Genomic DNA, 72089 nt, shown 5'->3' on the forward strand with positions numbered 1-72089 from the left:
GTATGACATTTTGTCTTTTCTTAACCTCAGATGTACCCTCCATGTTACCAGAAGCATAACATTTAGGCTCCACTATTAGTGACAGTTCAGCTATGGTGAAGTTACCTCACAGTGATACAGCATTTTAAACTATTTTAAAACAAATATTACACAGTTTTGGCCGGTGCCAAATTTGATGTGATACATGTACTACACAGATACCTTTAGTGTTAATATACAAATGTTTTGTTAATGTTGCCAAAAGCATTGATCATCTCATCTCAAGTATGCATTTACACATATACATATATTTGTATTTTATGTGCTTAATTTTTTAAATCTAGACTCTGCCTGTCAAGACCTTTGATGGTCTGGTGACGAGCCTGGGTTTTGCCCAAGCTCCAGACAAGGGCTTTTATGTGCTGCAGTCGCTCGCTGTGAGTGATGAGGAGAAGCAGCAGATCGAGGAAGCCACAGTTGAGCAAGCAAAGAATGCATCATGGTAAGAAAATAATTAATGAAAATAAGTACGTTTTTCAGTCCACAAAACACTCTTGAGTGCCTTGTGCGGCATGTGGAACCGCTGGCTGCCTTATTATAGCAGTATGAGATTAAAATAAATAAATAAACATAGCTGTGTTCTGCAGACAAGTTTTAATAGGCTATTTGTCATTGTCAGAGTTTTAACAATAGCCTATTAAGGTGAATACAAGATTGTGTGTTGTATATCAGTCAGCTGGGAGAAACCTGCTGAGGTTGGACACAATGTCCACATTTTGAGCTACATCGTGGAGTACGCCAACAAAGACAACAGTCTGAAAGAGGAAGATCTCCAATGGAGCCAAAAGATGGCAGGAGCTGAGAGGGTGATCATTTCAGGTCTTCAGCCAGAGACAGAATATGTTGTCAGGGTCAGATGTGATTGTGGTGAAGCTGGAGGAAGCAAAGAAAGCATCACTGTTACTGTCTGTACAACAAAATCTACACCCCTCACAGACTTCCTCAAAAGTACAAGTGTAAAGATAAGTTCTGAATCTCCCTCAGTTTACAAACTGCCTCTGGATGAAGAAGAAATGGACATAGATGGATGCCGAAGATTCAGCTGTGGCAAAGAAAGCACGGGGAAAAATCGCATAATAATGCTTCTTGGAGAGACCGGATCAGGAAAGTCCACTCTGATCAATGCAATGATCAACTACATTGTTGGTGTAGACTGGGAGGACAATTTCAGATTCAAACTGATTGATGAGGATCAGCCGAGATCACAAGCTGAAAGCCAGACCTCTGAAGTCACTGTGTACAAAATCAACCACCAGGAGGGGTTTGAAATAGAGCACTCACTGACCATTGTTGACACTCCAGGGTTTGGAGATACAAGAGGCATAGATAGAGAGAGGGAGATGATGAAACATCTGCGTCATCTCTTCTTTGTCAAGCTTGGTGTCAGTGAAGTTGATGCTGTGTGTTTAGTAGCTCAGGCTGCTCTCACACGACTCACACCATCACTGAGATATGTGTTTGATTCTGTGCTCTCAATCTCTGGCAAAGATATTGCAGGAAACATCAGAGTTCTGGTGACATCCGCAGACAGCCAGCAACCACCTGTCCTAGAGGCAATCAATGCTTCAGGCATCCCATGTCCTAAAACAACAGACGGTCTGCCAGTTCACTTCAAGTTCAATAATTCAGCGTTGTTTACTCGTAACAAATCATCTGTAGCAGACAGCATGAGAGGAGATGATGAAGATGTAGGCATAAATCAGATGTTCTGGAACATTGGGACAAAAAGCATGAGGAGGTTCTTTGTTGCTTTGAATGTCATAGAAACCAAAAGGTTGGACACACGGCAAGTCATGCATTTGACTAAGCTTTTGCTAGAGATAGGTGATAAACTCGAGAGTGATGACGAACTTAAAAAGTTACTGAACAGTGGATTTTAATCAGAAAACGAGAGTGTAAGATGGTTAAAGAAAAACGAGCACTAGTTGAAACATCAGCACTTGAAACCCTCAGAGACACCTGTTGACTGATTGAGAAACATCTTTGGAAGCTTCATTCACCTCAGTATAACTTGTTTTATGTTTGTATTCTTCATATAAATATATGTGGTCAGTACATCTGGTGTATGAAATGTCTGTGTCGTCACAGCCCTGCTGCATCTTTATAAACACATCTGTCGCTCGCATCCAGACGCTGTCTCAGCGTCGGGCGATAGACTTCAACTACCAAGTACGTTATCGATGTGTCGTTGATTCACCTCACACACAAACAAGAGGCTCTGACTCACACACACAAACACACACAGTGCAAAGTTCTATCGCACATGTGCTACTGCTGTAATTTCTTTCACTGCACAGACAGTTTTCCTGCAGCCAATGTGACATATATGTCTCACTGTACATTCGCTTACTGCTGATTTTAACATTTGAATCTACTGTTACGTTTCTTTTCTTGAAGATTTAAAAGCATGAAGACAATCTGAATCATTGTAATTCCTCCTGATACTGATGTGTACTGACTCACATGTTACTGTCCTGTTGGGTGATACGATGGAGAAATCATTCAGTCATTAAATGATGAACAATAAATAAATGTTATTCTGACTCAAGTGTTGTCTGTTGTCCTCTGATGTGTCAGTGTGGCCTTCTTTACCTTCTGCAGCTCCGTTTTCTCTTCCAGGACCTTTCAGGTCACTATTTGAATTTGTTTGAGGCTCAAACACCAAAAGTTTGCCAATATTTTGTTTTTAAAAGCAAAGATTGGAGAAGTGTCAAATATAAATTTGTGCATCAGAATTAAGTTTCCTCTTCTCTTCTGTCACATTAATCATGTGATGACCCCCCCCCTTTTTTTTGGTGACCCTTTGGAGGGGCCGACCTCGAGGTTGGGGCCACTGGACTACACCTGCTAACTGTACATATAAAGTAGCTCAGACTGGCTCCACCTGCAGCAGCTACAACAGTAACATGCTGCTCTGACACTGATGCTGCAGTGGTAATAATCTAATATATATCAATATATATCACAGACAGATTTCTGTGGGCGGAGTAGTTTTACTTGTAGTGGAGTATTTTTACATTGTTGTATTGGTACTCCTTCATCCTCCACCTTCCTGTTAGAAAAGCGTTTACACCTGCAGTGTTTGTGGGTCAAATTTGACCTGTGTTTGAATTCATCACCACTGTGGTCCAGGACAGATCACAAATATAAAAGTGACCCAAATATAAGACATATATGGAGAGAATAAAAGTGTTGGTTATGCTGCCACCATGTGCTCAGTTGTCTCTGTGACCTCGGTTTCATGTAGCGCCATCATCAGGTCAACATTTTACTGTGTGCACAGTCCATGAAAACTGTTGACTTTAGGTCCCAAATATTTACAGGGGGAAATGAGGCAGTATAATTCTGTTAATATTGTTTTTAATGGCTGAAGACACTAATGTAAGTGCACTCATGAGCCTGAAGTAAAATATTAAATTAAATAACTTAAATTTTTAGATTTTTAATTGTTATTAACTCTCTCAACTCTTTGTTTTTAGCATCAATGCTTCCTTTTTCATTTTAGGTTGAAATAGTATACTTTATGTGTGTCCTTAAGTTTCATGTTTCACCCCGTCACACCAAAATATTTCTGCACCAAAATACTGTACTGCTCCTTTAAGTGACATCACTAACAGGAAATGACACCTTGTAAGAGTGTGAAGGAGACAAATTGAAAACGCTGATGAGTTTTGGATTTTCTTAAAGAACATTTTTGCTACATTTTTATTTCCAAGCCTTTTCTGTCAAACATAACATATCAACACTCTGACGCCAAAAACATGAGCAAAACATTTTTAAATGAAATTTTAAAAATGTGTTTGTATTAAACGTGACCTCTTTTTATTAATGTTCAGTGTGGTGTTAGCTTTGACCACAGAGAGAGATTCAGCCTTTTCACTGAAAACACATCCTTCATTCTGTGAAAGACAAAATTCTACATTTGGTTATGACCGAAAATCTTCTGAACAGTTTCTATGGAAAGACCTGCTAACATGCTAACATGCAAAAGTTAAAGGGAACATGGTAAACATTACCATGTTAGCATGCTTAAATGCTAAAGTAAGACTGTAAACATGGTAAACATTACACCAGCTAGCCATTAGCATGTTAGCATTTTCATTGTGAGAATGTTAGCATTCTCAATGTTTAGCAGGCTAAAGTAAGACTAAACATCACACCTGCTAACCATTAGTATGTTAGAGTTACTGTGAGAAAGTTAGCATTGTAACACGCTAAAGTAATATTGTGAACATGGTAAACGTTATACCAGCTATCCATTAGCATGTTAGCACTGTCAATGTGAGCATGTTGGCATGCTAACATTAGCTCAGAGAGTGCAGCCTCACAGAGCTGTTAGCATGGCTGCAGACTTTCTGTCTTGTTTTTCCCTCCTGCACATTTCAAACGTCAGTCTGCAGGTCACACCGTTTCTGAGAAATCAGCCTGCTTCTCTTCTGCACCTCCTCCTGTCAGTGAGCAGAGAGCAGGTGGAGTTTGTCCCTCACAGATGATATAAAGGCAGAGACCACAGAACAGCCTCAGAGGATCGCACACCTTTCTACTGTAAGTACACCTGTCGTGGTTTTATTTCTCCTGATCAGTAGGCTACAGAGCTCTGTTCTTCAGACATGACCTCAGTCAGCTAAATGATCCTGTTCATGTGATCCAGCTAACTTTCTGTGAACACACCATGTTTACTGGTTCCATTAAGGCTCTTCATGATTGTGTGTGTGCTGTGAAACTCAGTAAAGCTCATCCTCCTCAACACTGTATAAAACTGTAACACACTGAACGCAGCAATGGTTCATCAGTCTCATCGTTTTCTTCCATTTAAAAATCAGTTTTTGGAGGTTGAAGGTTGATGATGGGCGAGTGTTGAAGCTCAGTGACGCCTCCCCTTGCAGCCTTTCATGACTTCCTGTACAGTGTGAGGCGGAGCATCACTAGGGGAATTTTTTAGTTTCTCATTTCCTCATGTGGGGTTGATCTCAGAGACAGCAGTGCTGCAGTGGAGACGAGTATATCTGTTTCTCTGTGAGGACAAAATCAGCTGATTCCATCAGGTCTTTGTCAACGAAACTCTGGTGAGTACACTGTTCTCCAAAGCTACAGTACACTGACTGAAGACTTGGTCAACCTGAGTTAAAGCCACTATCAGACTTGTTGAGACAGTGACTTCAGTCCCAGCTAGCATTAGCTTGAGCTAACTGACCCACTTTCTTTCTGTTTCTGTTCCTTTGGATTAACAGTCTCAGTTCCTAAAGTTCAGAGTCAATCAAAGGAAGTAGAAAATGCATGTGTGAACACACAATGCTTCTGTAGCAAATAACAGCCTCAGCTTTAGCTCACTGACCCACTTGTTCCAACCTGCTTCCTGTTGTTCTGGTTTACTGCTTGACTTTTTTATCCCACATATGTAGTTGTTGACACAGTAAAAAACAAACCGGTCACAGAAACTTAAACTAAGTAACTGATCAACTGAAATCTAACAGAAAATCACCTCTCTGACATTAAGCTGACAACAACATACAAAAGAGCTTTGGACCAAAGGACTTTGAGTTTGTTCTGTGTCACCTGACAGTGAAATGACTCTGAGAGGAAACACCCTCCTGTGTGTGATATGAAACTGTTGGACCAGCTGAAGCAGTGTGTTGTATCAGCCACCAGAGGGAAGCATATCACAGGTTTAGATCCTGACTGCAGCCAATCACATGAAGTGTTACTGTGGTGATTTATCAGAGGTGTAAAGGTCAAAGGTTAAATAAAAATTCAGCAGTCAACATGACCTTTCAGAGGCAGAATGACGCCCATGTAGACACAGCAAAACAAATCAAGACACAAGAAACAGCAGTGTTAAAAACACAAGTGAAATCAACCAACTGACAGATTTGACAGTAAATTTTGGCACTGAAAAAGTCAAAGTAAAACTTGACATTTAATAATAACATTTGTCTATGAGAAATTAAAAACTGACATTGAAAAAATCAAATCTGGCTTTTAAAAAGTAAAATTTGACATACAAAAATTAAATTTGGGCACGGACAAATTAAAGATCGTCATTAAAAAACAAAATCTGGCATTGAAAAGTAGATTCTGACATTGAAAAAGTAAAACCTGATATTGGAAAATTAAAATTTGACATGGAAAAGAATAATATGACATTGAAGAAATAAAATTTAACATTGAAAAGTGCAACGTCACTTTGGAAAAAGTAAAACTTGACATTGAAAAAGTAAAATTTGACATTAAAAAACAAAAGTTAACATTGAAAATGTAAAATTTGACATTGAAAAACAAAAGTCGTCTTCGAAAAATTAACATTTGACATTTGAAGAGAAAATTTGACATTTAAAATATAAAATTTGGCACAACAAGGAACAAGGAAACACTAGCACTGGAAAAAACATAACTGAAAATTCAAACACAAGCATTTAAATGACTTTATTTTATTTTGATTTTTGTTTTGCATTCAAATGTTTTCACTTTTGCTCTTTATTTCTCTTTTTCTGTCTTTTTTTCACGACAAAGTGTGACAGAAAATGAAAACAAAAATAAGGTAGCATCATTAAAAAACTGATGCTGAAACAAAGTGACATGAAGAGAAATTGAGAAGAATGTCATTGAAAAACACCAAATGCCAAAAATATTTAAAGAAATAATTTTAATACCTTTGTTTTATTTGTCAGGGGATTATTGTCAGGGCCAGTGTGTTCTATGGATGTATGTCTGTATGGTCATATGTGTATCAGTATATGGTCATTTTAAATGGAAGTCTGTAAAATGATGTGAGCGTCAGTGAGTGACAAAGGTCAAATTAAAGTGAAAATGTGAGGGTGGTTGGACATATTACCAAATGTTCTTTAAACATCTGGCAGACAAACAGAGGAGGAGTCAGAGAAGTGTCCAGTTCAGACTGAGCGATGGACTCTGAGGCCAGCGGGACGATGGAGGTGGCGGCGCTCGGTCGGCCTTTCAGCCTCGGGATGTTGTACGACTGCCGCAAAGACTCACTCGTCCCTGGTGAGGATTCACATGTAAAGATGCTTAATGCAGCTGGGCGCCTAACTGTACAGGGAACAAGAGCTTGATAATATGCAGAGCAAAGTTACACGTCTTCCCTTCTTTGTTCTCAAACGTTTCTGCTTCAATATCCTATTTCTGGCAGCAGAAGGCGTCAAAATAAAAGTCCCATACGATCAGAAGGAAAAGGGGACCACCAAAATAAAGTCTAACAGGAAGTCATTTTAACCTCAGCTTCAAACTGATTGACAGGACTTAATTTACCTTTTGAAGTCATTTATAGTTTGTGTCATACAAACACAGCTGTTCCTCAAACAAACTGATGAGGTGATCCTCTCTTTACTCTGTCCAAAAGTGCCGTTTCAACCTGGACTGGGCTGGATCAAACTACAGGGCCAGTTCTGGACACAAAACTCATGGCAAAAGTCCATGACCGACTCTGCTTCCTGTTTCAAATTAAAAGCCCTCTAGTTTTTCATACCCAGTCCAGCTACATACTAGGTTTTGACCTAGTCTTGTTGATTTTGTGGCCTTAACTCAAAACCTCAGCAGCCTCCATTGCTGGGTAGGGGCTGCAAAACGCATGAGTCGACTAATCAAAGAAATAATCGACAGACTCGTCGACAATGAAAATAATCGTTAGTTGCAGCCCGTTGCTGTTAGTTTAGTGGGAGGAGACCGTGGAAATTAGAGGAAGATTTCTCATTAAACTTAGTGCTGGTTGGTGGACCAGATACACGCTGAATTTAACACTGACTCATGTTCACTCCACAACTCCACCAGTTTGTTCTCTTTTTCCACAGTCCAAGAGAACCCAGACTTGTTTATGTTCCATCACCTCCCTGGAGTCCCCTCCATTTTTATGGTGTACCCAGTTTGCTGCTTCCTGTTTGGTGCAGCAGAGAGCGCAGTAATTGGTTGTTACACTAACATTTTCGTCATGTCTCATCTCATCAACAAAATGAAACATAGACTTCATCTTAGTTTTTATTATCATGACGTATTTTTTCCTTGTCATTGTCTTGTTTTCGTGACGGAAAAAAGGTTGTTGATGAAAAGTTGTCGTCAGTGAAATTAACACTGGGTTGTTGACAATGTTCGTGTCATTGAACTTCACTATTTCCATGAGCCAAGATTAAAAACTTACAATAATATTAAACATGTTTAATTTTGATGGAATGTCAAGGCCAGAAAAAGATTTGACTTCAGACAGCTCGTACTGAGTTTTATCACCACCTTACACCAAACGATCAAGATCACGAACACGCACGCCAACTGAGGAAAAACTCATGGTTTTATTTCATCACTGGAAATTGGTCTGACAGAGTAAAGTCCTGGAAAAATTGTTTGGTGTAAGGCTGGCATTATCTGTGTTGTAGGATGTAGTAACAAATTCTCCTGTCAGGCTGGTTCTGGAAGCTGAACTTGATTTTTTCTTTTTCTTTTAGGAATGACACTGTGGGACCGTGATGACCTGAGAAATCATATTGGAGAAAGACCACAGAGCTATAATGATTTTGACATAGTTGCATCTGAATCAATTGCAGATAAATCATCAGCACTAAATGTTGAAGCATCCCTGAAGGCGAGTTTCTTAAGTGGACTGGTGGAGGTTGGAGGATCGGCCAAATACCTGAACGATAGTAAGACTTCCAAAAATCAGGCCAGAGTAACACTGAAGTACAAAGCTACCACAAAGGTTCAGGAACTGTCCATGAATCATCTTGGAAGAGACAATGTGAAGCATCCGTATGTCTTTGATAAAGGATTAGCAACACATGTAGTCACAGCTATTCTTTATGGGGCACAAGCCTTCTTTGTCTTTGACCGTGAAGTGTCTGAAAAGGAAGATCATCAAGACATTGAGGGCAACTTGAAGGTGATGATCAAGAAGATTCCCAAAATTGCAATAGAGGGTGAAGGTTCACTGAAAGTGGAAGACAAGGACAGAGAAAATGTTGAGAAATTCTCCTGCAGATTCTTTGGAGACTTTTCCCTTCAGAAGCCTCCTACATCCTTTCAGGATGCGGTAGAGGTCTACCAAAGTCTGCCAAAATTGTTGGGAGCCAACGGAGAAAATGCCGTACCAGTGAAGGTCTGGCTGTTGCCACTGACGAGTTTAGATTCTTCTGCTGCAAAACTAAAGCGTCAGATAAGTATAAGATTAGTTCATGAATCACAGAGTGTCCTGGAGGACTTCAGTGAGCTGGAAATGAGGTGCAATGATGCACTGAGAACCACCACTGCACAGCAGTTCCCACAGATCGGCAAGAAGATTAAAACTTTTAAAGAAATGTGCTCAGAGTTCAAGCTGGAATTCCAACGAACCTTGGCAAAGAAACTTCCAGCAATCCGAGGAGGAGGAGAAGAGGAAGCTGAGCTCGCAGAGATCCTGAAGAAGAGACATTCTTCTCCTTTCAACAGCAAAGACCTGAACGAGTGGATGGACTGTAAAGAGAGAGAAATCTGCATCTTAAAGTCTTTCACCAACATGATGAAAAACACCAAGATCGTTCCATCTCAAAATCACCTCTACAACGAAATTCACAGTGCAGAGCATGCAGTGTGTTTTGTTTTCACCTCACTGGGAAGTGCCGAACCCTTCCTCTCAGCTTTATCAAACTACTTAACAGAGACACCCAAACCAGACGAACCTCGAGATCCACATACTCGTGATGTAAAGAGAGAACAATGGTACCTTTCAAACAAAGTACCAGATGCAATGAGGCATAAAGCAAAGCTCTTCAGTGACTTTGCAGAGGCCAACAAGGAGAACAAGAACATTAAGTTCTTACGACTGGTTCAACAAATGAGACACAGAAAGGTTCAAGCATCTACCTTTATAAAGACGGCTTTTCAGTCAGTGAGAACTTTGAGCCACCTTCAAAGCCTGAAACAGTGACAGTCACTGAAACAAACCACAAGAGTGTGACACTGAAGATTTCTCCACCAAAGTTTGGAGCAGAGAACATCACCTCCTACTCTGTTGAGTACTGTGTCAGTGGAGACGATGGATGGAAACAGAAGACAGCATCAGAAGCTGAAGAAGTCACAGTGAGTGATCTGAGTCCTAACACAGAGTACATGTTCAGGTGCAGAGCAGTGACCTCAGCAGGTGTTGGACCAGCCAATGAAGTCAGTGGCTCCATTAAAACCTTACCCTGCAGCCCTCCTGGGAAACCTCAAGTTGAACAATACTCAAGTGAGATATCAGTCAGCTGGGAGAAACCTGCTGAGGTTGGACAGAATGTCCACATTTTGAGCTACATCATGGAGTACGCCAAAAAAGACAACAGTCTGAAAGAGGAAGATCTCCAGTGGAGCCAAAAGATGGCAGGAGCTGAGAGGGTGATCATTTCAGGTCTTCATCCAGAGACAGAATATGTTGTCAGGGTCAGATGTGATTGTGGTGAAGCTGGCAGAAGCAAAGAAAGCCTCACTGTTACTGTCTGCACAACAAAATCTACACCCCTCACAGACTTCCTCAAAAGTACAAGTGTAAAGATAAGTTCTGAATCTCCCTCAGTTTACAAACTGCCTCTGGATGAAGGAGATATGGACATAGATGGATGCAGAAGATTCACTTTTGGCAAAGAAAGCACAAGGAAAAATCGCACTGTTTTACTTTTTGGAGAGACCGGATCAGGAAAGTCCACTCTGATCAATGCAATGATCAACTACATTGTTGGTGTAGACTGGGAGGACAATTTCAGATTCAAACTGATTGATGAGGATCAGTCACGATCACAAGCTGAAAGCCAGACCTCTGAAGTCACTGTGTACAAAATCAACCACCAGGAGGGGTTTGAAATAGAGCACTCACTGACCATTGTTGACACTCCAGGGTTTGGAGATACAAGAGGCATAGAAAGAGAGAGGGAGATGATGAAACATCTGCGTCATCTCTTCTTTGTCAAGCTTGGTGTCAGTGAAGTTGATGCTGTGTGTTTAGTAGCTCAGGCTGCTCTCACACGACTCACACCATCACTGAGATATGTGTTTGATTCTGTGCTCTCAATCTCTGGCAAAGATATTGCAGGAAACATCAGAGTTCTGGTGACATCCGCAGACAGCCAGCAACCACCTGTCCTAGAGGCAATCAATGCTTCAGGCATCCCATGTCCTAAAACAACAGACGGTTTGCCAGTTCACTTCAAGTTCAATAATTCAGCGTTGTTTACTCAGAACAAATCATCTGTAGCAGACAGCATGAGAGGAGATGATGAAGATGTAGGCATAAATCAGATGTTCTGGAACATTGGGACAAAAAGCATGAGGAGGTTCTTTGTTGCTTTGAATGTCATAGAAACCAAAAGGTTGGACACACGGCAAGTCATGCATTTGACTAAGCTTTTGCTAGAGATAGGTGATAAACTCGAGAGTGATGACGAACTTAAAAAGTTACTGAACAGTGGATTTTAATCAGAAAACGAGAGTGTAAGATGGTTAAAGAAAAACGAGCACTAGTTGAAACATCAGCACTTGAAACCCTCAGAGACACCTGTTGACTGATTGAGAAACATCTTTGGAAGCTTCATTCACCTCAGTATAACTTGTTTTATGTTTGTATTCTTCATATAAATATATGTGGTCAGTACATCTGGTGTATGAAATGTCTGTGTCGTCACAGCCCTGCTGCATCTTTATAAACACATCTGTCGCTCGCATCCAGACGCTGTCTCAGCGTCGGGCGATAGACTTCAACTACCAAGTACGTTATCGATGTGTCGCTTGATTCACCTCACACACAAACAAGAGGCTCTGACTCACACACACAACACACACAGTGCAAAGTTCTATCGCACATGTGCTACTGCTGTAATTTCTTTCACTGCACAGACAGTTTTCCTGCAGCCAATGTGACATATATGTCTCACTGTACATTCGCTACTGCTGATTTTAACATTTGAATCTACTGTTACGCTTTCTTTCTTGAAGATTTAAAAGCATGAAGACAATCTGAATCATTGTAATTCCTCCTGATACTGATGTGTACTGACTCACATGTTACTGTCCTGTTGGGTGATACGATGGAGAAATCATTCAGTCATTAAATGATGAACAATAAATAAATGTTATTCTGACTCAAGTGTTGTCTGTTGTCCTCTGATGTGTCAGTGTGGCCTTCTTTACCTTCTGCAGCTCCGTTTTCTCTTCCAGGACCTTTCAGGTCACTATTTGAATTTGTTTGAGGCTCAAACACCAAAAGTTTGCCAATATTTTGTTTTTAAAAGCAAAGATTGGAGAAGTGTCAAATATAAATTTGTGCATCAGAATTAAGTTTCTCTTCTCTTCTGTCACATTAATCATGTGATGACCCCCTTTTTTTGGTGACCCTTTGGAGGGGCCCGACCTCGAGGTTGGGGGGCCACTGGACTACACCTGCTAACTGTACATATAAAGTAGCTCAGACTGGCTCCACCTGCAGCAGCTACAACAGTAACATGCTGCTCTGACACTGATGCTGCAGTGGTAATAATCTAATATATATCAATATATATCACAGACAGATTTCTGTGGGCGGAGTAGTTTTACTTGTAGTGGAGTATTTTTACATTGTTGTATTGGTACTCCTTCATCCTCCACCTTCCTGTTAGAAAAGCGTTTACACCTGCAGTGTTTGTGGGTCAAATTTGACCTGTGTTTGAATTCATCACCACTGTGGTCCAGGACAGATCACAAATATAAAAGTGACCCAAATATAAGACATATATGGAGAGAATAAAAGTGTTGGTTATGCTGCCACCATGTGCTCAGTTGTCTCTGTGACCTCGGTTTCATGTAGCGCCATCATCAGGTCAACATTTTACTGTGTGCACAGTCCATGAAAACTGTTGACTTTAGGTCCCAAATATTTACAGGGGGAAATGAGGCAGTATAATTCTGTTAATATTGTTTTTAATGGCTGAAGACACTAATGTAAGTGCACTCATGAGCCTGAAGTAAAATATTAAATTAAATAACTTAAATTTTTAGATTTTTAATTGTTATTAACTCTCTCAACTCTTTGTTTTTAGCATCAATGCTTCCTTTTCATTTTAGGTTGAAATAGTATACTTTATGTGTGTCCTTAAGTTTCATGTTTCACCTCACACACCAAAATATTTCTGCACCAAAATACTGTACTGCTCCTTTAAGTGACATCACTAACAGGAAATGACACCTTGTAAGAGTGAAGGAGACAAATTGAAAACGCTGATGAGTTTTGGATTTTCTTAAAGAACATTTTGCTACATTTTTATTTCCAAGCCTTTCTGTCAAACATAACATATCAACACTCTGACGCTAAAACATGAGCAAAACATTTTTAAATGAAATTTTAAAATGTGTTTGTATTAAACGTGACCTCTTTTTATTAATGTTCAGTGTGGTGTTAGCTTTGACCACAGAGAGAGATTCAGCCTTTTCACTGAAAACACATCCTTCATTCTGTGAAAGACAAAATTCTACATTTGGTTATGACCGAAAATCTTCTGAACAGTTTCTATGGAAAGACCTGCTAACATGCTAACATGCAAAAGTTAAAGGGAACATGGTAAACATTACCATGTTAGCATGCTTAAATGCTAAAGTAAGACTGTAAACATGGTAAACATTACACCAGCTAGCCATTAGCATGTTAGCATTTTCATTGTGAGAATGTTAGCATTCTCAATGTTTAGCAGGCTAAAGTAAGACTAAACATCACACCTGCAACCATTAGTATGTTAGAGTTACTGTGAGAAAGTTAGCATTGTAACATGCTAAAGTAATATTGTGAACATGGTAAACGTTATACCAGCTATCCATTAGCATGTTAGCACTGTCAATGTGAGCATGTTGGCATGCTAACATTAGCTCAGAGAGTGCAGCCTCACAGAGCTGTTAGCATGGCTGCAGACTTTCTGTCTTGTTTTTCCCTCCTGCACATTTCAAACGTCAGTCTGCAGGTCACACCGTTTCTGAGAAATCAGCCTGCTTCTCTTCTGCACCTCCTCCTGTCAGTGAGCAGAGAGCAGGTGGAGTTTGTCCCTCACAGATGATATAAAGGCAGAGACCACAGAACAGCCTCAGAGGATCGCACACCTTTCTACTGTAAGTACACCTGTCGTGGTTTTATTTCTCCTGATCAGTAGGCTACAGAGCTCTGTTCTTCAGACATGACCTCAGTCAGCTAAATGATCCTGTTCATGTGATCCAGCTAACTTTCTGTGAACACACTGAGGATTTGTTTCTCTTTGCTCAAGTTCCCTTCAATCACACTGCGCTCTTATTTTGAAGGGATAGACAGTTAAAACCATGATGAGCACATATGATTGGATATGTGTGTGTTTCAGTGTGTAAATGACAAATCCACATCACTGTGTCAGTTAATTACCATGTTTACTGGTTCCATTAAGGCTCTTCATGATTGTGTGTGTGCTGTGAGGTGGCAGAGCAAAGTGAGGTCACACCAAAGCTTAAAAGTGTTGAACTTTGATCCGAGCTGCGCTCATATTTTGGGTGCGGCCAGCCGTTGGTGACTGCTCGAACTGAGAGATGGATGAAAAAACAGAATTTACAGTTCATACAGGACACTGAGAGTTAGTAATACAGCAGGGATGAAATGAAGGCATGAACAACTTTCTCCGAAATCAGTTGAGCAGCTCTTCAGTAGTGTGCAGCAGACGTTCAACAAATCAAAGCAAATACCAACAGAGTAAAAAAAAAAAATTTGTCTTTTCCATGTTAATCTGGAAAAAGTTAGAAAGACAATACTTAATATCACCAACTTACTACGAATCCACTCACTGTAGTTGACAGGGAGATATAACTGTGTATAATCTGCATAAAATAAAGCAAAATTCTACCCATTTCTGCTAATGATGTGACCAAGAGGAAGCCTGAATATCAGACAGAAGATATCAGTGCCTGTATCAGAAGTATGACCTTCCAACCTCTCTTATCTTTGTTCCTACAGACAGTGTTCTTTATCTAGTTACTTATTAAAGGTAATTACATTTGGCCCAAGAGCACAGGATGAAGGAAGAACATTCTGACAAGTAGCTCCTCATCTTGTGCAACGATACCGTCATGCATGACAAATGGCCCAGTCATAGCGTGGCACACCTCTGCCACATGCAACAGGTTCAGTCACCATAAAGGTAAACACACCTCAGAAGCTGCGTTGTATTTAATATAGAAGTCTTTATTTGTTGCAAAAATAGTTCCACAAATATAATCAGCTTGACGCCGACAGTCCCACGTAACATACCGTCTGTGGCTCAGAGGGTAGAGTGGAACAGTTAACAAACAGTTAAGTTAATCACACATTCACTGCGCTCGGCGCTCTGCTGCTCCGTCTCCACAGACAGAGTGTCCAGAGTGCGCTCTGCCACTCTGAGAGTGCGCTGCTCTGGATAACCCAACGCTACATTCAGACAGCGCTCCCAATTTATCAACGCTCCAGTTTGTGTCAGAGTGCGCTCCCACACTCACAATGAGTGTTTCTGAACGCACTCACATCATCTTCCTTTACTGTCGATAACAAGACAACACAACTTTGCAGCCCAAAAATAAAGATCTTACTGTTTACTAACATAAAAGGGTTTATTGTATTTATGGAAGTTTACACTCCAGCATCCCCAGCCAACGCTACCTGGACAAACGTAACATTATGTGCCAAACACATCGGTTGGCCCACATGCTAACAGCCTGTTCTCTTTGTGTCTTTGTCAGTCAGTAGAGTCTCCGTCCTGCTGCTGTTATAACTCAACTGGTGTGAGTCAGTCTTCATTGTTGGGACTTGGGCCTCCAGACACAACTTCATCCTGCAAATGTACTGAAGCCAAACGTGTCAGACAGGTGAGCTTTCTGGTTTAAAGGGAAATAATCTCATTAATCAAGATTAATTACAAACATTTGTTGCTGCTGGTGATTATGTGAACAAAGCCTGCTCCTTTGCAGGTTTGGTCTACAGCGCTCACAGCCGTTGCACCTGAACTCAGTGTGAAGTCAATTTGTCTCTGTGAGACTAAAACAATCAGATTAACTCTGGTTAGCTAAAGTTAGCTCGCTAAGACACTAATCCTATGAGAGTAAATTATTTTGATGCAATTTATAGATGTTAGAACTGAAATATTGACAGCACAGTTTTTGTTTCTAACTACTTAATTCCTGCATGTTGTCATAACAGTTGCCTTTAGCTAGTAATAAATCAGTTTTGGTTTGTAACGTTAGAAATAACTGTTGCACACTTCTAAGTAAGGTTTAAGCAAATGACTAGGTTCACTCGCCACTGAATTGCGTCTGGTAGACGTCTGGTTTGTTTATGCATTTGATGTCTGTGACTGCAGAATAACTAGTCCAACGTAATTATGTTCATATTACATAGGCTACACAGAAAGGAGTGTTTCTGTCTGCAAGTAGTTTGATTTTGTCAATCATTTCCCTTTTTTGATGAGTGGAGGGGTCTGAGGGACCAGAGAATAGTGGGCTGCTTGTTAGGCTACTCTATGCATCTGTTTTATTGTTTTATGAAAATTCTGAAACTAATCTGTAAACTACAAAAATCGGAGAATTAATAGATATGACTGTGGAATAATGGTGTTGTAATGTGTGGATAATATTATAAAGCATAGAGCCCTACAGCTGTTATACTGTTATATATCATCTGTAGGCCAAATGCATCAGTTCAGGAAGCTGATTGAAGAAACAGTCATCAAGATCATGATCTGTAGCTCAAAACAGTGCGCGCAAATTAGTGCTGAAAATCTTTTCTGCTAGTGCCCTGCATGTGCCGCATGGTCCCTACCTAAGCTCAAATCAAACCTACGCCCCTGGACAGTGACATCAGTCCCAGCTAGCATTAGCTTGAGCTAACTGACCCACTTTCTTTCTGTTTCTGTTCCTTTGGATTAACAGTCTCAGTTCCTAAAGTTCAGAGTCAATCAAAGGAAGTAGAAAATGCATGTGTGAACACACAATGCTTCTGTAGCAAATAACAGCCTCAGCTTTAGCTCACTGACCCACTTGTTCCAACCTGCTTCCTGTTGTTCTGGTTTACTGCTTGACTTTTTTATCCCACATATGTAGTTGTTGAGCGGGCGGCACGGTGGTGTGGTGGTTAGCACTCTCGCCTCACAGCAAGAGGGTCGCCGGTTCGATCCCGGGCGTGGGAGCCCTTCTGTGTGGAGTTTGCATGTTCTCCCTGTGTCAGCGTGGGTTTCCTCCAGGCGCTCCGGCTTCCTCCCACAGTCCAAAGACATGCAGGTTAATTGGTGACTCTAAATTGTCCGTAGGTGTGAATGTGAGTGTGAATGGTTGTCTGTCTCTATGTGTCAGCCCTGTGATAGTCTGGCGACCTGTCCAGGGTGTACCCTGCCTCTCGCTCGATGTAGCTGGGATAGGCTCCAGCCCCTCCGCGACCCTCAAGAGGATGAAGCGGTTAGAAGATGAATGAATGAATGAATGAATGTAGTTGTTGACACAGTAAAAAACAAACCAGTAACAGAAACTTAAACTAAGTAACTGATCAACTGAAATCTAACAGCAGAAAATCACCTCTCTGACATTAAGCTGACAACAACATACAAAAGAGCTTTGGACCAAAGGACTTTGAGTTTGTTCTGTGTCACCTGACAGTGAAATGACTCTGAGAGGAAACACCCTCCTGTGTGTGATATGAAACTGTTGGACCAGCTGAAGCAGTGTGTTGTATCAGCCGCCAGAGGGAAGCATATCACAGGTTTAGATCCTGACTGCAGCCAATCACATGAAGTGTTACTGTGGTGATTTATCAGAGGTTTAAAGGTCAAAGGTTAAATAAAAATTCAGCAGTCAACATGACCTTTCAGAGGCAGAATGACGCCCATGTAGACACAGCAAAACAAATCAAGACACAAGAAACAGCAGTGTTAAAAACACAAGTGAAATCAACCAACTGACAGATTTGACAGCAAGTTTTGGCACTGAAAAAGTCAAAGTAAAACTTGACATTTAATAATAACATTTGACTATGAGAAATTAAAAATTGACATTGAAAAGTTAAATTTGACACTGAAAAAATAAAATTTGGCTTTTAAAAAGTAAAATTTGACATTGAAAAATTAAACTGGGCATGGACAAATGAAAGATTTACATTAAAAAAGCATTGAAAAGTAGATTCTGACATTCAAAAAGTAAAACCTGAATTGAAAAATAAAATTTGATGTTGAAAAAGTAAAGTTTGACTTTGAGAAATTAAAAATTGAAATTGAAAAACAAAATTTAAAATGTAAAACGGAAGTTTTACATTGGAAAATTAAAGTTTGACATTAAAAAAGTAAAATTTGACATTGAAAAATTAACATTTGACATTTGAAGAGAAAATTTGACATTTAAAAAGTAAAATTTGGCACTGAACAAGGAAACACTGGCACTGAAAAAACATAACTGAAAATTCAAACACGCATTTAAATGATTTTATTTTATTTTGATTTTTGTTTTGCATTCAAATGTTTTCACTTTTGCTCTTTATTTCTCTTTTTCTGTCTTTTTTTCACGACAAAGTGTGACAGAAAATGAAAAAAAAGGTAGTATCATTAAAAAACTGATGCTGAAAAAAAAGTGCCATAAAGAGAAATTGAGAAGAATGTCATTGAAAAACACCAAATGCCAAAAATATTTAAAGAAATAATCTTAATACCTTTGTTTTTTTTGTCATGGGATTATTGTCAGGGCCAGTGTGTTCTATGGATGTATGTCTGTATGGTCATATGTGTATAAGTATATGGTCATTTTAAATGGAAGTCTGTAAAATGATGTGAGCGTCAGTGAGTGACAAAGGTCAAATTAAAGTGAAAATGTGAGGGTGGTTGGACGTATTACCAAATGTTCTTTAAACATCTGGCAGACAAACAGAGGAGGAGTCAGAGAAGTGTCCAGTTCAGACTGAGCGATGGACTCTGAGGCCAGCGGGACGATGGAGGTGGCGGCGCTCGGTCGGCCTTTCAGCCTCGGGATGTTGTACGACTGCCGCAAAGACTCACTCGTCCCTGGTGAGGATTCACATGTAAAGATGCTTAATGCAACACAACCAAAATTCAGTATTCATCATCTCAGATCTTTAGATCAGCCAAGCCAACAGTCTTAAAATGCTAAATAACTGGGAACATCTTTTTTATTTTTTTAAATAATTAACCAAATGTTTCCTGCATTAACATCACACAGATCAGGAACCAGCAACACTCATATTTAGTTTCTGGCCGGGACACTCAGGGCAGAGGATCCATTGTCTGCTAGCTAGCTGTCACTGTACCCTGGACAACATGGGGGAGTGCAAATTAAACAAATGACTGCACCAAATGATATTTTATTTATCAATTAATCTGACGATTATTTTTTCAGTTAGTCGACTAATCTAACGACTAATTTATTGATTATTTTACGGACTCTTCTTTTTATTACTTGATCAGTGTACCACTTAAATAACCCAAAAATAAATAACAAAACCTTGTCTCATAAATATTTAAATATTCAGTTATGAAACAGAAAATACAGAAGAGCCAAATAACAATGTTAGATGACGCGTACTGTAACCTTTGTAGTAGTGCATAAAGTTTAAGTGACTACTACTGACAGAAACACTAACTGCGTCTTGATAACCCTGATATATATCATGCCAAAGTTGAGGCAGATTCTCTCTAGAACAGCGAGTATACTCGCAGGACTTCTGCGGCACTAACACATCTGGTGTGTCCAGGCCGTTATGTCAACAACGCTACATGAAGCAGATGAATGACTTTTTCTGCAGTGTGAAAACGGCAGCCACTTAAACCACTGACTGTACACTCCGCCGCCAAGTGGCCAGGGGTGGTAATTGCAACCGGTCAAATGACCGACGGCCTTCAGATTTTCCGGTCATTGTTGTAAAAAACCGGTCAATGACCGAGAATATCCGGTTAACGCGACCCCTGGTGGACACTCTACTAAATAAATGAGTAAAGAGACCAAGCAACAATTATCAGATTTATCTGAAGAACAAACAAATAGTAATGCAAATAATTATAGCAGAATGTACAGTACCAGTACAAACAGCTCACAGTAAATGATACCAATATGTACAGTACCAGTACAAACAGCTCACAGTAACTGACACCAATATGTACAGTACCAGTACAAACAGCTCACAGTAAATGACACCAATATGTACAGTACCAGTACAAACAGCTCACAGTGAATGACACCAATATGTACAGTACCAGTACAAACAGCTCACAGTAAATGACACCAATATGTACAGTACCAGTACAAACAGCTCACAGTAAATGATACCAATATGTACAGTACCAGTACAAACAGCTCACAGTGAATGACACCAATATGTACAGTACCAGTACAAACAGCTCAAAATGACACCAATATGTACAGTACCAGTACAAACAGCTCACAGTGAATGACACCAATATGTACAGTACCAGTACAAACAGCTCACAGTAAATGATACCAATATGTACAGTACCAGTACAAACAGCTCACAGTGAATGACACCAATATGTACAGTACCAGTACAAACAGCTCACAGTAAATGACACCAATATGTACAGTACCAGTACAAACAGCTCACAGTGAATGACACCAATATGTACAGTACCAGTACAAACAGCTCACAGTGAATGACACCAATATGTACAGTACCAGTACAAACAGCTCACAGTGAATGACACCAATATGTACAGTACCAGTACAAACAGCTCACAGTAAATGATACCAATATGTACAGTACCAGTACAAACAGCTCACAGTAAATGACACCAATATGTACAGTACCAGTACAAACAGCTCACAGTAAATGATACCAATATGTACAGTACCAGTACAAACAACAGCAGACACAGTGGAATTATACCAATATGCACATGTAAACAGTCCCCATTCTAGAATAAACGCTACCGTATGGAAACCATGCGGCCGGTTGGAGCTCAAATTGAATGGGAAACAAAGTCCAGTGTTCACTTAGCTGGGCGTAACTTAGCTGGGCAATGTCCGTGGATAGCTGCCTCCGTGAGAAGAGAACAGAAGGAAGGGAGGGGGGTATCACTGTCAGGATGTCAGCCGACCAACACTCGCTACCCGCTCCCTGGTTGCGGCGATTTGCGATGCTGGCCAGCTAGGAATGAACTAGCAGCCAGTACAGTCCAGTCCTCTCTGGTCTAGCTAACATTTAGCCGTGTTACTTACTGATCCATTAGAAAGAAAGCTAGCTGGACATGGGTTTTGAAGCCTCTTTGGTCACGGAGCTCCCTCCATCTCTTGAACGCCTGACTGAGGTTTACTCTTGTTTTTCCTCTTCTTTTATCACTCTCCTTTTTGCTCTTCTTTGCCTCCTCACACAGAGGAGCTCCTTTTCTTTTGCTAGGCCGTTTTTCACTTGTCTCCAAACTCTGTCCGTCTGCCATTGTGCTCGTGACTCAACTATCTCATGCCCAACTCCTCATAAGGACCAGCTCCAGTCCCTGATTGGCTGACCGACCAGTTTCACAATACATGACGCGTTTCCTGCCGTAAAGCAGATTTTTTATGCAAAATTTCGGCACCGGCAGAAGCTTATTGCAAAGATTGCAGAGCCACTAAGTAACCTATGTAAACACTGATAGTCTGATTTTACTGTGGACACTACCCTGTGCAACCCACATTATTTTCATCATGATATATTCAGGAAAAGATGCTGTCTGTTGCCTCTTTAAATCTTTTCTTCAAAACACCTTTTCTCCAGAAAACATCGTAAGAGCTACAAAGCACCCACAAATAAATTACATGAGCTCCTACCCATGTGCAAACATAACCATAATCCATAGATACTGTATCAAATACATATATGAGTATAAATTACAATATCAACCTTTAAACACACATGAAACAAGAAAGCCAGTATCACAGCAATGTTACCAATATTTGATTAGCCCACAGCTATTTTTAAAATGACTGCTGCAACAGCGATACATTTAAATTTAAACATTCGCTTACTGTCGAGTCAATTAAAACACGTCACCACACAAAAATCATGAAGCGTTAAATGACACAGTAACTTGTTCCCATTCCAGCCGGGCGCCTAACTATACAGGGAACAAGAGCTTGATAATTGCAGAGCGAAGTTACACGTCTTCCCTTCTTTGTTCTCAAACGTTTCTGCTTCAATATCCTGTTTCTGGCAGAGGAAGATTTCTCATTAAACTTAGTGCTGGTTGGTGGACCAGATACACGCTGAATTTAACACTGACTCATGTTCACTCCACAACTCCACCAGTTTGTTCTCCTTTTCCACAGTCCAAGAGAACCCAGACTTGTTTATGTTCCATCACCTCCCTGGAGTCCCCTCCGTTTTTATGGTGTACCCAGTTTGCTGCTTCCTGTTTGGTGCAGCAGAGAGCGCAGTAATTGGTTGTTACACTAACATTTTCGTCATGTCTCATCTCATCAACAAAATGAAACATAGACTTCATCTTAGTTTTTATTATCATGACGTATTTTTTGCTTGTCATTGTCTTGTTTTCGTGACGGAAAAAAGGAACTTCACTATTTCCATGAGCCAAGTTTAAAAACTTACAATAATATTAAACATGTTTAATTTTGATGGAATGTCAAGGCCAGAAAAAGATTTGACTTCAGACAGCTCGTACTGAGTTTTATCACCACCTTACACCAAATGATCAAGATCACGAACACGCACGCCAACTGAGGAAAAACTCATGGTTTTATTCCATCACTGGAAATTGGTCTGACAGAGTAAAGTCCTGGAAAAATTGTTTGGTGTAAGGCTGGCATTATCTGTGTTGTAGGATGTAGTAACAAATTCTCCTGTCAGGCTGGTTCTGGAAGCTGAACTTGATTTTGCTTCTTCCTTTTTAGGAATGACACTGTGGGACCGTGATGACCTGAGAAATCATATTGGAGAAAGACCACAGAGCTATAATGATTTTGAGATAGTTGCATCTGAATCAATTGCAGATAAATCATCAGCACTAAATGTTGAAGCATCCCTGAAGGCGAGTTTCTTAAGTGGACTGGTGGAGGTTGGAGGATCGGCCAAATACCTGAACAATAGTAAGACCTCCAAAAATCAGGCCAGAGTAACACTGAAGTACAAAGCTACCACAAAGGTTCAGGAACTGTCCATGAATCATCTTGGAAGAGACAATGTGAAGCATCCATATGTCTTTGATAAAGGATTAGCAACACATGTAGTCACAGCTATTCTTTATGGGGCACAAGCCTTCTTTGTCTTTGACCGTGAAGTGTCTGAAAAGGAAGATCATCAAGACATTGAGGGCAACTTGAAGGTGATGATCAAGAAGATTCCTTGCCTTGCAATAGAGGGTGAAGGTTCACTGAAAGTGGAAGACAAGGACAGAGAAAATGTTAAGAAATTCTCCTGCAGATTCTTTGGAGACTTTTCCCTTCAGAAATCTCCTACATCCTTTCAGGATGCGGTAGAGGTCTACCAAAGTCTGCCAAAATTGTTGGGAGCCAACGGAGAAAATGCCGTACCAGTGAAGGTCTGGCTGTTGCCACTGACGAGTTTAGATTCTTCTGCTGCAAAACTCGGTCCAGATAAGTATAAGATTAGTTCATGAATCACAGAGTGTCCTGGAGGACTTCAGTGAGCTGGAAATGAGGTGCAATGATGCACTGAGAACCACCACTGCACAGCAGTTCCCACAGATCAGCAAGAAGATTAAAACTTTTAAAGAAATGTGCTCAGAGTTCAAGCTGGAATTCCAACGAACCTTGGCAAAGAAACTTCCATCAATCCGAGGAGGAGGAGAAGAGGAGGCTGAGCTCGCAGAGATCCTGAAGAAGAGACATTCTTCTCCTTTCAACAGCAAAGACCTGAACGAGTGGATGGACTGTAAAGAGAGAGAAATCTACACATTAAAGTCTTTCACCAACATGATGAAAAACACCAAGATCGTTCCATCTCAAACAGACCTGTACAAACAAATTCTCAGTGCAGAGCATGCAGTGTGTTTTGTTTTCACCTCATTGGGAAGTGCCGAACCCTTCCTCTCAGCTTTATCAAACTACTTAACAGAGACACCCAAACCAGACGAACCTCGAGATCCACATACTGATGATGTAGAGAGAGAACAATGGTACACCTCAAAAGAAGTTTTAGATGCAATGAGTCACAAAGCAAAGCTCTTCAGTGACTTTGCAGAGGCCAACAAGGAGAACAAGAACATTAAGTTCTTGACAGTTGGTTCAACAAATGAGACACAGAAAGGTTCAAGCATCTACCTTTATAAAGACGGCTTTTCAGTCAGTGAGAACTTTGAGCCACCTTCAAAGCCTGAAACAGTGACAGTCACTGAAACAAACCACAAGAGTGTGACACTGAAGATTTCTCCACCAAAGTTTGGAGCAGAGAACATCACCTCCTACTCTGTTGAGTACTGTGTCAGTGGAGACGATGGATGGAAACAGAAGACAGCATCAGAAGCTGAAGAAGTCACAGTGAGTGATCTGAGTCCTAACACAGAGTACATGTTCAGGTGCAGAGCAGTGACCTCAGCAGGTGTTGGACCAGCCAATGAAGTCAGTGGTTCCATTAAAACCTTACCCTGCAGCCCTCCTGGGAAACTTCAAGTTGAACAATACTCAAGTGAGATATCAGTCAGCTGGGAGAAACCTGCTGAGGTTGGAGAGAATGTCCACATTTTGAGCTACATCGTGGAGTACGCCAAAAAAGACAACAGTCTGAAAGAGGAAGATCTCCAATGGAGCCAAAAGATGGCAGGAGCTGAGAGGGTGATCATTTCAGGTCTTCATCCAGAGACAGAATATGTTGTCAGGGTCAGATGTGATTGTGGTGAAGCTGGAGGAAGCAAAGAAAGCATCACTGTTACTGTCTGCACATTAACATGCACACTCAAAGAATCCCTCAAACGTACAAGTGTAAAGATAAGTTCTGAATCTCCCTCAGTTTACAAACTGCCTCTGGATGAAGAAGAAATGGACATAGATGGATGCAGAAGATTCAGCTGTGGCAAAGAAAGCATGAGGCAAAATCGCACAATAATGCTTCTTGGAGAGACCGGATCAGGGCAGTCCACTCTGATCAATGCAATGATCAACTACATTGTTGGTGTAGACTGGGAGGACAATTTCAGATTCAAACTGATTGATGAGGATCAGTCACGATCACAAGCTGAAAGTCAGACCTCTGAAGTCACTGTGTACAAAATCAACCACCAGGAGGGGTTTAAAATAGAGCACTCACTGACCATTGTTGACGTCCATGAGTTTGACTATGACACAGAACGAATCAAAGAGATAACAGAGCAGCTGCATAATCTCTTATCTGCTGAGCATGGTGTTAGTGAAATAGACACTTTGTGTTTTGTTTCTCCGAATACTTTTACCAAACTGACATCATTACAGAAAAAAGGGTATGCTGCTGTGCTTTCACTCTTTGGCAACGATGTGGCAGAGAACATCCGGGTTCTGATACCACTTTCAAGTGATAGAGCAAGTTTCTTGTACCCAGATTGGGGCATTCGAAAGGCACTCAATTATTCAGGTTTCAGGTGTTGTACAATAAAAGATGAGCTGCACACTCACTTCACATTCAATAATGCAGTGTGGTTTGCACAGAACCAATCATCTGCAGCAGATAGCATGAGTGGGGATGACAAACATGAAGATGAAGATAAGAGATTTGATCCAGAGTGTTGGAACGAAAGCATGAAGACGTTCTTTGCTGCGTTGAATGTCATGGAAACCAAAAGCTTGAGGATGACAGAAGAGGACCTCAGAGAAAGAAAGCAGCTCCAGAATTCATATGAAAATTTGCAGAAGCAGGTGAAAGTTGGGTTCGCCAAGCTGAAGGAGATAGAAGAAACGACTGAAACACTTAAAGAGCATGAGGCACAGATCGACAGACAACATTACTTTGAGTTTGAAGTCACTGTCATAAAGCCCTTCAAAGAAGATATTTCAGGTTCTGGAAATTACATCACCAACTGTCAGGAATGTCGTTTCACCTGTCACTATCCCTGTTCAAGATCCAATGATGCAGATAAAGAAGAGTGTACTGCAATGGGACCAGATGGAAAATGTACTGAGTGTCCAGGCAAATGTAACTGGGATGTACATTTTAACCAGAAGTACAAATGGGAGTATAAGGAGGTTACAGAAAAACGAACAGTAAAAGAGCTGAAGAAGAAGTACCTAAAAGCTCCACAGGCGAAGGCACCTGTTCAGGCATTGATTGAACAACTGAGGGCCGAATATGATGATGTGCACACACAGGTGGTGAAATTTATAGAGACGTCTGCTCAGTGTCTAAACAGACTTAAAGAGATAGCACTGAAGCCAGATCCTCTCTCCACTTCAGAGTACATTGACATGCTTATTGAGGGAGAGAAATCTGAGGCCAAGACAGGCTGGAAGCAACGAGTTCAGTCCCTGATGGCCACGAGAGAAAAAGCTGAGTTCGTGGCTGAAGTCGACAGAGGGGGGAAACTCCCCCAGAGTCAACCTACTGATTTCAAGCGTTCCAGTACCAGCCATGACAACTATGAGACGGATACCAAGAGACCAAGACGACAATGATACCGACACTGACACCAGCAAAAACCAGGACAACACTAACTGATAACAACCAAGAAAAACACAAGATCAACAGTAGTGCTGACCGAGACGAGGCAGAGACAGATACCAACCAACCAAGACAAGAATTAGCACGATTCTAGGCCAAGAAGAAACTGAGCCGTATGCCAACTGAGGCCAAAAGGAGACCGACACCGATTCTACGACCCCAGTGCCAAAAAAAGTTGGGACGCTGTAAAACGTAACAAAAACAGAATGCAAAGATTTACAAATTCTTTTTGGCCTATATTCAATTGAATACAGTTAAAAGACCAGATATTTATTTTCCATTTGATAAACTTTATTGTTTTTCTGTAAATATATCCTGAATTGAATGTCTGCGTTCTTACGTTCCAAAACAGTTGGTACAGGAGCATGTTTACCTCTGTGTGACATCATCACCTTTTCTTTGACCAACACTCAGCAAGTGTTTGGGGACTGAGGACACTAACTGTTGAAGTTTATCCAACTTCAGTGTCTCAACAGTCCGAGGTCGATGCTTCATCATGTTCCACACATGTTCAGTGGGAGACAGGTGTTAACTGCTGGCAGGTCAGTCTGGTACCTACACTCTGTCACTACGAAGACACGCTGTTGTAACACGCGCAAAATGTGTCTCATTGTCTCGCTGGAATAAGATGGGACGTCCCTGAAAAAGACGTCGTCTGCATGGCAGCATATGTTGCTCCAAAACCTGTATGTACATTTCAGCATTCATAGTGCCTTCACAGATGTGAAGTTACCCATGATGCACCTCTCCATCCCATCACAGATGCTGGCTTTGAACTTTGAGCTGTTAACAGTCTGGATGGTCCATGATGGACTGGTCAGACCATTTTGTGTCAGTCCATCTCAGGTGAGCTCGGGCTCAGAGAAGTGGGCGGAGCATGGTAGAGTCTGAACTGTCATTGGTTGATGCAGTGATGTGTTTACTGACAGAGGTTTTCCAAAGTGTTCCTGAGCCCGTGTAGTAATATCCTTTATACCTTTATACAGTCGTGTTGGTTTTTAATGGAGAGCAGTGTGAGGGGTCAAAGTTCTCGGACATTAATGTTGGTTTTCAGCCTTACTTCTTACATGCAGAGATTTCTGCAGATTCTCTGAAACTTTCGATGCTATTGTGCATTGTAGATGTGAAATTTCTAAAAAGGTTTCTAAGTTTCTAAAACTCGAACTGTCGAAATATTTGCCCACACGGTTTGTCACAAAGCGGGGAACCTTGTGGCATCGTTGCTTGTGAACAAATGAGCCTTTCAAGAATGCCTCTTTCATACCCAATAATGACACTCCAATCTGTTACCAGTTAACCTGTTTACCTGCTGATGTTCCAAACAGGTGTTCACAACTTTCCCAGTCCTCTGTTGCTCCTGTACCAACTTTATTATAACATGTTGCAGCCATCACATTCAGAATGAGTGTGTATTTACAAAGAAATAAAAACAAAACAATGAAGTTCATCAGTCTGGGGACAATATTCAAATGAATAAAAGTCAAAAGGATTTGTAAATCATTGCATTCTGTTTATATATACACAGCGTTACAACTTCTGACTTATAACTTTTGAAACCCAGGTTGTAATATGAACAAAGACCGAGGGGCTTATACCGCCACCTGGCACAAGTAAGAACACAGCAAGATCAGTGCCAATCAAGACGAGAACAATATCAGCCAAGACCTGAACAGATACCACACAGACAAACAGGACAGAGAGTTCTGTCTTTAGACAGCCTCAGAACTGAGACACCGAGACTTAAATTACTTTGACCAAGAAAAGCTCAATCATATGTTCCTGAAACAAAGAGTGAGACTGCTCTCAGTTTTCTTTTGGACAAACATATTCCTGCAGGATTTACTTCCATGTGCTGTTTACCAAAATGGAAAACACAGATTTACCATGTGGTGATAAATGTTGAAGCGTGACCACATTTTGTGCTGGAACCATTCACTTCCTGACACCAGTAACACCAGTGACACCAGTGACACCGATGTAATAGTTAAAATCTGCAGCTTGATTAACTCCACAAACCTGAGCAATGAAAATGTGATAGTGATTTTTGTTTTCTATTATGACCACATCGCTTTCTTTTAAAGGTTTTTGAACAGGACTATCATGATCTCAAGTTTTTATGTGCTTATTTACTCTTTTTTTTTTTTTTTTTGTTTAAGATATTTCTTCGGACATTTTTAAGCCTTTAATCGATAGGACAGTTGAGCGTGAAGGGGAAGAGAGAGAGGGAGTGACATGCAGCAAAGGGCCACAGCCTGGAGTTGAACCCGGGCCGCTGCGGCAACAGCCTTGTACATGAGGCGCCTGCTCTATCCACTAAGCCACCGACGCCCCCGTACTTATTTACTCTTTGAGTTTTGAAAAAATAGAATGAATAATGATGATGAAGTTATTATATTGACCTGTATTGAATTCCATGTTGCAGTGATAAGGCGCCTCCTACTGAGTGATGGAGAAAAAATTAAATGATAAATAATGAATAAGAAAAATTTTAAAGTAAAGTACATTTTAATCAGAAGTACAAGTGAAGGAGCTGAAAGAAAAGTACCTGAAAGCCTCAGAGGCTCAGACACTAATAACTTTGTTGATGTTTCACATAAAGGTTTAAATATATTTCAGTTCCATTATATTGTTCTTATATTTTACTCTGTGTTTGATTTTAACATTTATATCTACTATTTCCACTCCACTGAGAGATGGAGAAATCATTAAATGATGAACAATAAATAAATGTTATTCTGACTCAAGTGTTGTCTGTTGTCCTCTGATGTGTCAGTGTGGCCTTCTTTACCTTCTGCACCTTCGTTTTCTCTTCCAGGACCTTCCAGGTCAGTCGTTACAGAGCGTTGCATGGATGACGTTACAGAAGTTAACTTCTCACCAGTTCACTCGTCCAACATCCAAGGGTATTTTTCAATTGGATTTTGGTTTAGCGCAGAAAATAAACTCTGTGGTGAATTAATGTTTATGACACTTACACGTTTTGTTCAGTAAGATAATCCTCACTAATGGACACCACTTTATGAATACTGAAGCCTTCATGCAACCACCAGAAGTAAAAAGCTAACGTAAGACGATAGATGAACTACTTCGTGGTAACATGATTTAACGTCACCACTACAGTGAGACTGTAAAGTCGTGTTTGCCATGATGACGTTCTGTCGTCTCATTTAGCCTCTTGTTACACCATCTTAGCACCAGATGAAAAACCTCCTGTTGTGACCTTTGACCTCTGTTTTGGTCATCCATACCATTTGTTTAATTTTTGTTGATTTGATAGTGTTGAGCACACTTGTGCGGTGGTGTCTGCAGTTATACCTCCAAAACACTAGTCAGCGGCAGAGTTTCTGTGAAGTGCTGTAAAGTTTAGTTGATTCAAAACACATTAAACATGGCTTTGGTCCCTAGGCGTTTTTGGGGTATTTTTACTGCCTTTACTTTTAAGCTCATATCACAGTCATTATAAAGGCTACATACACATGCTATATCTTGGGGGGTTTTCAGGACAATCTGGGCTAACCAGATTTGCCATCATTTCATGTCCTTCTATGTGCCTGTATTTTATATTGATTTTCATATCAATGAAAAAACAAATCCGTGTGACTAAATTCTTACATGTTTACATGTATCTCAGCATAGCAAGTTGGAAGAAGACATATTCTGCCATATATGAAGAGGGGAGACTCTCTGGAATCTGGCAATATAAGAACCATGATGGTGGGACACTTTGTCACTTCACAGCTGTCCAAAACATGTGGTCTGTGCCAGGCGGACATGATTGCCAGTATTTTTTCATTATTGCAAGAAATTCCACTGACTCATTCACAAGTCAAAAATGTGTTTTATCTGAAAGAAACATGCAATATTTACATCTAAGATCATAGAAAAATAGTAATAATATTATTCCTCACTATATGAAGTGACTGATAACAAGATCTGTATCATGGATTGTAAAGAAATTCGTCAGATTTTATTTTGTAGACAATTAATCTGGATTTATAGCATGATGGGATGACAGCACAATGATGTGTGTGGCATCAGTGGAAAGCTCTGCTCCTACACTTTCATGTGATATGCGTGGCATTTCTGTGCGACCCTGCATTTGCGAGTAATCCATCCAAGAGTAATATGTGTGCAAAGCTGTATGAAAGCTCTGTTATACATCATTTTAATGTAATTTTATCATTGTTTTTCGTTGTGAAAACATTGGACTACTGACAAGTGCTTGGTCTTGTCGGAAAGCTACAATTCCACTGTTTCATGTGATATGCGTGGCTTCTCGCTATGATGGTTGTGGAGAAAATCAACAGAGAAGAACAGATGTGAATTTGGACGCACTATGCGTCATTTGGGCCCATAGGGTTAATAGAGACAGTTTCAAACACAAATCAGCTTCACTATAACTCGCAGCATTCACAGACAAACACTTGTCTTTATCTGGACACATTTTCCCCACAAATACAACATGCTAATGTTATTAGCACAAGCCTATGGCATTTTACATTGTATAAATGAGCCTAGCAGCTAGCAGAGATTTGCTCTGCTCATATTTCAGCCAGGATAAATCACACACAGTGTGTGGAGGCTTTATTGTCTTCACAATTTATTGTTTCTTATCTGTGAAATTAAAGTAAATCAAAGCTTTGTTTCCACTGAGGGAAATGGTTTCAGCTCACAGAGACAGACAGGAGGTCTGCGTCACTGTGACACTGTGGAGTTACATCTCTGGGGAGGTGCACGTCAGGGTACAGCATTGGGTACGGCGTCGATTCGATGCAGAGGTATAAATTCCACCTCAGGTGACTACATCAGTCTCCATTTTAGTTGCTGCATGACTGAAGCTAATGTGCAGTTCAGGATTTTGTAGTTTGAGAATATACTATGTGCCTGTGAGTATTTCTAGTATGTGAAAGATAACTGGATGATGAATGTGTCCTTTTTGAGTTTTTCCTTCAAAGACTTAAATTAATGTTCAGCAGAGCTATTTTTTGCTTATTTATGCTAGGCTGTTAAGCTAGCGCCCTCGCTAATTAAATCATTAAGAAGTGGTTATTGTAGAGGTTCACTTAGAATTGAATCAATATTGCCTACCTGGAAACACTGTAATTAATTTCCTTAATGTTTTTTATCATTGTTTTGTTTGACAGTGTGGTTAAAACAGAATTACTCCAGTGAACGTATACGTACCTGTAACAAAAAGGAAGCAATAATCGTATTTTTATTTGTATATTGTGTTTCAGTTTTACAAAGAAAAGAGAATCAATGAAACAAATGAAGCAGGAAGGACAAGGAGCTAAGTAAAGAATCTGAACTCATCCAGGCCTCAAGTCTTTATCGGATCTCTCTAGTTTGGCAATGACTCGTCAGGCGAGGACAGAATAACCTCACTCACCGATCAATGAACGATGACGGAATAAACGTTTTGTTTGATTTCAGATGACGCTCAGAGAACAAATCCGCAGATTTGACCCTCTTTGTTTCAGACCGTCTCTGCTCTGTGTGACGCAGGTTTAGTGGCATTCAGGTGACAGTGGGATAAACGGACGCTACTCGCCGTCGATCTGCAGGCCGGACTGGAGACAGAGAGACAGAGAGACGGGGCAGGAGAGGAACAACGGCGTGATTCTGTGCGACAAAAGCTCCGTTGTTGAAGCTCCGACACGCTGATTCATCGGTGTGACGGCAGGTCAGCTGACAGAGGGAACGCTTATTTAACAACACACACTCGGCCCTAACAGCGTCCTCTGTAACTGTAGAGCCAGCACACACACACACACACACACACACACACACACACTCGGTGGAACAGTTTTTGTCAAGACACACTGTTGTACCATTGTGGTTCAGATGAGACAATGCAAAGACTGTGTCCACTGTGTGTGTGTGTGTGTGTGTGTGTGTGTGTGTGTGTGTGTGTCCGTACTTGTACATCTGTCTTTCTGAGGACCAGTGTTAGACCCTGACAGTGAGGACATTTTTGGAAAGTGAGGACATTTTGCTCGATCCTCGCCTTCACACAGACGTTAACAGGCCTGTCTGAGGGTCAGACTTGGTTTTTTCGAGGCCCTCTTTTTGTACTGGTATTTTGGGTTTCTACTAGAACATGTTCACATCCTTTCATGTTCTAAACACACTTTATTTTCCTCACACTGTGCTGGCACGCCTGTATTTACCTTCTGTCTGGCACACTGTGTTTTAGCGCCTGTCTCTTTAAAACACCTCCCTGAAAAAGCCCAGTGGGCTCTCATTGGTCAGTGTTTTCAGGTCTTCCACATCTTGGTGTCTGTGCACCATCATTGCAGCAGTGGAATGACTTACGCTTGGTCCACACTGGACGTGGCGCAGCGCCGAGTGCCCCGGCCAGCTTGCGATCTGTGTCGATTATTCCGGCGTCTCAATTTTACGTCTGTTTGCCGATCCCTGTGAACGTAATATCTCAATAACGCCTGAATGGAATTTCTTCAGATTTGGCACAAATGTCCACTTGGACTCAAAGATGAATTGACTGGTTGTTGATGATCAAAGGTCAAAGGTCACTCTGAGCATGTCTGTCTCATTTTTGTAAATGTGAGCGAATTTGTTCAAATTTGACACAAACACTTTCACTTAGACTCAACAATAAACTTATCAGATTTTTGTGGTTAAACGTCAAAGGTCACTGTGACCTTGTGTGTCATTCTGGTGAATAAAATTTCTTGAGAATGTCTTGAGGTAATTTCTTCAAATTTGGCACAAATGTTCACTTGGACGTAACAATTAACTGATTAGAATTTGGTGGTCAAAGGTCACTGTGACCTTGTGTGTCTCATTCTGGTGAATATGGTTTCTTAAGAACGCCTGAGGCCTTGAGCGAATTTGCTCAGATTTGGCACAAACAGTCGCTTGGATTCAACAATGAACTCATTAGAATTAGGTGGATGAAGGTGAAAGAAGCGGCTGCATGACAATTAAGATATCGGGATGCTTCCACGTCTAGCATCATTATATTTCATCCTGCAGAAATTTGTCCTGTTGTCTTCGCTCATGGACACTTTTTTTGTGCCACCTAGTGGTACTTAAAGCATAATACACCATCTAAAAACAAAATGGCAGCCATCTCTGCCAAGTCAGTCAGCTCATCCTGACACAAAAGTGGACAAAACCTGATCACATTTTATGGTTGAAACTTCTTTATTTATGCTTAATAATGTTAGTAGTTTGATACGACAACAAATTTGATCAACTTTAGTAATGTTAAGAAACCAACACGCTGTTAATTAGGAAGGACACTGGGACTTTATTATCGTCTCTTTGAGGACATTTTCACAGGACGTGTACAGTTTCTGCTCTTAAGATGCATGCAGTCATTTTCAAAACAAGCTCAAGCTGGTGAAACACTGCGTTCTACATTTATTTCCTTGTGCAACACAAACGTGGTTAGATTTAATTTGTTGAACAGGGAGATTTTTTTTATGATTGTTTTCACTCTGGTGTTTTTAAATGTGTTAAAATACGAATGCTTTTGTAAAAGTCAAACATGCAAAAAAAAAAGGGTAGCAGTTAAGTGTACGAAACCTCTTGTACGCTGTAATTTTGAGAGAAACAGGCAGCGTGAGCCATTTTATTTGCACAAATTTAAAATACATTGTACGATCACTGTGTCACTTTATTATTTTATTGTACAATCTGCTTCTTCAGACTAAGTCAGAGAGCTGCGGAGGATTTTCCATGAGATAGAGCATGAGCAGGTCGTCCACATGAGGTCATTTAACACCGCTGTCCTTTGCTAGTTATTCCAGACTTACGAAGGGTTTTCCATGAGGTGAATAAACCTGGCTGTTACCACCATCTACCAGCTCCAAGTGGTTCATTAGAGCAGAAGACGTCACACACAGGTCACATGTGTGGCCTTGATTGTGTAGACAGTAGCCATATAACCAGGCTTGGTAAGGTTGATGTGTATGTTCGCAACAAACGACGGCTGCTGTCAGTTTTTGTCTTCTTCCACCCCGACCCAAACTGCTACACTCCAGTGGCATGTTTCCTAAAATTCCTTCAGTTTCTGCCCACGTTTGGCAGTTCCTGCAGGTGTTAAATCTAAGCCCTGGGTGAGCGCACCACAACACCTCAACGTAAACACAAGCAGGCCTTCAGACCTGCAGCAGCTGCAGCTCAGAGCGCTGCGTGTCAAACGTGTGGAGAGCAGGATTTATCCGTCCATCTGCATCAGAACCTGCAGTGTGTGAACGCTGCTGTCTGACGCTGTAATGTGATTACTGCACATGTCATGTCAGTTTTCATCCCGATCTGGACAACATGCTCATAATTAATCTTGGCATAAATCTGGACTTTGGCAGCCTGAGCCTGTGACACATGTTGCAACACACACACACACACACACACACACACACACACACACACACACACACCACAGCATACAGCTCAGACACTTGTCATAAGCATTAATGCGACCAGTCTGGCTCTTACTTACATCACACAACATCACATTTACTGAAACATAAAAACTTGTCAGCACAGAAATAAAATACACAGTAAAATAGAATACACCATAGAAGTGAAATACAATATATATACAGTTCTGTGTACAAGTTTCAGGCAGGTGTGAAGAAATGCTGTAAAGTATTGTTTATTTTTATCAATGACAAAATGCAAAGTGAGCGAACAGAAGAGAAATCTAAATCAAATCGATATTTGCCTTCAACACAGCATCAGTTCTTCCAGGTGCACCTGCACACAGTTTTTGGAGGAGCTCTGCAGGTAGGTTGTTCCAAACATCTTGGAGAACTAACCACAGATCTTCTGTGGATGTCGGCTGCCTCAGATCCGTCTGTCTCTTCATGTAACCCCAGACAGACCAGATGATGTTGAGCTCAGGGAGACTCCTTGTTGCTCTTGACGCTGAAGATAGTTCCTGATGACGCTGGCTGTATGTTCGGGGTCGTTGTCCTGCTGCAGAATGAATTTGGCGCCTCCCTGATGCATGACTGCATGATGGAGAAGTATCTGCCTGTATCTCTCAGCATTGAGGACACCATTAATCCTGACCAAACCCCCAAATCCATCTGCAGAAGTGCAGCCCCAAACCTGCAGATGAACCGCCACCGTGCGTCACTGTCACCTGCAGCCCTCCACATTTTGACTCATCAGTCCAGAGCACCTGCTGCCATCTCTCTGCACCCCACTTCCATGAAGACAGTCGATGGGTGTACCTGGGTCCCACTGGTTTCTGCTGGACATCTTCTGATTTCAAAGGCAAGAAGCATGTTTCCTGTCCCGTCCTGTCGGCTGCCTTGTTGAGAACATTATATTAAACATTGTTTAAGATGTAGATTTTATTTTCCAGATGTGACAGGATAGCTCAACAAATTGTTTGGTTTGTAACGAAGTCCTTGCACCAAACGGTTCGATACAAATACGTGTTGTTACCAACCGAGTAGTTCCCTGATGTGAAGTGGAGCTTTAGCTTGCGGGCTAAAAGCACTTTCCTTCAACTGAATAGAGCAATTTTCTCTTATAGATGCCGTGGTGACATAACGAGATGTTTTTTTTGTAAACAGGAGCCTCTGAATGAAACACGTCATGTTGGATGCAATAAAAAAATTAACAAGAGACACTTTATAGTTTTTTGTCGACATTTATGTAGAATCACAAATTACTTACAATCATAAATCACCTAAATCAGAGCACTGATTAAAAAGAGTTTCCTGCTGCATGACTAATGAGATTTTGGTTGCTTAGAGAAAGGTCAGAGGTCAGGCAGTGAACCCCCCGCTGCTTCACAAATCCATCCTTTGGTCACGATGAAGATGAAACGTCCTCCTCCTCCTCCTCCTCCTCCTCTTCCTTCTCTTCCTCCCTGTGTGTAACATCCCCTCTTTGTCTCTCTTTGTCTCTCATGTCGTCTCTCTCATGTGCTGATGCAAACCACTCGAAGCTCTGGCCCAGATTAAAGAGAGCAGTTCCGGTGAAAGGAGGAGGCCTTTATTTTTAGACGGTCATGTTTAATGAATGGCCTCGCCTTGAGTCTCAGGCTCGTCGTATTAAAGAAGAGAAGAAGAGATCTGCTCTGCTCTCACGCCATCAGTTACCTCCTGAGAGCCAGACGGGATCGAAATATGGTTAAAATGTAACGGGACAGAGAGGTGTCCTGGGTCAAGAGGTGCTGCCAGTGACAGCTGGTCAAAATATTCTCCAGAAGATGAGAGAAATATGTTTTTATATTTCATTCACAGCGTGTTGGTGACATGGGAAGAGCAGGAAAAATCTCACGTTACTCTGATCTGTGAGTGTTTTATTCCAAGATGGTTTCACTGCATGTTTTGCACCACAAAAACAGAAACTGAGCTAAGATTGTATATTTTTAATCACATTAGGTATTAACTAATAAACAGCTACTTTGTTTTATTGTAGTTTAGTTTGTATTTTTCCAGAGACGTCAGACTTGGAGCTAAAACCAGGCAGTACAGTTTTTACTTCAGTAAAAGTAGTAATACCACAGGGTAGAAATACTTTTTTTTACTGAATTAGAACATAATTCCACATGCATGTACAAAACAATAAACAAAAGCTAAAATAACCCAAGTCAACCAACAGAAGAGAATTTTAAAAAAGGAGATAATGCCATACTCTAAGTATGAGCATCAAAATATTCTTATCAAAAGTAAAAATTACTCAGTCTGCAGAATTATATCATGTTAGTGGATTATAATTATTGATGCATTCATGTGTTCATCAGTTTCATATTGCAGCTGGTAAAAGATGAAGCTCATTTTAATGACTCTATACACTGCTGCTTTAGGGGAATATATATATATATATACACACACCCTTTTACTGTCAGTAAACAGTACGATGTATTCTGGTGGGCGGGGCTTAGCTGGAGGCAAAACAGTTCTCCACAGACATTAGCTAGCGCTAGCTAACAAGTTGTGTTGTCTTGTTTCAGACGATGGAGGAAGATGATGTGAGTGGTGCGTTCAGAAACACTCATTGTGAGTGTGGGAGCGCACTCTGACACAAACTGGAGCGTTGATAAATTGGGAGCGCTGTCTGAATGTAGCGTTGGGTTATCCAGAGCAGCGCACTCTCAGAGTGGCAGAGCGCACTCTGGACACTCTGTCTGTGGAGACGGAGCAGCAGAGCGCCGAGCGGAGTGAATGTGTGATTAACTTAACCGTTGGTTCATTCATGTAGAAATATAACGCTGCGTTTCTTCCACCAACAGGGCTCTCATTTTAGTGTAGAGCGTCAGACTGAATTTACCAACGCACCATGTCAGGTCACTCACTCTCCGGGACCGCCAGTGTTACTTGAATAAGTAAACACTGACCAACGGGACCAGACTGGCCGACCCGTATGCTCTCACTCAGTGGATGGATGATGTCACAGGAAGCCAATCTTACAAAGGAGGACCACACTTGTTTGTTTTGCTATGGAAGCTAACGTTAGCTAATGTGCTAAAAAGTTAGCGTTGCAGAGAAATCCAATCTTCCTCTTAATCCCTCCCCAGTTTCTGATGAGGTGGACATGATAACCCTTAATACACATAACCTTATTCATCCCTACAACAGGAAATACTTTTTCCCTAACCTGATATGAAGTGTGCGCTGCACATGTGAGCATTTTTGATGATGGCCTCCGTCCAGTCCTTTGGTCTTATCACATTTAACCATAGTTGTCTTTGTTTTTGTTGACGGGCAGTGGCGGCTGGTTTTGAGCCATGACTCCTTCTATTCTGGCTCCCAATAACACAACAAGACAAACACATTTTAACACTCCTATGGAGCCTACAGCCCTGTGGGGGAGAGGCAGCTGCACCTCCAGCTGATAGCATGATGTCATTGTGACGTCAGCCCTTGAAGGGTCTGTAGCGTCACGTTCAGCAGCTAACAGCAGCTAACATTAGCTCAAAGTGCACACCCATGGCAGTGAGCAGTAACTGTCTGTGGGTTGCTGAATTGGCCATAAAACTAAAAGATTTGTTCAATCAATATGTTTGCCGTTTACTGTGGAGACATTTCTGAAAAAAGTTTTCTTCACAGATTCGAGGTAATACAGCATTAATGATTAATGATACATAAAGAGTCATTTTGTGGGTGAAGCACTGGTTTAAAGGGATAGATGGATTACTGAATGGACCCACTGGGCACAGGCCCAGTGGCCCAAAGTGTCAGGGGGCCCTGGGCTTTACCTGCAAAATGTCACTCAAATTGACACGTGCTGACCAGGTCCAAGATTTCTTTGAGTGTGACCTAAAAGCTGATGCGGAGGATAACTTTTTAAAGACATATATCTGATTTAAAAAAGGTATGATCTGATGTACAACAGTATAGTAAATAGAAATATTTTTTTTTTTTTTGCCAAGTTGAATGTGACTGCATGTTTGAAGATATCTTAAAAATCTGGGAGAACTCGCCTGCAACTCTTGTATCTTAAAATAAACCTTAATGTTTGGAAACCATTTACCTTATCTACAAACTGCAATTGATATTTCATAAACACGATTATTAGAATGAGTCATTATTCTCAAACGTCACAGGTAGTTTTGTAAGATATAAAGAATATGAAGCAGCCCAAACAATAATGCAGTATTTAAAATGTGGAAAAATGAGTCTTTAATACAGATTTAAGAAGAAAGATTATTCAAAACAACCCTGTGTCTTCATATGAGGACAATCACCCTATGGCCCTGACATCCCTCGTTATGAAGACATCTGAACATGTCACATCTGAACTCTTAAACTCTGCACAGGACGTGCTCGACCCCTCACAGTTTACCTGTAGGGCATCGAGGGGAGTGAAGGACGCTTCAGCTACTTTGTTAAATCTTGTACTGAGACATTTGGAGCGAAATATGAATCATGCATGTTTGCTTTTTATTGATTTCTCTTCTGCTTTTAAATGTATACAGCCACATGTTTCAGCTCACAGCCAGGATAAATCACACACAGTGTGTGGAGGCTTTATTGTCTTCACAATTTATTGTTTCTTATCTGTGAAATTAAAGAACAAATAAATAAAAACAAGTAAGGTGCAAAATATAACATTAACAGTAAGGCAGAAAGCTATCTGTACAAATGTCATGCTTAGATTTAACTGTGGGGGTCCCACAGGGGTCAGTATTAGGTCCCAAACTGTTCTGTAAACGATATATGTATGGTGTCCAGAAAATTTATGTTGTTTGGAAACTGCAGTACAGACACAGATGTTCAGGTGATGATTGATAATGTTGATGTGGAAAGAGTCTATAAAACTAAATTTCTGGGTGTGATTTTAGACGACAAAATCTGCTGGAAACCTCAGATCAGTGACGTCAGAGCAAAACAAAACACGTACTGGACCATAAATTACGTCGCTTGTACCACCATAAATGACTTACTGTGTGGAAGTCTGAGGCAACACTTTCAAAAGCAACTTATAACCATTATACATCCTTCTAAAGACAGGACACATCTACACACTGTCTTTAAAGTCACATGCATTGAAATTTTTTGATCTGGTTGAATTTGAAACTGCAATAATCATGTTTAAAGCGGGAAATAATCTACTTCGGGGCAACATTCAAAAAATATTTTTGGTGACAGGGAGGGGGGTTATGATTTAGGAGGAGAATTTAATTTTAAAAAACAATGTGTTCGTACAACTAAGAAGAGTGTGTGCTGCGAGATGAGTTCAAACAAAGCAAAGATATAAATTAATTTAAAAAATTGTACAGAAAATATATTTTTGGCAGATATATAGGTGAGGAGTGGTTGTGTTAGGGGAGTGCATATTTATTCTGTAACACTGGGTGGGACTGGGACTGTAAATAAACTGGGTTTATTACTTATTTATTAATTTGGGTGGTAAACAGACTGGAGATAGTTGTAAATAAATTTGGGAATTTGTTGAAATAAAATATGAGTTAAGCGAAGAAATGTAAGAAAAGGATAGGGACACATATGTTTTACTTCTACCTGCTCCTTTTCAGACACTGTTATCTTTGTCTTGTTTGTTTTTTTCTTATGTTTTTTTTTTTTTTTAATTATTTTTGGTTTAAAATAAAATCATTCATTCATTCGTTCATTCATTCATGACAGCTAGATGTCTACAGCCCTCTCCCTCTCTAGAAATGTCATAAAACAACTCCATATCTTATCAAAGGTAGAATATGTACCCTTGATGTAAAGGTAAGTTTTCCTCGGGCAACAGAGTGTGACAGTCAGGTCAGCCAGGTTTGTAAACTTGGTCTCACAGAGGATTCCAGAATCTGGCTACGGTGAGTTTTGCTTGTAATAAACAGAAGAGTGTCATTTTCCTATCTGCCTTGTTTAGTTTACAATTTACCGGAAAATTTTCCAAGGATTCACAGCTCAGGGCGTACAGACAACTTAACACCTACAACATGTTAAAGGATATCCAAAACCTCGATCCAGAATAGCTGGATATTTGGGCAGTCCCACAGGCAATGAGACAGCGTGCCCTTTATGTCTTCAATTTATTTAACATGGTTGGAGTTACATGCATTGTCACTGTCCACTTATGATGCAGTAATTTATATGGGTGTTTATGGATTGTGTTTGAGCTTTCAAGCAGATTGACTGCCAGGCCTCCACTGAGATATGATATTTAAAGCAAGATTTATACTTGTGAGGCAGACGCTACGCTGCAGCCGACACCTGTGGCCTGCGCTGCTGTTAGCATTTATACCTGTGTGGTGGTGTGTCTGTGTCACTCTGCAGTTACACCTCCAAAACACTAGTTGGCAGCAGAGTTTCTGTGAAGTGCTGTAAAGTTTAGTTGATTCAAAACACACATTAAACACACACTAAACACACACTAAATACACAGTAAACACACATTAAACACACACTAAACACATTAAACACACATTAAACACACACTAAACACATTAAACACACACTAAACACAGTAAACACACATTAAACACACACTAAACACATTAAACACACATTAAACACACACTAAACACAAACACACACTAAACACACGTTAAACACACACTAAACACACACTAAATACACAGTAAACACACATTAAACACACACTAAACACATTAAACACACACTAAACACACATTAAACACATTAAACACACTAAACACATTAAACACACACTAAACACACATTAAACACACACTAAACACACATTAAACACAGTAAACACACATTAAACACACACTAAACACACATTAAACACAGTAAACACACATTAAACACACACTAAACACACACTAAATACACAGTAAACACACATTAAACACACACTTAACACACATTAAACACACATTAAACAAGCACTAAACACACATTAAACACACACTAAACACATTAAACACACATTAAACACACATTAGACACACATTAAACATGGCTTCATAGAGACAGTTTCAAACACAAACCAGCTTCACTATAACTCGCAGCATTCACAGACAAACACTTGTCTTTATCTGGACACATTTTCCCCACAAATACAACATGCTAACGTTATTAGCACAAGCCTATGGCATTTTACATTGTATAAATTAGCCTAGCAGCTAGCAGACTTCTCCTCTACGCATATGAAGCCAGGGACAACAGCAACATTTAACAAAGGTAACGTTACACAGTTCAGCTCTGTTACAGCTCACAAGGTTCACTGACAAAACAACTGTCTGATACTAAACACCTTTTCCAAACAAATACAACATGCTAACGTTATTAGCACAAGCCTATGGCATTTTGCATTGTATACATTAGCCTAGCAGCTAGCAGAGATTTCCTCTGCTCATATTTCAGCCAGGATAAATCACACACAGTGTGTGGAGGCTTTATTGTCTTCACAATTTATTGTTTCTTATCTGTGAAATTAAAGTAAATAAAAGCTTTGTTTCCACTGAGGGAAATGGTTTCAGCTCACAGAGACAGACAGGAGGTCTGCTGCTGTGGAGTTACATTTCTGGGGAGGTGCACGTCAGGCTAAGGTGTAGCTCTGCTGTCATTAAAAGCAGAAACATAAATTTCACCTCAGTCTCTTAATTTCTGAGGAGGTCTGGGAGCCGTCCATCAGGCCTGTCTTTGAGTTGTGTTTATCAGCTAAGGTAGGTAAGGATAGGGATTTTTGTATTTCAGATATATGTAGCTCACAATCTGCAGATAATTAGTTTTAATCACAATTAACCTGCTTTTTTCTTCATCTTTTACATCCTCCTTTTCATCATCATCTCTCCTCTTCATCCTTGAGTTTTTCTTCTCCTCTCTTTGCTCTCTTCAAACCTTACAATCCCCTCCTCCTCCTCTCTCTTTCCCCAGACTTTCACCTTCCCTTTCTCCCAATCCCGAACTTTTGTCCCTTCCTCCACCCTGACCCTCCTCCTCCTCCTCCTCCTCCTCGGTCCTTGTAGGTGAGCTGCATGATTGGGCGGCAGGTTGGAGGGGTAGGCTTTTGGAAATCACATGGTTCACATTTGCAGCTCCGTGAGACGCCATTTTGGAGGAAAGTTTGGAATTTGTAGACCTGGGGAGGTGGAGGAGGAAGAGGAGGAAGGAGGAGAAGAAGAAGAAAAGAGGAGGAATAAAGAGGAAGTGGAAGGAAAGGAGAGGAGGGATTTACACTGAGAGAAGTTTGACACGAATGCAGGCTGTGCTGGGAATAATAGCCCGGGACGTGTAAAGTGTGCGTGCCAGTGCGGGATAAATCAGTCCGGGTTTGGCACGGCTTGAGTTTAGGTGTGCCACCAGGCTGGACTTTGAAGTTGTTTTTTTAATATCTGGAATAAGCATCAAAGCTCCGGAGCTGGTCGCTTCCCTGCACCGCAGCAGCACAGCGGTCAGCTCATGCATGCACCGCCTGGCACTCAGCCTGCTCTGGAAACTGCCTTTCACGGGGAGTTTGGCACTCGGCAGGTCCCACTCGGTCAAAGCTAGATTTCCACTTTTTTTTCTAACACAGCCGTGTGTCGCCACCAGCGGCCAGCCTGCGCGGTGCACGCCGGGGCAGGGAGCCTCTCTGGCGGGGAAGTACAGCACGGAGAGTCGGTAACGGATCCGGAGCTGTTTTTTCCCCCTCTGGATCCTGCTCGCTCCTTGTGACACTACTTTGAACCGGGACTGCTGCGTGTTTTTGCAGCAGTGTCCCCCGGAGATTTGGCGTTGTTATTTTCGCTGGACGTGTCAGTTGTCCCCTGACAGTTAGTTTGTTTGTCGGAGTGTTTTGGCTCGGAGGGCAACTTGGTGTCGTCGTGGAGGGATTTTCTCCAGACTTGGAGCGGTGACAGCGGGGTTTAACTGGCGGAATAATCAATAAACAAAAAGCCGTCCTGTGTGAGGAGTGTATGAGGCTAACACACAAGTAGCTCCAAACCGAGCCGAGCCGAGCCGAGCCAGACCCGACCATGCCAGTCAGAAAGAAAGGTAAGCCGCTCTCACTTAAACATATTAACTAGCAAGCTAGCACGGCTAACCGCTGCCTGCTGGGAGAAACTCAAACTGCAGCTCCGTGGAAAGAAACACTGGAACAAACACACAGTAACACGGATACAACTCGACATTAACACAGCCCACACGGCTTATCCCGGCCTCACCGGGCCGTGCCGTGCCGGGCAGGTAAAGTGAGTTAAAGTAGGGCTAGCCGGTTAGCCGCTGTTGCTAACCAAGTTGTATATGGGGCACCTTGTCTGGAGACGAGCCCAACTAAAAATAAACTCCAACATCAATAAAATATTTACACCACACTCAACAGCTTTCTTTAAGTAGGTTAACTTTAGGAAAAATATAAAAAAAATATTCTTACTCATTTGTGATACTAATTAACTTGTGTACTGACACTTGTATCCTTAAAAAAAATCCTAAGGGACTGTTCGTTACTTGTCAGGAGGAAGGAGGTGGTGCACAGAGGGGAAGGCACGGCACATTTTTTTAACCACTAGGCAGGGACTTGTGATTTTTATTATGGCTGAGAGGAGGGACAGAACTTTAAAGGGATAGTTGGGATTTTTTTGTGGCTTTTTTCACTGGCTCTGTGCACAAGGGCAGTAACGCACATCCGGTTTCGCCGGGGCGGGCTGCTAGTTTCTGCTTTTCTTTCTGTCTCAGTTAGAGCCACTCAACACAAACAACCAGGGCTGCACCCTGACAATCGACCAAACCTAAAGGTGCGGACACACCAAACCGACATCAGAACTAGCGACGATGAAAGCCAACTGTTGCCTCGTCTACGTTGCCTCACGTCGCCCTGTGTCCGTTGCATTTGAACACACTACACGGACTACATCCGACGGCCAAGTAGCACGTACGTTCTGCGCCTGCGTGAGAGAGAGCGGAGTGAGAGAGTGGTACATCCTGTCAGCCGAGGGGTTTCCTATCTGTGCAGCCGAGCACCGCAGCACCTCCACGGACTATTACATCCAGACGGTCCCGGTGTTTCCTCCGCAGGCTCCACTTCACTCAGCTGCCCGATAAACCCGCTGCTTCTTCCCACTTTAACCTGAATAACAAACCAGGGCTCGGTGCTCCGGTTGGATCCAAACGGAGAGCCGGAGTGATCTCTCTCACCGACAAGCTCCGCCGCCGATTCAACATGCTCAATCGACCGAAAAGCTGCAGACGCCAAAGTGCCGAAGGTGCGGGACACACCGCAAAAACTAGGGCGACAGACGCTCACCGACGGCCCAACTTTGGTCGACAGCCGACTGTCAGCTTGGTGTGTCAGGGCCTTAAGCCGACCAGGAAGGTCATTAGTTGGCAAAATTTAATTGGTCACTTAGTCACAGAAAAAAAAGCAACAAATAAACAAACATGAAACTCTATCAGGAGCTGCACCTTGTCAAAATAAATCCAAACCTACATGACTGGAACATGTGGGAGTTTACTTTGAAAGGACAGACACAGGAAGTGTCCACGCTCAGCAGTCAGACAGGAGTCAGGTTAATCTCCAGGGCTGGTACCTGCGGTTATTCCACAGGCTAGTTAATAACATGTCGGGCAGGAAATCCAAAGTGTGGGATCATTTTGAGAAGGTGAAGGACGAACCCAAGGTGATATGTAAACTCATCTTCATTGGTCGACTACAAACATGACGTATCATGTGAAACATGGAAGTAACTACATGCCCATTAGCCCACAGCGTCATTAACAGGCAGCTCGCTCAGTGTGTGACGTGCACTTGGAGATAAAATATAGGCCTATATTAATGAAGGTTCATTAGTACGGTTTGTATTTCTCTGTAATGTAGCACAGTGTTAACAATGTTACTGATACTATTCTTTCTCACACCTTCAACTCAAACCACCAAAATATATCATTTAATTATTACATTCATATCAGAAACATGCAGGAGACTAGTCCACTGATGGACCCTGATGAGGACTGTTGGTCCACTGATGGACCCTGATGAGGACTGATGGTCCACTGATGGACCCTGATGAGGACTGCTGGTCCACTGATGGACCCTGATGAGGACTGCTGGTCCACTGATGGACCCTGATGGGGACTGGTGTAGCTTTGTGGAGGGTTGAGAGAAAAAACAAAGTCAGCCCTCTCCTCTGATAAATAAAGAACAGTCCCTAAATCATTCAGAAGTGTCAGTAGTGAGTTAACAGAAATATTATTTCAGTCGCATAGTATCACTGCAGGTCTTTCACTGGGACACACAATTTAGCTGTGATATATTGTACATAAATGAGATTTTGGAGCACACATTAACCGTATCAAGAGGAATAAAATAAGCAACACTCGTGAACATGAATACAGAAGAGAAAAGGTACAATAAAACTATGAGTAAGATACTTGGATCTTCATCACTAAGAGTAAATATTTACAGTTATTTTAGTATGCTGGAAACCGTCAGTATTCTGCTGCATAGACTGTATGTAATTGTATTGTTACTGTTCTTATTTAATATTGAATTTTTTAAAATTCAATTTTAACATATTTAAATTTAGTTTCTATTTGTGCACTTATTTTTTAACGTATTTTATCTTATGTGTACTTTAATACCACTGTGTTGTTGAGGGGAAGTGTGGTTCAGCTGAATTTCCCTTCAGGGATAAATAAAGTTCTGTTCTGTTCTGTGGCATGTTCAGCTTGTAAAGGACAAAAGGAGCTGGAGAATAGATTAAAAAAATCTTTCATATTTCCTGTCATTTCCCCCTTTAAAAAATGTATTTTATTCTTTTTATTTTTGGATAAAACATTTATATTTTATTTCATATATTAACAAAAGACAAATAAATATAATGTAGCTGTTTCAGAATAAGCTGTACAGCTTTGTGCAGATTGTGCAAAAATATTAGTGCTGTTATTGAGTAAAAGTTCACAGTGGAGCAAATATGTGGATTGAACAGCCCAAGATAGGTCTCGGGGATATGGCAAAAAATCTTATTATCTTCCCTGTATTGTTCGTTATCGATATTTATCATGATATAAAATGTGATAATGCTGCGAGTTTGAAACGTGTCCTGATACCATCTTCCAGCTCTCTGCAGCGCTTGCAGAGGTGCAGAGGCGTTTTACGGATTTGAGGACATTAGGGGCTCAGCCAGGACCTTTGTTGGAGTGCAGGGATTCCTTCAGTACCGCTTTTATTTTGCAAAAATAATTCACAGTTCATCAGTTTATTTTTATTGTCAATTAGAAAACGGTTGGAGGGCCACCTGGCCAGATTCGGCCCTCAGGGCGCAAGTTGAGTATCACTGACATACAGGGTTCCCACGGTCATGGAAAACTTGTTAAATCATAGAATTTCCCATCCTCAATTTTCAGGCCTGGAAAAGTCGTGGAATTAATAACAATTACTAAAAGTTTTAGAAAAGTTGTGGAATTTTGTTGTGTTTAGTGAAATTATTTGTCACCGTGATCCTCCGTGGATTACCTACGCAGTGTCACAGACATAACCAACTGGATCGGAAAAGGTTGCTGTTAATTTTCACACAATCATTTTAAACACACTCAGTTTAAAGGCGATATCGGCTGATGCTGATGACGTGCTGATGCTACCCCTGGCAGTAAAAGTAGAGTATTAGGCCGTGTTTACATGAAAATGATCCGCTGAAAACAGAATCGTTTCTCATTTTCATTTTGAAAAAAGTTCAGCGCTCAGATGACAACATTATGATAACAACCTCCATGCACACTGATCCACAAAAATGACCATAAACGCTGTAGTATACCTGCCAGGCCAGTAGTTGGTGGTGTGACTCGAGAATCTGGCTACAGTGTGTTTTGCTTGTAATAAACAGTAGAGTGTCATTTTCTTATCTGACAATAAAACAACACGCGCCTGCGCACATGCGCTTCCTTCTACAGAACCGTGATGTATAAACACAAAATGGCAACCGCACGAACGTTTGTCTGGACTCACCACGAGGTGGAGTTGTTGCAGTAAATCCATACTTTTGATAAGTCCAACAGGCTGAGCAGCACAAACAGAGCTCAGGAGTGCGCCATTGTTGTTGTGATGGTCGACTTTCTCGCGCATGCCTCGTGACTGGAACCGTAATGAGCATGGGCGAAGTCTCCATTTTCAGAGGAACTACATCTTGAAAGTTTACATGAAAACAGAGACAGTGCCGTTTCCAAAAAAATTGCACTCACATTTTCAGAACATTATCAGGCACCCAAAGCGCCGCCGTCGTGTAAACGATCAGCCGGTTGAAATCGTTGTCGTATAAACGGGACCTTGGTTTGCAACAACGTGCCCATTGCTGCGTGTTCCTTAAAGTCCTTAAAAGTCTTAAATTGATAGCATTGGGTCTTGAAAGTCAGTCAGAAGTCTCAGACGTGTATTTAACAGATCCTGATTAACTTCCTCGGATTATCAAAGAGAAAACATTCTGATAATCAATAAATCACTTTAAGTCATTTGTTAGAGGTCTCTGGTTCCAGCTCCTGAAATATTATAATTTGCTCTCTGTTTTTTTTTTAATCACAGTAAACTGAATATTTAATGTGTTTTGTCTGTTTGAAGAATCAGCTCCGGCTCCGTGATCAGAGACGGATACTTTATGGACTAAATAATCAGCAGATTGATTTATAATAAAATTATGCTCAGTTCCAGTCAGGGTCTGAATTAACAGCTGCTGTACATACATGTAAATGTTGGAGTTTTTGTGTTGTCTCTGGTCGCGCTGCTTCTGTCCTCTGTGTCAGAGACGGGTTTCACCCTCACACAGTGACAGGGACTTTATGGTGCATTTATACTCGAATGGCAACAATGGTTGTTTAAAGTGAGAAGATTTCTGTGTGTTTGGTTTTCCTTCGTTGAACATTTGTCATCACGTGGTGCTTCACTGCAGCACTTTTTATAATTAGAGACTAAAATCATCACAATGTCCCGTTCATTTCTACATTTTAAAACTCAAATCAAGTTACCCCAAAATAATCTGGGATCGTCATGAAGTTACTCTGCGGCAGCATTTTTAGATAATTACATACTGAAGTCAGACCCATGTGCGTATAGTTTGGGCAGTGAAAATATATCACTTGCCGCCTCGCTGCTGCTCTTGCTCGTGACTGTAATTTTGGCCGGTAGAAAATATGCTCGGCCAGTGGATTTTTTCATCCACTAGTCCCCTTGGTTGGTGAGTCAAAAAGCTGATTTCGGCCACTGGTTCCAACTTAATCGACATCTCTACTTCTGATTCTCTTTCCAGGTCCTTAAAAACTCAAATGTCCTCTATTACTCTTTGAAATGCATTGTATTTAATTTCCTATAGTTAATGTTGAGTCAGGTTTTGTTTCTTGAGCTGCAGAATCAGAAGTTTTGATGCTCTATAAACCCAAATCTGACCTGATGCTTCCCTCTGATACACTGACCTTTACACTCATCTGTTAAAGGCCTCAAACTCCGTCTATACTGACCTGAAACCTTTCGGCAGTCTTGAATTTCTTGTGTTTATTAAAAGTATGACATGTACTGAGAGATTATTGCAGCAGCTGTTCATTCAGACCACTGTGACGTTGGTCCGCAGAGCTGAAGCTGCGCTCTGCCGCCTTCGTGTCTCCGATCAGTTCTCATTAGCCGCTGAGGCTCAGAGTGAACCAGCAGCAGAGACTGCTCCCTGCTGTATCCCCGCCTCACCTCTGCTTGCTTCCTCCTCCTGTTTTTCAGACGCACAGCGAGCCCTGCTGCTGCTGGAGGAGTACCGGGCCAAGCTGCACCACGCCGAGGACCGGCAGCTCCGACACTCCATCCAGAGGGTCATTGACATCTTCCAGAGCAACCTCTTCCAGGCTCTCATAGGTACGATCGCCTCTCTCTGGTGCACTTAACAAATGGTCACACACACACACACACACACACACACACACACACACACACACACAGAGCCTGGAAAAATGCTGGAGCTCTGGAAAGTCCTGGAAAATTGACAAGATGGTCCCAAATTCCTGGAAAACAAGACGCTGAGAAGTTGTTGAAAAAGTTTAGTGAGGGCCTCAGTTCAGCTGCCGTGATGCCTAAATAAAGGCAGACTCAGTTTTAACATGGCGGAAACACAAATTCATTCAAGCTTTAATTTCTCATCCAATATATGAGGTGTAAATGACATCAGAGGGAAGACAGATGCCTGTAAGATGCATTTGTAATGATGCCGTATGCTCCGTTTTAATGATATTTCTAAACATGTAATAGTTAAAGGGATAGATCATATTTTTAAGTGGGGCTGTGTGAGGTATTTATCCATAGTCAGCGTATTACCTACAGTAGATGTTGGTCGACGCCCCTAGTTTGGAGAAGCTGGCTGGAGTCTGACACAGAGACAAAGCATGTTCTGCTGTGGAGGGGCCGGAAACAAAAAATGTTTTACACGCCTAAAAATATCTAAAACAGAGTGAGCGTACGTTATATTGAGAGTATTTTATAGCTTTATGTTTCCATCAGACAGTCTGTTTCGACAGGGAGGCCGTGAATGATTTTAGTTCCCATCTGTTCCCATCTGATGACGCTGCTGAGGGTGCAGCAGACTGCTAATGTAAGTGTAAGGGAACCAGGCAGCGCTACAAACTGTAGTTTCCATCAGTGTGGGGAAGGTGTGGTTTGAAGCTGGTTTGTGGTTGGAGAACATAGGACATCAGCAGGAGAAGGACGGGTTGTGTGCGAGGTGCAAAAATCATCAGTTACATTACGGTACGATGTCACCTCAATTCAAAAACTGTCTTAATGTCCTGAAGACAAACTCCTGTCTCAAAGTCCTGAAGACAAACTTGTGTCTCAAAGTCCTGAAGACAAACTCCTGTCTCAAAGTCCTGAAGACAAACTTGTGTCTCAAAGTCCTGAAGACAAACTCCTGTCTCAAAGTCATGAAGACAAACTTGTGTCTCAAAGTCCTGAAGACAAACTTGTGTCTCGAAGTCCTGAAGATAAACTTGTGTCTCAAAGTCCTGAAGACAAACTCCTGTCTCAAAGTCCTGAAGACAAACTCCTGTCTCAAAGTCCTGAAGACAAACTTGTGTCTCAAAGTCCTGAAGACAAACTTGTGTCTCGAAGTCCTGAAGACAAACTTGTGTCTCAAAGTCCTGAAGACAAACTTGTGTCTCGAAGTCCTGAAGACAAACTCCTGTCTCAAAGTCCTGAAGACAAACTTGTGTCTCAAAGTCCTGAAGACAAACTTGTGTCTCAAAGTCCTGAAGACAAACTCCTGTCTCAAAGTCCTGAAGACAAACTTGTGTCTCAAAGTCCTGAAGACAAACTTGTGTCTCAAAGTCCTGAAGACAAACTTGTGTCTCAAAGTCCTGAAGACAAACTCCTGTCTCAAAGTCCTGAAGACAAACTCCTGTCTCAAAGTCCTGAAGACAAACTCCTGTCTCAAAGTCCTGAAGACAAACTTGTGTCTCAAAGTCCTGAAGACAAACTTGTGTCTCGAAGTCCTGAAGATAAACTTGTGTCTCGAAGTCCTGAAGACAAACTCCTGTCTCAAAGTCCTGAAGACAAACTCCTGTCTCAAAGTCCTGAAGACAAACTTGTGTCTCAAAGTCCTGAAGACAAACTTGTGTCTCAAAGTCCTGAAGACAAACTCCTGTCTCAAAGTCCTGAAGACAAACTTGTGTCTCAAAGTCCTGAAGACAAACTTGTGTCTCAAAGTCCTGAAGACAAACTTGTGTCTCAAAGTCCTGAAGACAAACTTGTGTCTCAAAGTCCTGAAGACAAACTTGTGTCTCAAAGTCCTGAAGACAAACTCCTGTCTCAAAGTCCTGAAGACAAACTTGTGTCTCAAAGTCCTGAAGACAAACTTGTGTCTCAAAGTCCTGAAGACAAACTCCTGTCTCAAAGTCCTGAAGACAAACTCCTGTCTCAAAGTCCTGAAGACAAACTCCTGTCTCAAAGTCCTGAAGACAAACTTGTGTCTCAAAGTCCTGAAGACAAACTTGTGTCTCGAAGTCCTGAAGACAAACTTGTGTCTCAAAGTCCTGAAGACAAACTCCTGTCTCAAAGTCCTGAAGACAAACTTGTGTCTCAAAGTCCTGAAGACAAACTTGTGTCTCAAAGTCCTGAAGACAAACTTGTGTCTCGAAGTCCTGAAGACAAACTCCTGTCTCAAAGTCCTGAAGACAAACTTGTGTCTCAAAGTCCTGAAGACAAACTTGTGTCTCAAAGTCCTGAAGACAAACTTGTGTCTTGAAGTCCTGAAGACAAACTATGTCAGTGAACTGATGATGTTTAACAGCTCCTGCCGACCTCTCCGACCCCGTCACCTTTATAGATCTGCAGGACAGAGTCAGCCATCGTGGCTGCAGCTGCGTCCTCGTGTTTGTTTGAGCCGTCGCAGCCGGGCGAGAGGTCGTAAAGTGTGATGGTGTGTTGGTGTGACCGTCTGGGGGCACACACACAATGCAAACAGCAGCAGCAGCAACATCTGGAAGAAAAACTGGAGGAAGCTGTTGAAATCCTGAGAAGACGAAGAATCTGAGCTCATGTGGCAGCAGCAGCAGGAGGATGATGATGATGATGATGATGATGATGATTGTGTGTGCCAGAAGTAGTTCAAGGTGTCAGACCACAGGTGCACTGGTGGTAGCTGTGGTCGCAGGCATTGTGTTTTCAAGTTGTCCATCCGTCCACACATCCCATCCTTGTGAATGTGACATCTCAAGAGCACCTCAAAGAAATCTTTTCAAATTTGGCACAAACGTTCACTTGGACTGAAGAGTGAACTGATTAGAATTTTGTGGTCAAAGGTCAGTGTGACCTTACAAAATATGTTTTTGGCCATAAATCAAGGATTCACGTATTCCCCTGAGGAAAACATGGAATCTAGTGATCATGAAAACAATGTGGTGCAAATCAGAAACCAGCTTGAAAGTTCAGAGAAACATTTGTGGAAACGCGTCTTTTCTCGTGTCCCCTTCAGGGCTCCACAGTAAATCTCACTTCTGCTATTTGGAAGAGGTGAAATGAGACTAAACCAAGTATTCATGGAGAACTTCCTGTTGGTGCTAGACAGTGCACCAGTCTGTAGCACACATCAGTACAGAGACTCTAAAACTAGACCAGTGGCTGATTGTTCTGGGTGGACGTGGTTTCCACTTTGTGTGACATGGAAACAGAAGACCATGCGTACCAGTGATATTGTGATTAATACAGTTATAATAATATTAATTGCTACTATTGATACTAATTACCACATATCTCATACGGTCTGTAGCGTCTGCATCAGCTGAGGTGTCTCTGCATCACTAACACGCTGTGAAAAGATTAATCCAAAGGTTATCACAGCGTCTCCACCACCTGCAGCTGTCTGAGTATCAGCTGCCACCTCAAACAACAGAAACTCCCATGCATCCTGGAAAAACCTGGAATTCTGTCTTTGTCCTATTCGACTGAAAAGTACAGCAACAAATAGGAAGTCTGAGGGTGGAGGTCTCTGTCCAGGCTTGAACCTGCGTGTTGCAGGTACCAGGTATGCATCTAGACCGCCTGGCAGCTGTGACGCCAAGACCATGACTTCTTTAACGCAGCTTTTCAGAGACGAGTGGCAGGAACATCCGAGAAAAGATTAGAGGAGCGAGTCGAGTCTTCACGTGTGTACGCGGTCTTCGTGCTGGTTGCTTATTGGTTAGGGTGTCCCTTTTTAAAAGGATGTCTTCCGTTTCTTCTCAGATTATTTCTTTTGGCCCTCTGCCTTTATTTGATTGGACAGTTCAGGTGTGAAAGCAGGAGAGACGACCTGCAGCAAAGGGCCCGCTGAGCTACTGGGCGCCCCGATTTTTCACTTTCTTCGTCATACGTCAAAACACGATGAAGACATGAGGCTCTTTATAACTCCTGGGCGGCTTTTCCTAATTTATTTTGTGATAAACAAATGAGCTGATGTGAACTTGGTTGTTCAGAGAAGAAGAATTTGTTCTGGCAGAATTTTGTGACTCTTTCAATGTCCTAAAGTGTGAGAGCTCTTGAGTGTTTGTCTGTGAATGCTGCGAGTTATAGTGAAGCTGATTTGTGTTTGAAACTGTCTCTATGAAGCCATGTTTAATGTGTGTTTAGTGTGTGTTTAATGTGTGTTTACTGTGTGTGTTTAGTGTGTGTTTAATGTGAGTTTAGTGTGTGTTTAATGTTTCCGCTGCAGCCTTTCTGCTTTTCACAAACAGGCTGATAATGAATTAAAACAAAATGTGTAAAAGTACCGATGACATCGGAGCTTATTAGCACTACGACCTTTGATAGTTTAGCCCTGAGGCTCGTTTAATATCAGGTTTTAGTACCCATCCCTAAGAGGCAGTGTAGAAGGGGCTAATGACATTCAGTTAACGTGTGCTAAATTGCAGCGTTAACAAGACTGACAGCTCTTAACAAGCTCCTGCTCCGCTGATACTCAGTCACTGGGTTGACTCTTTATTAGTGTTTAGTGTGACATGTCAGTCTGTCTGTGTGCTGTGCCGGCAAAGTGTAAATATGCTTTATTAATGTGATCATGAGGTGATGAGCCTCTACGTTTACCTGCATACATTTGGTTCACAGCCACGTTCCTGAGTCCAGAACAACCAGTTATTAAAGTTGTGTATTTGTTAAGTAGAAAACATGTCAGTTAATCTTTTGTCCTAGTGGAACAGAAGTCACCCTGCAGGGTTGTGTGGTGTGTTTGATGATAGCGGCGTGTTTCACCTTGCTGCCAGCTAACGGGACGAGAGTAAACCAAGATGCTGCTGCTGCTGCTGCTGCAGGGTTAACGGACTCAGAGCAGCAGGAATGTGGTCCGATCTGTTCGAGACTCCTGATTGACTGATTTAGTGTCTGGCACTGTTTGAGCTGTCTGACAGTGTAGATCAGTGTGCAAACAATATTAGTCACTAGGTTTATGATGTAATGTAATAATCATTTAACCTGTCATGTGTCATCAGGGAAATAATGTAAACCTAATGTCACTGATGAAATATTTATGGAGCTGAATGTAGTAGAACAACTAATTGGCCTCTTTTGCGTCGCCTGACGGGAAACCCATCTTTACTACAGTCCTGTAATCACCAGCCTGTTGAACACACAGTTCATATATATATTTGTGCTAATATTGGGGTTGAATTTCCAGCAGCCTCTCTGGTTCAGGAGGGAGGATATTTCTCCAGCGATGGCTCGATTCCTTCAGTTTCTGTTCATCCTGCAAACATCCAGTTCAGGTTCCTCCTCCTCCTCCTCCTCCTCTCAGCATCTTCATCACTAATAGATGAGTGGAGATCATCAGCGTGAACTCAGTGGCCTGTTTTCTGCCCATCTTCATCCTGTTTCTTGTGGTTGTTTGCTCCACTGCTTGAAGCTCGATAGATTTACACACAGTCAGGTGTTTGTGAGGCTCCAGACTTCGTGGTCGTTGGTGCTCGATGGTTGAACTGACAGTTAATCAGTTCAACCCATTTCAATCATCGTTATGATTTAAAAGTTGAACTGAATTAACTTTCTTTGTGAAAGTAATCAGATAACAAATACTTTTGTTGCAGTGAAGAGCTAGTAAAATAGTAAATATACAAAAGATACAATAAGACAGGTCCTTGAAGAAAAACTGGTTTGGTTTCCTTCAAGAAAAATCTAATTTTTATGCCTCCATGCTGATGATAGCCATAGCTGGAGGCTAGTGCTGCCCCCCAACAGTCGACCAAATGTTAGTCGTCCAGAAAGGTCATCAGTCGGCAAGATTTCATTGGTCGCTTAGTCTCAGAAAAAACAACAACAACAAAACAAACAACCAAACGGGAAACTCTATCAGGAGCTGCTCCTTGTCAGAATAAATCCAAACCTATATGACTGGACCATGTGGGACTTTAATTTGAAAGGACAGACACAGGAAGTGTCCACGCTCAGCAGTCAGGTATCGACAGACATCTTTCCCTTCTTCTGTAAATATTCAGTCTGATAAACACGGAGACGTTGATCATGTTAGTGCAGGGCTACCCAGAGCTTTACATCTGTCCCACAGATGATAGGCCTACACACTTATGAACAGCTCCTGGAGGAAGATCAGCTCTGACCTCAGGATTTCAGGTAAACAGGCTATATGATGCTTGTTAAGGTTGCAACCATATACACAACCTGCCGGCCCCTAAATTCCAAGGCTGGTACCTGCCTTCAACGAAATTCAGTTAAATTTAAAATATTCAGTAATCTGCTGTTGGATTTATTCTCTTTGAAATTAATATATTTTCAAAAACACAGTTATTTAGAAATGAACCAGATAGGGCTTCCATGTTTATTAGGGGCCGTACACATGCTGTGTCTTTAACCACCTGGAAAACACGAGGTCGGGTGCTGGGAGCTACTCTTGTGCCTTTTCTGTGCCAGCTTTCAAGAGCGTGGCGGCAGGTTGCGTCTGAGTTTGCTAAGCAACCTTTAAGGGATAGTGCACCCAAAAATGAAAATTCAGCCATTATCTACTCACCCATATGCCGAGGGAGGCTCAGGTGAAGTTTTAGAGTCCTCACATCACTTGCAGAGATCCAAGGGGAGAGGAGGTAGCAACACAACTCCACCTAATGGAGGCTGACGGCGCCCCAGATTCAAACGTCCAAAAACACATCATTGAAACCACAAAATATCTCCATACTGCTCGTCCATAGTGATCCAAGTGTCCTGAAGCCCCGACATGAAAAGTTGTTTGGAAAAACCTCATTTGAACTCTGTTTTTAGCCTCATTGTAGCCTGTAGCTCTGACTGCCTCTCTGGGCACCGCGCTCACGTGTGTGCGCATGCATGCGAGACCAGCGAAAGCACATGAACACACATGAAGGCAGTGTCCATGTCTCACGATCTCGCGCAAACACACACATGTCAGTGCGGTGCCCAGATAGGCAGTCAGAGCTACAGGCTACAGTGAGGCTAAAAACAGAGTTCAAATGACGTTTTTCCAAACAACTTTTCATGTCGGGGCTTCAGGACACTTGGATCACTACGGACGAGCAGTATGTTAATGTTAGTTAATCTCCTCACATGTGTGAAACAAATGTGCCATGTTTTCTTTTAAATTACACTTTGCATAACCAGTAATGTATCATCAGAATTAAAACATGTTAATATGATTCCATTAAAGGACAGCAAACTGTGATACTGGATTACGGCCCAGTCCTGCTTCATGGTTTGACTCCTCATATTAGATAATAATGATTTGAATGCAGTGACGCTGCCTGGTACTGTAGCATGTCTCGGTGTGTCCTGGGCCTCGGTGTGTTTGTCACGCTCACCCTGACGTCCCAGCATCTGATGAAAAATAGATTTCTGCCACACAGTTTCCAATCTGCCAAACCCCCCAAAAAGAGATGTCTGCAGCCGGCCGAGCACAGTGTAATCCCTCTGTGGACACGACGATTACCCCCAGTCCATAATCCCACCCCCCACCCCATCACTGCCGATTTACAGAGAGAACGACAGTTTCTGTTTTTCTTCTCATTCTTTCACTTCAGACTGGCCTGATTCCTCTCACAGAAACAGATGGCACCCATTGAATCTTTTCTCTTCAATAAATCACATTCGGTTTTCGGCCCTAAAGATTTGGGTGATACTCTGCTAATTGCAGTTTGTCTGAACTCTGCAGGGTTTGGCCGCCCGCGTCTTTTGACATGAAGGGCCACAAATAGTGATAAGTTTTATTAAATCATAGCATTGTGCATAAAATATCATAAAATAGGGAAACATGGTGAGACAGAACCAATGGTGACATCGTCATCAGAAAGATCAAATGAACTGTGTCAGACATTTAAGAAGATGTGTTGATAGAAACACTTCGTCCAGGTTCACCTGTTGTCTTGATAAATTCAGTATATTTCAACACGTCCTCATACTTTAACAACAGAGTAGACCGAATCACCCTGACGTCGTACTGACAACAGCTCCAGGTAAACAGCTGGCAATCGATTACATCTGTGGATATATGTGACATTTGTTTATTCATGTTGTCATTGTGTTGTAATGTTTAATGACATGTAGTAAATCAGAGTGGCCCGATGCTCTGCTTTTTATGTCCCTGTGTCGGTGATGCCTGTAACCAAAGGCATCAGGTTTTCGTGTTGTCCGTCTGTCCCATTCTCATGAATGCAGCAGCTCAAGAAAGCCGTGATGAAATTTCTTAAAATTTGCCACAAACATCCACTTGGACTCAAGAATGAACTGATCAGAATTTGGTGGTCAAAGATTAATGTGACCTAGGGCTGGGAGATATGGACAAAAAACCATATTTTGGTATTTACAGGCTGACTGGCGATGTACGATATATATCTCGGTATTTTCTAGGAAATGGGCGACATGTTTTCAGCTGCAAGTCAAAGCCACATTTGAGATGTCACAACCAGTTTTATAAAAACAGACTGTGATAAAATAAAATACAAAGACAGAGATGTTATTCCCTGTTTGAAAATAGGCAGCTGCACAACAGTTACACCTCAAAACACTAGTCGGCGGCAGGGTTTCTTTTAAGTGCTGTAAAGTTTAGTTGATTCAAAACACACATTAAACATGGCTTCATAGAGACAGTTTCAAACACAAATCAGCTTCACTATAACTCGCAGCATTCACAGACAAACACTTGTCTTTATCTGGACACATTTTCCCCACAAATACAACATGCTAACATTATTAGCACAAGCCTATGGCATTTTACATTGTATAAATTAGCCTAGCAGCTTGCAAAATTCACTCATAAGAAGCCAGGCATACCAGCAACGTTTTAACAAAGGTAACATTACAAAACAGTCTTTAAATTGTTGGCTGAAATCATGTGTGTGTGGAAGAGTTAATTAAGACAATAAAGTTTTACGTCTTGAGCTTTAAAAGTCTTTAAGTTTTCCAGTTAGACCAGTTTTATCCTGTTAGTTTTCAGTTGAGTTAAGATGTTGAAGCACAGTTTGATCCACGTTGTTGACCTTTGCACACTCTGTGGGTGTGGTGAGGTCGTTCTCTGAGTGTTATCCTGGATGTTGTGTGTTTTGCTGCTCTGATAGCGACGGCAGTCTAAATAGGTGTGGTCTTTCATTAGACTTCACAACAGAAGCTCTTGTGTCGGATTCGGCCGTCTAACTGGGTAATATGATTACATAAAGGGCTGTTCTCTGTTCAGTCCCTGCATCTCTTTAGAGACGCCAGCTATCTGTCGACTGCCTTTAATTTAATTTAATTTAATTTCTAAAGCCAAAATTCAACAGTGAACTAAAGACTTGTGAGCTTTTTTAGTTCTTTGAGTCTCGGCATGTGCCACTGTGGAAATGTCTTTGTAGGATTATTTGGGCCTCATTATCCTCCCTTTTTTTGACATACTGCATTAATTTGTTCAGATTTATTTTCTCTTTGTGCACCTGAACCTGATGCTCCACCTTCTCTCAGACTCAAAACCCAGTCAATACGTCACACACACCTTTGCTAAACTCAAGCTGACTCTTTCTAGTGATGCTGGTCTGTCTGATGTCCATAAATCTGCTTAGAAATTATTCAAAACAACAGAAAACTAGACTTTCAGTTTTAACGCTGGATCTTCCTTCATAAGGAAGTTCCTCCAGTGATTGTTTGCGTGGTGACAGTATCGACAGGAGCTGCTGTAAGTGGTACAGCAGGACTGTATCAAAACTGCTGGAAGCCTTAAAAACACAGACATCTATCAGCTAAAAATAACACAATTGACTGGGAACTGTTTTGCCACTTATTCAGATTGTTTTTCAGCAGTGGTTTGATTGGCTGATCAATGGATTGACATAAAATTAATCTGCACTGTTTTAATATTCAACTAATTAAGTAATTTCTAAATCACAAGAGATGATTTACGGTTCTCAAATGTCACAATTTCCTGGTCTTTCATCGTAGTGAAACAAGACATTTGACAAAGTTTGTTTTTCTGAAGAATATTATGATTATTTTTATGCCTCTGAGCTGCCGACGGCCGTGACAGTAGCCATGATGTTTTTGTGTGTTCGTCCGTCCGTCCATTCTTCCCATTCTCCTCAATGCAATAACTCAAGAAAATTGACACAAATGTTTACTTGGACTGAAGAATGAATTGATTAGAATTTGGTAGTTGAAGGTCAAAGATCAAGGTCACTGTGACCTTGCATCCGTCTCAGTCTTGTGAATGCCATATCTCAAGAACGCCTTGAGGGAATTCCTTCAACTTTGGCACAAACGCCCACTTGGACTCTGAACTGATTATAATTTGGTGGTCAAAGGTCACCGTGACCTCACAAAACATGTTGTTGGCCATTACTTCATACGCTCATTATGACAAAACTTGACACAAATGTCTAACAGGATAAAATAATGAAGTGATGACATTTTACATCCAGAAGGTCAAAGGTCAGTTTCACTGTGACATCATATTGGACTTAAGGACAACCTTAAACATAAAGCCTCTTCAGGTTGTCCGTTAGTTCATCTGTACGCACGTACTTACGCCCATCCTATTCTCTTGAACCCAATATCTGAAGAACTCCTTAAGGGAATTTTTTTTTACAAATTTAGCGCAAATGTCCCCTTTGAGTCAAGGATGATCTGATTAGATTTTGGTAGTCAAAGGTCAAGGTCAAGGTCACGATGACCTCATCCATCCCATTCTCTTGAACGTGGTATCTCGAGAAAGCCCAGAAGGAATTTCCTCAATTTTGGCACAAACGTCGACTTGGACTCAACAATGAACTGATTAGAATTTGGTGGTCAAAATTTGTGGGGAAAATGTGTCCAGATAAAGACAAGTGTGAATACTGCGAGTTATAGTGAAGCTGATTTGTGTACTTGCGTTTGACGTTGTCTCTATTAAGCCGTGTTTAATGTGTGTTTTGAAACAACTAAACTTTACAGCACTTCACAGAAACCCAGCCGCCACTAGTGTTTTGGAGGTGTAACTGTTGTTCAGCTGCATATTTATGTCAAAGAGCTTGTGACATCTCAAATGTGGTTAACAGTTTGTAGAAAATACTGAGATATATATCGTGTATCGCCAGTCAGCCTGTACACACCGAGACATGAATTTTTGTCCATATCGCCCAGCCCTAATGACATGCCTTCAGGTCTACCAGTATCATCACTCTAACTTCGTCTGCTACAGCCTCCTAAAGACAGGAATGTCAGCTGGGATCACAGTGGCCCCGTGGGCCTCAGTGGGTTAATATACTAGTGCTGACTTCTGCTTAAGTCAGTCAGATCCAGTCCAGGTGAGCTGAAATGCAGATTTAAAGAGTTTAAAATTATAAAGTAGTCAAAGTTTTAAACATGCAGCTTCTCCTCCTGTCTTTTGATTTTATAGAAGAGATAAATCTTCACAAAGCATTAAAGCAGTAAAATGACTAAAACCACACTTCATTAATCATTTTAAATTAAATCAAATAGTTTTTTTTCCCCCAAACAGTTGATGCCAAATCCCTGTTAGCATAGTTGTCTCTTTGTCTGCTCTGTTCACCAGCCACTAACATAAAATACTTCTCACTGGCAGCAAATCTGTGGTGGGCAGAGCCAGATTAGCATGACTCAAGGCTGCGGCCACCAGCTGTAAAATGAAGAATGAGCGTCTCTGTTCTCCAGTAAAAACGTGGCTTACAGTCGTGTCTTCAGTCCACAGTGTGTGCTCTCTGTGTTCACTGTTATTCTTGTGATAATGATGGTTGCAGGGTTCTGTGTGGAACAGCAGCACAAAGATCCTTTTACTATTTCATCACACTCATACACTTGAATTTAAAGTGAAGTTTTATGATGTGGTAAAGAAGGAGGAGCTTGGGTAGTGTATCGAACAGTGTGCAAGTAGAAAAGACATGAAGATGTTAAGCTGTATTAATCACTTCATCAACTGTTTCAGCTCCAAAAACCCCAAACACTTGAATAGTCATGTTTCCACAACTGTATTTTATGTGCATTTTGAAATAATGATAAATAGCATTTAAAAAGCTGAATGAAAATGACGACATTAGAGGATTAATAAAGAGTTGATGCACTAAGTAAGTTCTGAGGCAGCCAACATTTGATTAAGACACCAACAAATGATTATCATCTGTAAACACCTGCTGTGTGTGAGTGATCTACTCATACGACCTGTCGTTAGAAAGCTACGCTCGTGGTTCAACTGATGCAACTATTTCAAGATACAGTACAGCCACCACAGCAGGTTCAATAAGCACCTCATCCAATCACATTATTACATCTGTATGCATGAACCTCATTATTTCAAATGTTCATGTTTCTGGACATACTGTCCAAAATATCTCCAGTTTGCATGTAAACATGTTGACACCTCATTACTATAATATCAGCTGAACTCTGACCTTTTGATTGGCACCTTACTCGAGCCAATAGGAGCTTCCATGTCCTCTCCCTGGCCTACATCAGCCAACAAGAGCCTGTGTTGAAAGGAAGAGCCCGCCCCCCTTCTCGTGTTACAGAGCCAATCAACAGCCAGCAACTGGCCCGATGGCTTATGGGTCGTGTAGTCACTCAGTATGTTTACATGACATAAGAGAAAATGGATTTATGGTGTCAGCAGGACTGAACAGAACTCCACCACTGACCCAAAATAACCACGTAAGACACCAGTAAAACACTTAAAAATCATGCAGACAAGACCATAAAATCCCAGCAGCCCCTTCACCAGAGGCGTCATTAACAGGCGGCTCGCTCAGTGTGTGACGTGCACTTGGAGATAAAATATAGGCCTATATTAATGAAGGTTCATTAGTACGGTTTGTATTTCTCTGTAATGTAGCACAGTGTTAACAATGTTACTGATACTATTCTTTCTCACACCTTCAACTCAAACCACCAAAATATATCATTTAATCATTACATTCATATCAGAAACATGCAGGAGACTAGTCCACTGATGGACCCTGATGAGGACTGTTGGTCCACTGATGGACCCTGATGAGGACTGTTGGTCCACTGATGGACCCTGATGAGGACTGTTGGTCCACTGATGGACCCTGATGAGGACTGTCGGTCCACTGATGGACCCTGATGAGGACTGTTGGTCGACTGATGGACCCTGATGAGGACTGTCGGTCCACTGATGGACCCTGATGAGGACTGTCGGTCCACCGATGGATCCTGATGAGGACTGTCGGTCCAATGATGGACCCTGATGAGGACTGTCGGTCCACCGATGGATCCTGATGAGGACTGTCGGTCCAATGATGGACCCTGATGAGGACTGTCGGTCCACTGACGGACCCTGATGAGGACTGTCGGTCAAGGAGGAATATTAGTCGGGGGGCAGCCCTACGCAAAACCCATTTTCATTCAGATGTCTCGAGGTCAGAGGTCATGTGATCTCTGTGTAAAAGGCAATGCCAGTTTTCCCCTCGCCAAATTTACCCTGACTTTGGAGCGTTATTTAACCCCTTTACTGACAAGCCCTGACATGCTTTAAAACTGCTGCTGCAGCCTCTGAGGGACAGTAATGATGGCCGACGTCCTCGCTGAGTAAAAGAGGTTAAAAGACAACGGGAGAAAATTCTTCAAGACAAACCAGCAAAGACCTAAAATCAGTCCTGACGTGGCGGTGTGAAGAGTTACCAGTCAAACTGAACGCTGAGGACTGGTTGTGGTGCGGCAGGTTCCTCCTGCTGTTTGTCTGAGGTCCTTGGGTGAGACGACCTTTAGCGCAGCACCATATTTATGTCCAATAAAAAGGGACCTCTGTGGAATTGTGGGAGACTGTTGAGAGATCATTTTACAGTGAAACCAGTGAGCTGAGGTTTATAATTGTCAGCAGTGCTGCAGTCACTAGAGAGGCTCGCAGACAGGAGGGGAGGTCTGGTTCTACACAGAAACCTGGTTCTTCATCCTGGAACCACAACAGAACTCAAATTCAGCTGGTTGTTTTTATATTCTGACAATGAGTACGTTTACATGAACGCCATATTCCTGTGTTATTCAGAATATCCTCAATATTCTGGATGCGCATGAGTCATGTAAACACGTGCATAACCCGATTAAGGTCATATTCCGGTTGGAGAATATTCCGAATAAGACCCCTGGCATATGCCTCTTTTAACCAGAATATTGTGACATGTATACACCTTAATCGGAAAATGCCCCGTACCGGAATATTCAGTAACGTCTGCGCATCCTCGATTCACAAGAAATCCTGTGTTGTCGGTGTTGTTATGGTTATAGCGAGCAGGGAGAACAGCAGAGCTGGCTTCGTACCTTCACCCACAGACTGCGGGGGGCTTTAACTGGCGTGAACGACATAAGCTGGAAGGAAAGGTCCATACACTCGTTCACCTTTTCTTCTCGCTCTCGTCTTCCATTGTTGAGGACAAAATGGATCAGCACGAGTGTTGTTGTTAAGTTGTGGTGCAAAACCGCAAGTAGGACAACACAGGGGCATGTGGGAAACAAACATTACAGCTTCTGTTCATTGTGAACACAACTACTTCTTCTTCTTCTTCTTCTTCTGTATTTCCAGCAGCCCACAAGCCTATAGGCGTATCGCTGCCCCCCACAGGATGAGTGTTGCATTAAATCAGAGTGTTTCTGGTGGGCCAGTATCCCGCGGTCTTTTCTGGAATACGCCGAAACACGGGAATATGTCAATTAACATGTAATTGCAACAAGCAGAGGTCTGTAGTCGTGATTCCATTTAAATAAACTTTAAAAATGTTGCAAAAGAGAATTGTGTGTTTCCATCAGCTGGTGCGGAGCGAATAAACTCAACTAGTGTAGTTTGGTTAGAAGTAAAGCGCGGCTGGGACGAAGTAGAAGACAAAACAAGTCTCCAGAAAACAGAGCAGCTTCAGGAATTACTTTTAGTTGGACAAGTTTTAATTGTTTCTTTATATTACGTGGCGTTTCATGTTGTGAGGAGACGTATTATTTCATTTTATTTATTTTGTCAAGCTGATGTGTCGTGAGTTAATTACCATTACAATAAGTCACCTAAAACTCCTGTTCAACCAAATTATTTGAAATTTGAGACACAAGTCCACAAAAATGCCCCTTGGACTGTTAAGCTCCGCCCACTGGATTCTCTGCCATTTTGAATTGTTTCAAAAACAGTTGGATGAATAGAGCTCAATGAACTTTGAGTTTATTAACATGAAACGTGTTGTACAGTGTCTTTGGATGTTCATACAACTTTCTGTCACAGATGAACAAGGCTGGTTAAAAAACATGGCCACCATTAATGAAAAACACTCGCCAAGGGCGGGGCTTAGCAGGCAACAGGAAATAACTCGAGGTTCCTTTGAGCAGTCTTGATTAAACTCAGAGGACACATCAGGTTCTAACATCTTGACGTTCAGGCAGAGTTTTGTTTAATTCTGTGAGGCGAGGCAAATGTGGCGACTTTAAACGTGCTCTTGCTGAAATGCTGAAATGCTGATCCCGTAATGGTCACCATACGCTTCCGTCGTAATATTCTAAGCTTCTGTTCTCTAAACTTTCAAACTTTGAGCAGCCATCTCACCAGAGCTCAGTGTTTCTTACAGATTGACCCACAGTGCTGAGCTGCATCTCTAATTCATCTTCAGGTTCCCAGCTTGTGTTGCTGCTGTGTTTTTACTGGTTCTGGATTACGGTGATGTGTCGTACATGAATGAATCTGCTAGGGCTGCACCGACATGGACTTTCTGATTCTCGTGGCTGATAACCGATAACTTCACATGTTTGTATTTTATAAAGAAGTGAATAACGTGTAGTCTGTGTTTACCTTAGGCTCAGAGAGGCTGATTTAATATTCCACAGCTCTGACCGAACCAAATCAAACTGTTAACACAACAAACACAAACAACAGGTGTGACTCTTCATACCTGCGGACATCATGTCCACCGTAACTGGCCCCGCCCCCTTATAACCCTGCTCTACAGATGAACATCATAAACACAAAATGACTTTAATCAGTAATAAATGTGACGTTAACGGTGAGACAGAAGATGATGATGATGAAGCTCAGTGTTACTGTGTAATTCTCCCTTTTGAAAATTTTCCCTTTTGAAAGCCTGATTTTCAACTATCAATCAATTATTATTATTATTATTATTATTATTATTATTATTATTATTATTATCTTACTATATAATGATGAAAACTCTGTGTGTGTGTGTTTCATGTTTTTCTCCTCACTGACTTGGTCAATCCATGTGAAATTTGGCACAGTGGTAGAGGGTCATGGGAGGATGCCAATGAAGCAATATTACATCAATTGGCCAAAGGGGGGCGCTATAGCAACCCATTGAAATGTCAAACTTTGAATGGGCATATCTCATGCCCCGTATGTCGTAGAGACATGAAACTTTGCACAGAGATGCCTCTCCTCATGAGGAACACATTTGCCTCAAGAACCCATAACTTCCGCTTATATAGATTTTCCACCATTTTGAATTGTTTGAAAAACACTTCAAATGGATCTCTTCCTAGGAAGTTTGAGCGATCTGCATGAAACTGGGTGAACATAATCTAGGGAGCAATATCTAAAGTTCCCTCTTGGCAAAAGTTGGAAAACTTCCTAAAACTGAGCTTCTATAAGGCAATGAATATTGTGGAGGGCGTGGCTCATCACATAAAGGTGTAGAACATCTCAAGGGTTTCACCCATCACCACGCAACTTTGTAGGCATATGACCACACATAATCTGAGGGGACCCCTCCATTATTGACCCCATCAAACAAAATGGGGCGCTAGAGAGCTCATTTCTTATCTAGGCCTAACCGCCATATGGATTTTTACTAAACTTGGTAGATATGTAGAACAGGACGCCTCAAGGTGACTGGAGAAATTTAACTCTAATTGGCAACTGGGTGGCGCTATAACAACAGAAAAATGCTTCAAAATGGCTAAAATGCGACCGATCGCTGTGGCTCCCCCTGTGGACCAATGTTGGTGTTGTTTTCTTTCTAATGTTTGGTATGACTAAGTCATGGTATGGTATGCTGTACATAATCACAGAAACTGTCAGTGTGTCATTCTGTCAGTCAGTCATTCTGTCTGTCCCACGTTTTTCAAACTCTGTCTGAATACATTGCTCTTCTTAATGGGTTCAGTTGACTATTTAATCTGCAATTTCCTATGACCTGTATCCCAAACACACACCATGTGAAACTGTACGTGGGCAACTGTGCACTCAGTGGGTATGGACTAGTTATTATTATCATTTTTAAGTTATCACAGTTGATCCTGAAGGGAACGTGAATGATGAACCACATTTTACCACAGTTTATCCGGTTATAGTTGTTGAGACGTTTCATATTTTGCAAATTAATCCAGTCATGATGAAGAGAGGAGAAACAATGAGACAGACGTAAGAGTGAAGAGGGACTTTGGTATTTTTAGATTTCACATTTGGAGCTATTTTCAGTCATCAAAGTGTGTTACATAACATTTGATGATATCAGTGAAAAATCTTTGAGCCTTTATGTTCGGTGATTTGGCGGACGGCGAGGCGTCAGTGATTTTACATTTCCTGCAAACCGACCTGCTCCATCAGACATACATGATGTTAATATGACAGTGTGACCCGTCTGCTGTCTGAGTGGATCTGGGATCATGTTGTCGTCAGATCAGAGTCAGTCTGAAGGTTGAGCAGCAGCTCCACATGACACTGAGAGATGTGGGGCTTTTATTGTGAAAGAGTAACTTTTCCTGACCTTTGTTTCATCCTGATTTCATTTACTGATGATGACAGGAGACTATTGTTGATGAGAAGTCTTGAGTTTAACAGCTTTTCCTTGATATTTCTCGTCTTTCTTTCACTAGCAACCACCGTAACAAATAAAAACAGGATAATGTTTTATTCACATTTGAGAAGAAGAAGAATGAAATGAGTGGATGTCCTCACAGTGTATCAGGACAGGAGAGAATACAGTGTGATCATGGATGTCGAATTTGTTTTCAGTGATCATTATTGAACACTGAATGCAGCATCTGGACTCTAAATATTTAGTCAGTGTGCTTCTCTTTGGGCCCTCTGCAGTCGACCTGCACTCATTTTCAACAGTCATGTTTTGCTTTGGTTTGGTTTGGTTTGTGCCGTCAGCTCAGCACAGCAGGGATTTACATTTCCATGACATCAGGTCTACCTGCTTGAAGGTGTTTCTTAGGCCGAATTTATCATTTTTAATCATTTAACCAGGAGCTGAATAATCCACTGAGGTCTCCTCCTCTCCAAAACAAACAGATCAGCTGATTTAAACCAGTAAAAACACTGAACAAATATGCTTCATGTTAAAATCCGTATATCTTTGATGCTGTGTGGCATGTCAGAGACGGGCGGCTCACCCAGCACCTGCAAGTGTGCGCTCACCTCTTTATGCCTCCGCACCAGCAAAAGCTGTGGCCGGAGGCATTATGTTTTCAGGTTGTCTGTCCGTACGTGAGTGTGCCCATTCCTTCAAATTTGGCACAAACGTCCACTCAAGAATAAAGTGATTCGATTTGGGTGGTCAAAGGTCACTGTGACCTTTTTAATCTGTCTCATTCTCATGAATACACTATTTCAAGACGACCTTGAGGGATTAAAAAAAAAAAAAAAAAAAAAATCTGGCATAAGCGTCCACGTTGACTCAACTATTAACTGATTCAGACTTTTTGGGTCAAAGGTCATGGTCACTGTGACCTTCGAACGGTCTCACTCTTGTGAACACAACATCTCAAGTACACCTTAATGGAAGTTCTTTACATTTGACACAAACAACCACTTGGACTGAGGAATAAACTAATTAGAATTTGGTGTTTGAAGGTCAAAGGTCAAGGTTACTGCGACCTCACAAAACACGTTTTTGGCCATAACTCAAGACTTGTCACACTAGTTATGACAAAACTTCACTTCCGTACATACGTCCATTCGTCCCATTCTCGTAAACTCGGTATCTCAAGAACACCGTGAGGGAGCTTCTTTAAATTAGACACAAACGTCCACTTGGACTCAAGAATAAATTGATTAGATTTTGGTGGTCGTGTGTCAAAGATCAAGGTCAGTGTGACCTCGTATGTGTCACTCTCTTGAATGTGTTATCTCAAGAATGCCATGAGAGAGTTTCCTCAAATTTGTCACAAACATCCACATGGACTCAACGATGAACTGTTAAGAATTTGGTGGTCAAAGGTCAGTGTGACATCATGAATTCATACACTGATTGTGACAAAACTTGACATCATCGTGTTTTAACGTCATATCTCAGGAACAGAAGGGGAGACATTTGGTCAGATACTGAATTGGTGACTCTAATCTTGAAACTGTGCTGATTGTATAGATCTTCTGTGTGTGAAGCATCCAGGTTTTTGCAACTTGAAGTGTTCGTGCAGCTGGCGAACAACCACGAGGTGATAATTCTAGTTTCTCTGATAACTTAAGATCCAGACGCTGAGGAGGTTTTCACCAGGAGCTGAATGATCCACAGAGGTCTCTTCCTCTCAGAAACAAACAGACCAGATGATTTAAACCAGGAAAACTGAATAAAGACGTTTAATGTGAAAAAAAGAAGTGTTTTTCCAACACTCGCCGTGGAGGGGCTGCTAACTACGGTGGCTGATGTGAAAACATGAATGTCTCTATCTAGAGTCAGTGTTTGGTTTGTCCATTCTGGGCCACTGTAGAAACATGGTGGTGCAACATGGTGATGTCCGTAGACGAGGACCTGCTCCCTGTGTGGACATTAATGGCTTATTCTGAGGTAACAAGAACACAACGCTTCTAATATTCAGACCTTTAAATCGGCTCATATTTTGATGCTGAGCCTCCAGTTTCTTTCTTGTTCAGCTGAGGCTCAGAGAAATATCTGTCTGTTTATGTTGTCGGTCTTGTTGAACCATCATACAGCGTTTTGCTCTCCACCTACAAAACTGTATATGTGTTTTATTTGTTAAGATTCAGACATACAGCGGCGTCCTCTCGCACATCTGACCGTAGTGTTTGTATTCAGTGTGTTTACATGTACATACATAATCCATTTGCAGTCATCTTGTTTTAGTAATCACATCACATGATGCTGACTTGTTTTTGTTTTTCCAGTAATGTGGGAATTTTCTCTGCTGAGTGTCTCTGTGTTTGAAACGAGCTGTGTAAATGAAGCTGTTTTGCATATCGATAAAAACTTGGTAAGTTAAATGTGGAGGAGGCCACAGAGCTGCAGTCTGATCAGATTTAAAAGCTGGTAGCTGCAGCCACAGCCAGCGAGGAGCTGTTGAAGTGCTGATCCTGATGGTTTATGGGAAAACATCTGTGCTGGCCGGCGGTCAGCTGCCACACGGCGAGCCAAAGAAAGCCTCGGTTATTTTAGATCTGCGCTCTCTGTGAGCTCTCCTCAGAATTGTGCGTCCAAAAATAAAATAGCATGTTGGTTGTGACCGCTGGGCTGGAGGCTTTATATAGTGTTGGCCTCACATAGAGAGACTGTCGTCTTTACTACAGGGACAGGCTCATAATATCTATCGATCAGTCTATCAATCAATTAATCAATCAGGATTTATCATCCTGTGAAGGAAAACGTCATGTTTTAGTTTAAAACCTTGGATGTTACTGATTCTGATCCCAAAACTGAATGTCAGGATTTTTGAACATTTTTATCTTGTTAATTAACATTTTTCTGAACTTCTTATTTATAACAATTTAAAAAATCTTTCACAATAAAACATGAGAACTAAGAGGGACACTCGTTTCTAACCCGACTGTCCTAAAGTTCGCGTTGTTGTCGTATTTGTTCAGAGACAAAAGCGTCTGAGTTGTTTGCGTCAAAAGTGATTCACTGTTTCTCATTCGCAGGAAATTTCTTCCCCTTTATTTTGCTTTCCTTTCTGAAATATTTCCCGTCGTTAAACATTGTGAGGTTCAGTTTTCACGTGTTTTCTTTTGCAGGAAGTCTTTTAGATGTGAGAGTGACTGGTGGCCTCTTAACCCTTTCCCTGCCAGAATATTATTTTGTTTGAGCCAATGCCAAGCGCCGTGTCACCGTCATGGAGATCCTGTTTCGTCCCACCAAACTCGTCTTCGTCCAAAATCAGATTCAGAGTGTTGTTGATCGAGTTCATCAACATCTCCACGGCTTGTGTTACCGTGAACTTTTCCGTCAGCACCGGTATTTTCGTACTGTTTACAAGTGGCTACATTTCTGTAAACAACATCTTCTTCTGGTTTCCAGCGGCTCTTCTTCTTCATTTGGTTTTTGGACACAACAGCTAGTTCTATTTCACAAGATGTGTAACAGCGCCCCCTATCTTATAACAGTGACGACACGGATTGCTAGAAAATCTCGTCAGTGGTGGGGAAAGAGTTAATAATTCCACTGCTGTTAATGTCCTGAGAGATATCGTGGCCTTGAATCTCTCTCAAAGTTCATTATCTATTCTTACAAATTACTTAGATGTGTTGGCCAGTGACTGATTTTTATTGCTGAATTATGAATTATATTCTGAATTAATCGCTCACTTTAATATAATGTAAAAACACACCAGAGTCCAAATGTCTCCCCTTCTGTTCCTGAGATATGACATTAAAACATGATGATGTCACAGTCAAGCTGACCTTTGACCTTTTGACCTTCATTATTTTATCCTGTTAGACATTTGTGTCAAGTTTGGTCAGAATTAACATATGAATTATTGAGTTGTGGACAAAAGCATGTTTTGTGAGGTCACACTGACCTTTGACCTCCGACCTCAAAATTCAAAGCAGTTCATCATTGTTTGTGCCAAAATTGTGGACATTTCCTCAAGGCCTTTCTGAGCTATGTTCATTAAATAATGACGTTCATGAAGTAATGACGTAAGGTCACAGTGACCTTGACTTTTGACCACTGCATTCAAATCAGTTCATTGCTGATGACAAATGGACATTTGTGCCAAATTTGAGAAATGTCCCTTGAGGCGGTGTTGAGATATCGTGGTCACAAGGATGGGACGGACGGATGAACAACCTGAAAACATAATTCCTCCGGCCACATCTGTCACCAACATAAAAACTACTGTGACAGAATGAAGTTGAGGTTTTAAATGTCTTGTTTTGTGCGAACAACAGTCTAAAACCCCCAAATATTCTGTTTACTGGTATATAAAATGATGGGCCCTCTCATCGCAGTATGTTTTATTTTGTTTTGTTTTTCCCACT

General features: G+C 41.4%; 1 protein-coding gene and 1 pseudogene across 13 annotated transcripts in view; both read left to right on the forward strand.

Annotated features, from left to right (window-relative positions):
- Positions 1–4623: 4623 nt before the first annotated feature.
- Positions 4624–29313, forward strand: LOC125902862 (uncharacterized; annotated as a pseudogene).
- Positions 29314–43762: 14449 nt separating this feature from the next.
- Positions 43763–72089, forward strand: part of dlg1b (discs large MAGUK scaffold protein 1b) — a 185264-nt gene continuing 156937 nt past the window's right edge. For all 13 annotated transcript variants that reach the window (XM_049599534.1, XM_049599519.1, XM_049599520.1 and 10 more), the window contains exons 1-2: positions 43763–44025; positions 49721–49852. In XM_049599534.1, the coding sequence (XP_049455491.1) occupies positions 44007–44025; positions 49721–49852 (151 nt within the window). In that variant the 5' untranslated portion in view covers positions 43763–44006. The remainder of the gene's footprint in view (positions 44026–49720; positions 49853–72089) is intronic.

This window comes from Epinephelus fuscoguttatus, linkage group LG15 (assembly GCF_011397635.1).
Source record: "Epinephelus fuscoguttatus linkage group LG15, E.fuscoguttatus.final_Chr_v1".
Taxonomy (NCBI): Eukaryota; Metazoa; Chordata; class Actinopteri; order Perciformes; family Serranidae; genus Epinephelus; species Epinephelus fuscoguttatus.